Source organism: Halyomorpha halys, unplaced genomic scaffold (assembly GCF_000696795.3).
Source record: "Halyomorpha halys isolate HHAL.00 unplaced genomic scaffold, Hhal_1.1 Scaffold802.1, whole genome shotgun sequence".
Classification (NCBI taxonomy): Eukaryota; Metazoa; Arthropoda; class Insecta; order Hemiptera; family Pentatomidae; genus Halyomorpha; species Halyomorpha halys.
The window spans coordinates 722,223-777,027 of NW_027106006.1; the positions used below are offsets into that span (position 1 = coordinate 722,223).

Consider the following 54,805-nt stretch of genomic DNA (forward strand, 5'->3'; position numbering starts at 1 on the left):
AAAAAAAAACACACACACAACATAAGATACTGTAATTATAGTATATGATGATTTTATATTTAAATCTAAATAAATGTTTTATTCATATTACAATTGTTCGTTATTTTTCATTAATATTGTATGCTGATGTGAATTTTCACTTCATGATAAATTTGTATTTATTACTGTGATAAAACTGTATTGTAAATAAATTTTAAATGCTAGCGATAGAGATGAATTCACCTTTAAAATAATATATAATTTTAAAAATTAATTTCTACCACAATTAATATGGAAACGTATTACTTACTAATCGACTGATTAATTAAAAAAGTAACGAATTAGGTCTCATTTTTGTTTATTTTCACTTATGATTTATAAATGAAAAAATATATATATGATATAACAAACTAAAGAGCATTGAATTCAGCTTTGAGCGAGAATTATGACTTACTGTTTTTAATACAAGTAACAATTATATAAACCTATTAATGTATTATATTAATAAACATGTCAATATGATATGTAGTAAAGCCCTCCTTGTATATGGACTATTAAGTACTTTAGGTCAGCTATTGGAGCTCAAGGAACAGCCAGAGCAGGTGGTTTACGGCCTTACCGCTTGACGGAATTATTAAGGGAGGGGGGACTCTTTCGAAGCAGAATTTAATGGTCTTTAATCTTTTTACTACATCGCTTAGGATTTATAGGTGACAAAAATGAACAGTGCTTAAAGAATTCGTTTCTTTAGTAGACTAATTAGCAGCTTAGTAAACATTTCGGGGCTACCATAAATGCCTTCCCATCTTATTTTTTGTATTTTTGCGTATAAATATAGTCTGTACTACATCTTGGTTGTTGACTATTTTTTTTAATTATTTATTTATTGTTATTTACAACTGTATAACATATATACTACAAGTAAATTTGATGTAGGTGACATAGTGACATGATACAAACATGTGGAGAATCTACCCATTGATAGAACTCCAATAACATTTCTAGAGGAGAAGATATATTTTCAAACGCCCTGGATGATTATTAGGTAATGAAGGAAAAGCTCGGTTAAAAACAAGTGGATCTGGGTGGTTGAAAAGGAATGGTTGGAAGGAATGGTATCTTGTTTTGGCCAAATCGGCAACATATGGGACATTGAGGTTATGATGGATGACTTGATTTGTGACCAAGTAAGGAGCATTAAGGATTTTACAAAGGATTTTGGACTGTAAGGATTGGATTCGGGAGGAATTTGATGGTTTAGTGGAGTCCCAATGCCCATCTATGTATGTCCAGATAGGCCATATAATATTCATCTAGATCAGTCTTTTGTAATGGATTGGCAATTTAGACCATTAGTCTAGTAAATGTTGTAATAGTCGAAATCGACGAGCAGTTTTCTGTCTTTTCAGTCTTGTATGAGGATTCCATGTCAGTCGGTTGTCGAGATGTAGTCCTAAGTAACGGATCTGTTCGACAGGAATAAGTGGGGTATTATTAAAGAATACTGTAGGGCAAGAGGTCATTGGTTTACGACGAAAGGTAAATGTGATTTGGTGGGATTTATTGGAATTAATTTCAATCCTCCAAGTTTGGCACCATTCTTCAAGAGTGGTGAAGGGGGATTGGAGGGTTTGGGATAAAATGTAAGGATCATTGATCACTGACAATAGACATATATCATCGGCATATATGTGGTGAGGATAGTGTTAGGATGTCAGCTGTGAAAACTGTATAAAGGATAGGACCAAGGATACTACCCTGAGGTACACCAGCAGACTGACGGAATAGGGATGAATAAGCGCCGTTGTGATTTACTTGAAATAATCTGTCAGAGAGATAAGAACGGATAATGAGGAAGTATGTAAGGGATATGAATTTTCGGTTCTTGTACAGCAGTCCTGGGTGCCAGACTCGATCAAAAGCCTGTTCTACATCAAGAAATACTCCCGAGCAGTACATTCCGCGGTCCAATGAAGACGAGACAACATCAACCACACGATCACATTGCTGGATAGTGGAGTGGAATGTTCGGAATTCATGATCTGGGATTATGTGGTTAGAATCAAGAATGAGATACAGGCGCTTCAAGATGAGTTTCTCAAGGATTTTGCTCATGATAGGTAACAGAGAGATAGGACGGTAGGAGGATGGGTATTCTGGCGGCGTTTGAGGAATCATTTTGATTATGGATAATTTCCAAGGGTCAGGAAAATATGTGGATCTAAGTACAGCATTGTAAATGTAGGTGAGGAATAGAACAGATTTCCGAGGAAGAAGTTTTAGAATATGGGATGTAATTAGGTCATAACCGTTAGCTTTGCGGGAAGGTAACTTCTGAATGATGTTGAATATCTCTGATGGATGAAATGCTTTAGGAGGAAGGGTCATTTGAAGTGGAGTATTCAATTCTTCTTTAATGTATTCGATGAGTTGGATTAAGGATGTCAGGGTGTGGCTCAAATGTTGAATGTAGAAAGGTGCTGACCGAATACCTGGGTTTTTTCATCGTCCGATTTCGTCCACGTTTGTGATTCAGTAAGAAGAGGGTGATTAAAATTTTTTAAGTTAAGATAAAAGTTAAGAATTTTCTTAACAAATTAAGAAGCTTCTTAGTGGCCGTCCATAAAGATTTATAAGTAGTTGTGAGGTTTTGAGTTAAGTTAGTTAAATTTTGTATTTTGAATTTTTTAAGTTCTCTTTTGAGTTTGTTTGTCAATGTAGTATAATATGTTTTATCTGCTGGGTATCTAGTCCTGTGCAACTTCCCTCTTGCTCTGCGTTTTTCCTGATGTTAATATGCTGTGGCAAGTTAGTACGTATGGTATTATTAATTTTACCGGTCGTTGTGTTGTCGTAAATGCAAATTCTTATAGATTCGGTCAAGTTTTTTATTGCTTCGTCAATGTCATGTTTAGTTTTAAGTGGAGTTTTCAGGTCCAATTTGTCTTTCAAATTATTGCGAAATTTTTCCCAGTCAACTTGTCCTTTAATCAATGAGGGAGGAGAGGGCTTGGGAACGAAGCTCGAATGTAAGAAAAGGATAGGTGGAATGTGGTCTGAGGAAAGGTCATCTATGGAGGTGATAAATATATCTAGGATATCAGGACGTTTCATGAGAGATGTAGGCCAATAAGTAGGACTCGGGGAGTGAGTATAGAATAACTATTGGAGGTATTAACTCGGGAAAGGATATTACCACGGGTATTGGATGTACGGCATTATAGTCTCTGTAGGAAAGTGAATTACCAGGGGGCAGTATACAGCTGATAATGTTAAGTGGAAAGGACGAGTTGAAATGATTACAGAGGTTGCTTGGATAGCGTCAGTTGGAGTGGATGGAATGAGGGAATGTGATAGGGATTTATGCATAAGGATGCAAGACCCGGCGTGTGAAGTATTGTCTGGGAGGTCTGATCTGTAAGTAATGTAGTCACAAATGTAGAAATGAGACCGTTGAGTAAAGTGAGTTTCTGTCAACAGGGCAATATCTATGTGTTTGTTGTGGAGAAATATATCGAGTTCGTCATGGTGATTGTTTAGTCCATTAGCGTTTCCCATAAGGATAACTAGGGGCTTTGCACTCATCGTGGGAGATTGAAAGGAATTCGGTCAGGAATCTAGTGAGAAGAGTGATTAGCGGTGTTATAGTATTTTGAAGATCCAACAGGAAGAATGATAGGATAGAGTTTATTTCGTTTAGATTGTCGTTGAGATGTGGATGTGAATGTGGATCAGGGGCTGGGTAGTTTGTATGAAACGGAGCGCTGGGTGTTGGGTGAACCCGTTGTGAGGTATGAGATACTGGATCTGTTTTCAAAGGTATTTGGGTTGGGTTGTTTACTTGCAGAGTAGGGACCTGCATGTGGATGCTTCGGGGGTAATTCAACCTTTAAAGGTAGATGTTGGGAAGGAATCAGCGGATGAGGAGTTTGAGACTGAGAATGAGAGGTCTCAGGATAGGAATGGGAGGCCTGAGGCGCCTGGCGTCGAGACTGCTGGTTCTTAGCGACTTCAGAGTATGGTTGAGGTCTTCTGTATTCCAGGTTATGATGATCTGAGACGTTTGAGACAGAAAGGTTGTTGCTGATTGAGTTGAGTTGCATTTTTCTGCAATTCTTAAAAACTGGCGATATTCCAACTTTAGGAGGTACCTGCGTGTGATTCTTCTCATCAAGAGTTTTTAATGCCCTATAGTGGGTCCTTTGCTTGTTTAAGTGTTTATAGATCTCGCACCCTCTGTAGTTCGCCGGATGGTATTTCGTGCGCAGTGCACATTTGGCTGGTTCATCCCGTGATTTTTGTTGACTAAATTTGTAAAAAAAAAAATGTAATTCTTTAGTTCAGGACGTTTTAGAGCTCGAATAAATTAATAAGAGATGCTGCCCCTCCTAGAAATGAATAAAATTGATTAAATCATAATTAAATTATTTTACAAGAAAATAATTGAAATAATTATTAAAGCACTGCTATATATAATTTTCTTAAAATTTTAGATTTATTCCCTTTTTCCCTGCTGAAATGTCACAGCCTGAGCGACTATGGCTTACTCCCCCGCCCCCTAATTTTGATCCTTGGTACGACCTTGTAATTATAATAGTTTTAAGATCTCCAGAAACGCATTTTCGAGTCATGTTTGGTAGTAAATAATTTTAAAATTATTTAATTAAAATTATTTGCTGCTATATGTTTTGTGAGCTGGACTTGATGTAGGTTCTTGCAGAAAGTTATAAGAATAAGTTTTGAACACTCAGGAATAACTTACTGGCCTGTGCAATAATCCGGAAAAATCATGAAATTTCAAATTTGGATTGAATTATTATTCTTTGAGATAAATAAAACTTTATTTTCGTAGCTTAATTGGAGTTAGTAAGAGTAATCCACAGATGAACAATAACTAATCACCAACTAATAGTACGATCAAAATTACCTATCAGCCTATCACTAAATAATGACCCAACATGGAAATCTTTAAACTTACTAGCAATACTACAATGAGTAATGCTAACCTGATCTTACAAATGTTGTACTATTAGAACTACATCCGTAGTTTTTGCCAAAGATTATTGAATCATGAACCCAGTTGGCACTGGGTAGGAAGGAGCGATTTATGTTTAGCAGATGAGATCATTACTTGGCGGAGAATACAGTTTAATTATATCGGATTTATGGTCGTCATGAAAAGGGAAATGGTGCGTAGACAATGAGTGAGAGGGTAGAAGCGCTATAACTCAGCGGGTAATGGAGTTGCATTAAGGTGTAATCCTAGGGGCAGCGGCAGGAGTACGCTCCTCCAGGATTATCTTCTGGATTTGCATAGTGTCCTCCGATCCTTGTCTCGGCTGGAAGTGGTACTTGTCATGCCATCTTCTCTCAGGCAGTATTTATCCTAAGGTGGTTTCGAGGAACGTACTTGCAGCAATACACGAATAGTGCACCATGAATAAGGAAAATTGTAATTAAAAAATGATATGAAGCAACAACTTATGAATCTATCAGTTAGAATGAGAGTACTGCAATGAACAACAAAAACAATTTCAATAGACTAAACAATACTTTATCCTACTTATTTCCGTCATGTAAACACTGTGAAATAAGAGTTTTCCTTATTGCCTTTTGAAACAAAATATCTATATATTTCTATGCAACTAAGAGCCTGTTAAGGGTGAAAGTTGTGAATAGCCTAATAGCGTTTCCATGTTTTTTTTAATGAATATATTACCTGGCCGAGTAGGAAAATATATTGGATTCTGATTGACACAAATCCTACTCTGTTCAAAATTGCTTAGTTTGAAAACATAAAGTTTAAATTTGTAATATATCGGTTACCTTACACGCCCATCTTATACGCCGAAATGCTACAACTTGAATTATATTTACCGGGTGTAGGTCACAAATAATTACGTATTGTGTAGTCTTCTAAATTCTCCTGTTAAATCATCCTGTTTTGGTCCGAATATTTTACGTAATACTTTATTTTCGAAAACCTTAAGGCGCTGGTCATCCCTTAGTGTAAGAGGCCACGTCTCCAATCCATAAAGAACAGTGGGACGGATAATAGTTTTGTAAATTCTAATTTGTAGGTTTTTGGATAGAAGGCGCGAGCTAAGCAGTTTTGAAATTGAAAAATAATAAGCATTTCCTGCCTTCAACTTCTCTTTTATTTTGTCATTAATTTTGTTTTTTCTCGTTCCCGTAGAACAAATAGTTCAAACGTATTTTCTCCTATATCTATATCATCGAAATTGCTCGCGTTTCTACTGCAAACATGTATTTTCCTTTATCCATATTTATTTCAAGACCTAGTTCCTTACTGGAGTTTAATAATTATATGAGTTTATATTTTAATATAATTCTTTTCCAGCTCCATATTTTCACCACATGCCCAGATTAATATGGCGACATTTTCATAAGAGGGGCGAATTTTCTTGTGTAAAAACAGAAAAACAGAAAAGAAAGCTATCATCCGGCTCTTTTCTTGCTTTTAAACAAAACATTGAGTGTATAATAAACAAAACGTTGTTGTCCAATAACTGTTGTTGTACTTTTAAAAGATTTTTCTTATTAGAGGTGCCATTAAATCGTTCGCCTTCTTAAATCGGAATAAAAATCCCAACACATGCGTTGTATTTTATGACTTCAAGGAAAATTTCTGTTAATTATGAAAAATAAATAAAAAAATGACAGGCTCGGAGATGGAATGTATGGATTTGACAGAGTGATGGAAGGACAGACGAAATGCTAGACTGATGTGTTAAAACAGTAACTCGGATATGTTTGACCAATAAATGTTACTCATATAAAACTAATGAAGAAACGATATAAAGAAATAATTTAAGAGCTTCAGATTCCGATTTGTGGTCATATGGATCAAAGCGTGAAACAGAACAATTTTTATTTTAAAATTCTTATCAAATAAATTCATTTATTGATTCTTTCAAAGATGGAATTCAGTCAATAGTTCTAATAAATTTTACAGTTAAATAGAAAAAATATATCTAAAGGCTAATAATATTTTCCATATGGTTAACAAAGAGATACTATATTGAATCGAGAAAGTGAAGTAAAAATAAATTGAATATTATTAGAAAAATAATCAACAATTTTAAATTTTTGAGTAAGTTTATTTTTCAAAATCTTGTCTTGGTTAAGAATTAAAACTCCGGTTCAACAAGTTATTAAAGTAATAAAAGTTAAGAAATCTTGAACAACTAATTATTAGCTACAGGGTTATAGCATTTTAGATAAAAATCTATTTTGCCTATATTTTGTTCTAACACCTATATATAAACTTTTTGTTTTCTTTAGGTTGAGAAAAACAAATTTATTTTTAAAATAGCTGACAAAGATGCTAGTAGTTAAAAAAAAATTTTGACTTCTAAATATAGTAGTATATTTAAATAATATATGGAATAGTAATAATGCCATATACTCAAGAGTATATATTATTATATGCATATATGTATATTATGTATTACATACACATATATACGGATTGAATTATTTACTAATGGCAATTCAGAAAATTCGAATATCGTTTGTGTTTTATAACCATATGAGGATATACAGATCATGTTCTACTTAGTAGATTCATTACTCTACATGCACCTCGATATATGCTAATTATATAAATATTAATATCCTACACGTGCCTGAGTCGGATGCCAACGACCGCATCAGCCTAACTTGCCATAATATTTTATAGGCGGTGTTAGCTCGAGTAGATAATGCTCTGAGTCGGATTCATAAAAAGTGACTCTATCTGATCAGAAGGCTGTGAACGGATTTCGACTTGATAGCAGTAAGAAGGATTGAATTATAGCCCTTAGATAGTGCAAGGTATAAATATATCAAAATAGTTCTGGATATTATACAAGGGCACCGGTAATATTTCTGTAGCTCTTCAATATAATAATTGATATTATGGACCATCAACAGAATTTCTAAATTACAGCCTATTCTTAAGATAAACAAAGACAGTCCAATTTTGAACTTGCTCATTGTAAGGGCATTGGGTATAGAATTCTCATTCATTACTAATCAATATTCCAAATTTTTAAACAGAAAAATGATAGTCAAATGATATATATATATTCTATAAATAGTTTGTAATCTAATCGTTTTTGAATGAATATTTTCCAAATTTGAATATTTTAAAAATAAGTTTGTTTTTCTCAGCTTGAAAAAAATAAAAATTCTAAAAGTAGGTGTTAGAAAAATATACAGGCAAAATGGATTGTTTTATTTTTATCTTAAATGTTTTAAACTTGTAACTATTAAATATAATCGTTCATGATTTTATTTTTATCTTTTATTACTTTCGTACCCTGTTAAAACTGAGCTCTGTTTGTGACAAAAACCAGATTTTGAAACATAAACTTACTGCAAGAAATAAAAATGTTTATTATTTATTTATTTTAAATAATATTCCACACATCATATTTATTTGTTATATGTTTTTCTGTAAACGGATTTCGACTTGATAACAATAAGTAGTATTGAATTATAGCCCTTAGATAGTGCTAGGCATCAATGTCTCAAAATAGATCTAGATAATTTCCAAATGCACTGTTAATATTTCTGTACCTCTTTAATATAATAACTGATGTTATGGACGGAATTTTTAAGTTTATCCTATTCTCGATGAACAATGACATACAAATTTTGATCTAGCTCATTGAAAATGTATTGGATAGAGAATTCCCATTCATTAGTTATGAATACTCCAAATTTATAAACAGAAGTGTAATAATTAAACGACTTATATATTATATTTTTTATTTTTTCCCATGCGAATTATGATTCTTTTTAACTGTTTAACGTTTTCGATTAAATATGAGAAGTATTTAGCACTCAGTAGTGAGCTAAGAAATACGTTAAAGATTTTGAGTAAATATTTTCCAGACCCGAGATGTATCCAGCCAGAGTACATCTTATATATTTATTTACTGAGTTTGTATTTCCTTATTATTTTTTTTTATGAACTTTGGAATGAATAGTAAAACATAGAAGTGTTATACGAAATATTTCTACGGTTCAGTCAGTAAAGGCTATGCATTCGACAATGGCAGAAATATTCGTGGTAGTCTTAAATCTTTAATTATATGGCTATTATTTTATAAATTAATAGCCTTCAGTGAACTTTATTTTTGAATAGATAGATTTATTTATTGATAGATATTACAATCTTCCACACAGTTGTTGGCAATAGGTAATAGTGATGAATGATCTCATACATACTAAAATAAAATCTTAAAATATATACAAACAAAAGAATAAACAAGATGAACATAATCAAACTATCTGTATGAAAAATAAATAAATAAAATAACATAATGATAAAATAATATATACAATATTTACACAATCGACCTGAGGATCCCTGAGCCCACTCTATCCCCCACGTGTGAGGGGTAGAGCAGAGCTCAAAAGATCCCAGCGCATCCCTCTCGCCGCATTACTGGTAATGAGCAAGTGGAGGCTGAGGAAGTGCGCTAAAGCCGCAAACACTCAACTTGAGTGGAGAATCTGACCATTTCCAGAACTATTGTAACTAACAATTGTCCATTTTTTTTTAATTTAAAGTCTCTTGGCCACTGCCGTTTCAATCTTCTAGGTGGGCTGTGGGGATGGGTGGAACTAGATAAGGTTTGAACCAAAGGATTAGGGTGGTTGGAAAGGTTTATATGGAATTTTGAGAATTTGGTTGGTATGAGATCAAGGACAAAAGGGATATGTAGGTCATGGTGTAGTGTTCTGTTGGAGACGTAGTAGGGTGCATTAACTATGGTTCTAAGGATTTTGGATTGAAAGGATTGGATACGTTTGATGTTCGACGGTTTAGCTGTTCCCCAAAGTTCAAGTCCGTAGGTCCAGATAGGTCGGAGTATAGTCTTATAAATCAGTAGTTTGTTTTCTAGTGAAAAACGAGAGGTCCGGCTGAGCAGTAGGTATAGTTGGCTGAATCGTCTGTTGAGTTCTTGTCTTTTGAGTCTAGTATGTTGGTTCCAGGTGAGTCTTTTGTCCAAAATGAATCCGAGGCATCGCACTGTGTCGGATCTGGGAAGAGGTATATTATTAAGAGTAACAGGTGGACAGAAGCTTCGGCGGAGAGTGAAAGTCACATGGGTGCATTTCGATTCATTGACTTTTATCAGCCATTGGTTGCACCATTGCTCAATCCGGGTGAGGTGTGTTTGGAGATTGGATGAGGCTGTTACAGGATCGGGATGGGAGGATAGGATAGCTGTATCATCAGCAAATGTTGCCAGGAATGTGTCTGGAGTGATGGGGATGTCAGCAGTGAAGAGGATGTAAAGAACAGGACCCAGGACACTGTCTAGGGGAACTCCTGCCTCGATGGGGTAGATATTTGAGTACTCAGAACCACTGCGAACTCGAAAGGAACGATCTGAGAGGTAGGAGAGTAAGGTATAACGTTTGGGGTAATATGGATTTGAGCTTGAAAAGCAATCCGGAATGCCATACCCGGTCAAAAGCTTTTCAGTGAATTCATTTTATAATAATAACCTACAGACCTCTCCAGTGTAGGTAACATTAAATCAATATTTAAATAATTTCGTATTTTTTTTTTAAGATACTGGAAGATTAAAACAGCCAATCTTATTCCAGAACCAATCAGTACAATCTTTCAGGATTGTACTAAAAAAATCTAGTTTGCTTAATGATGATTAAGTTAGCTTTATAATGATCCGAATATATTGCTAAATTATTATAATTTTTCAGTATTTAGTTCTATATAATTCCGTAAAAAAATCACTATAATATGATGGAAATTACAAACTTTATTTTACAGTGTTACTTTAAGTACAGCTTTCATTAATGCAAAAATATATTTTACCATAAATATTTTAATGAGGTTAAACTTAATTTTATACTAAGCTGATTTATATATACCCTAAAGCAGTATAAGTTAGGAAATGTTCGATATATATTTTATATTACAGACTGGTGAACGATTTGTAAGTATCTGCGGGGCGGTGAAAGTATTGTATGTTAAAATATATGTTATGTATAATCAAATATATATTAGAATCAATGCTTCGATACGTTATTTACAAAACGGTCTGACCTCGTGGGGAATCTCGTAGGCTTAGTATAGCGTAAAACGTAATATTGGAACACAACGAACTATTTCTTTATTCTTTTATTGGATGATTCCCTAGCAATCACCTATGCCCTCGACTCTATTGCTAACAATATCCCGCCTGCAATAAAAGGAGTCCTTTGCAATCTGCATCTCCAGTGTGTGCTCTATGGCTCTATTATTGCGGTGGGAAAAGCAACGTACTAACAGGCCGTTGTGGAGTAGTGAGGAGATGCTATCAGGAACTGCAGGAACACACTGGGGCTACGGGATGGGATGGCGGTTCCCACCCCTGCCTTTTCAATGCCAGCGATCCTATCTCGACTTAATACCTAAATAGATGCTTAGAAATTCGTCCTTGTATAAAAATAATTGGAGTCAATATTCAGTTTTTGTTCGGCAATAAAAGGGTCTTGTTGAAAAATATGATTTCCAGACTTCAATTATAAAACTGTATTTTTATTATCATGTATTATTAAAATACATGTATTTTTCTTCTTATTGCTTATCTTTAGTTACTGATTAAAAAAAAAAAATATCGAAGTGCATTTTCTTAATAAATTAATTCTTCCCTTTTATTCAATGTTAAGGAAATATGAATTGAACACTACAAAGAAAACAACATTTCTTAGTATCACTAAAAATTGTGTTCTGTTAGATATAATTTTTGTTGAAATAAAAACAAGAAAATAATAAAAAAGAAAGTGATATGATATAATATATCTAGTCAGTTTCTTGTTTTATCATTTATCTTGTTTTGCAATATTGTTATTTTTTGTTGGTTGATAAATATTTTGATAAATATAAATATTTTACAATCTAATTTTATTTCTACCTTAGTATGAATTCTTGGAGACTAATTAAAACGACGAGGTTGTATATTATATCTTTTTTCTCTTTTTGCTGCTACTTATTTTCAGATATTTTAAAAATAAGAGGCTGGGTCATAGTATATAGATCAAACAGACTTTACAGAAATAATATATTGAAATAATAAAGGAATAAGAATAAATTGATTAATATTTTTCTACTAATGAATTTTGAATTTAACATTTATATTCGTATTACGTCATTACCTTAAGTATGGCTGATTGTCGCAGTTCGAAAGTGTTTAATTTCAAAGATACCTATAGTAAAATATATCATGAAAAAATAGGTCTAATGATAAGATAAAAAATTTATTGCCAATGATTGGATATTTCGTGTTGGTATTTAAAAGGAGACCAGAAACACGAACGAGGGTAATGGTATTCTGTCCTTATGCCGAAACAGATAGCGTCAACAGCTTTCGTCCAAATCCGATCCGAACCATTCACAGCAAACACAATCCCATTCGAACTTTCCTTAAACAGACAAAAATACTCGAGCCTTGACACGAGCCCCGAATAAGGCAATCGAGTTCCTGAGAGCACTCAGTACTCAGTCGTGATAGAGGCAGGAAACTGATTAACCATCAGTAACTGCCCTGAGGGTTTCGAGAGCCGTAAACTTAACAAGTCCTCTAAATTCAGGCGCCCCCCCCCCTCCATGAGTTAAATGAAATTTTTGAGTAATTGTTCTTTAGCAATAGGCATATCTTATGCGAGGGTCGGAGGTCTTGGGTCAGTTAAGACATTCTGCTTAGCATAAGGATCGGCTAACCTTTCTTCAGCTTGTAAATGCACGTGTTTACAAGGAGCGTGACTAACGGACAGTCTCTCCACTGTTTAACATTCTGCCTGCCTGTGGACTTCATTGATTAGGGATCCTGTTACTTAGGGGTTTGTTTAAACAATTCAATAACTGGCAAAATTAAGAGACAAACAAAAAAATATGAAACACGGACATTTATTTATGATTGTTTTTAATTTCTGTTTGATGTTCAAACACATCCAATATTACCAATATTAATTGTGATTTATCAATTCGCTTTTCAAGAAACAACCAATGGGATGGGTCGAATTACACAGTTTATATTAGTTTCTGGGTTAATCCCCTTCAGGCCTTGGTGCTAGGATAAGAGGCTATCAACCTGGAAAAACTTTTTTTACAATGGTAAATAAAAAAATCATAAAGTAATATATGATGAAAACTAGCGGTATCATTCGTCCCTTGCATTTATAACACAAGTAGGTATTAAAATAAAATAAAAGAAAAGAAATATATGGAATAATACTATATTAGAAGGATATATTTATAATATGAATATTTGTCGTCATAAACATGCAAATAGCATAAAATGCATCTATAAGTATATCAATATCAAGCTGAATATTTTAAATCGATTTTTTATAAGTAATAAATTTATTGATATGACGATAACAAAAAATAGTATTTTCGTTAATTATAAACATATTTCTCTGGAAGAAACAACTGATTCTCTTATTGAAGGGTAATAAAATGTTTGACACTTTGAATTCAATAAGTTTACATAATACATAGACTGACAAATAAATATAATATATAGACTTCCTCAACAGTGTTTATAAAATATAATTGTTAGTTATACATCCAAGTTGAAGAATACATTGTATTTTTTAATAAACTTGTGTTTGGGAATAAAACCTTAGGAAGTAGCAGTTTCGAATTATAAGCCCGTCTAGAAAAATCGTTTACACATCTATGGAGGTGATGAAATCTTATAAAATTGATACTGATGCAAGCTAACACTAATTCCCAACTTACTTCAATTCAGATCAGATCGGACGGGCCATTTTGGAAATATGTATCAAAGAAGATACGTTCATACGTTCACTTATGTGAAAGCCGAAAGCAGGAGATGTAATTTAACAAAATTAATATGGCATTACCTTTATACAGAACTCCAAATTTGGATCAAATACTAAGAGACATTTTCAAAATAGTGAAATATCACAGTGTAGAAATTCGTTTGCACGCTATTCCTAGAGGGTGTCTGTAATCTGTCGATAAATAATTTAATTAAAATGTAACAATCGAAAACCAATAAGAATAGAAAAATGTAAATAGCAAAAGTGAGAAAAAAGTAGCTTGAATTTAATTATATAGAGAAGGGACTGCGAAACATAACGAGGAATCTCTTTTAAATGGTGAATAAATATTTAAACCAGTGGTTGGGTAAATATTCATGAAGCAAGCTTTAAGAGCGCTGTTGGAGGTAACTGCTCCACAAAACAGTTTGCGCAGAATTGTTAAACGGAATAAAAAGAGGAGATCTCTGTAATGGTTATAACCAGAAGTTAAGCTATAACACTAAGTCTCTGGAAGGCATTCCATAGAACTTCCAATAACATTTAAGTCAATCGTTCCAATAAATGGAAATTTAAGTATATTTGTCAATACGGGATGTCTCATTTCTAAGTCACAAACTTTTGAGAATAGATTTTAATTCAAAAGTAAAAAAATGACGGGAAATAATTTTTTATCGATTTATTTTTGGGGAGTTATTGTGTTCATTCCAAATTTGGTGAATACCTTATAGTAAAAAATTAATAATTTTTAATATAAATGGCATATCAAAAATTAAACAAGCCAAAAAAAAGTATAGAAATTCATTAAATTTTATATTAATGAATCCACAACATTAATATCAGTCATCACATCTTCTATATATGTCAGTATGTTTATATTTTGTTATTTTCTTGAGTAAGATTTACGTACAGTTACAATGAGAATAGCTCTATGTGTCAGTTATAAGTATCTGTATCAGTCCAATACTTGTGGAGGTTATTCCTAGTAAGAAAAAGACACGTTTGTATTTCTGTGACTTAAATTCAGAGAGTATTTTTAATTTAGGAACTTTGTTATGAATGGCATTCTTTCGGTTCTTTCATAATTCAAATTTGTATTTTTATTTATATGTTATAGTGCATTTATAATATATACGCATACACATATCAGAGAGTTGGAACACTTACTTTCTAATTAAGTCAGAAATATGGAACTTTTACCAAAGCCCTCACATCTAAGCCATCATTTGATGTTTCGAAACTAATGAAATTCGTTTCGAAAAGTATAAAATCCTGTGAGCTGAAGATCATGCGAGAGGTCATGTTTCTCCAAGAACTGTAGATCCCAGAAATAAATAAATAAATACTAATAATTAAAGGCTCAGAAAGCCTGAAGGCTGGATGCCGATAATATCAATCACTGTTCACATAACTATATCCAGTTACGTTTAATCCAAACTCCAATTCACTAGATCAGACTTGATGCTATTCACCCACTTACGTTTCGGTCTAGCCCTCAGACCTTTTTACTCATCGAATCATTTTTAATTCACTTTTTAGGAATACCTTCATCAATAAACGCTTACAAACCCATCTACCGCAATACTATCACTTGAATTAAATTAACTGTGTGCAGTCCACGTGCTGTATGTAGCCTGCTAATATCTCAGGTTAAAAAATGAGGGATTAAATTCATTTATTTTAAACTGCTACAATACATCAATCTATTGTAGTTACGAATATAGATCTAGTATTGTACCTACCCAACCTATGCTTAAAGGAATGAGTTCCAGTAAAAGAGAAATGAGGCGAATAACGCAAGGGGATTGGAGGTGTCCAGAGCGACCTATCTCCTCACCCCCTACTAGTGTAAAAAAGAAGTTCCTCTTTGATCTGAGGACCAAGGGCTGGGTTAATTAAGGAACAAATTCGTTCCTTTGGCATCTGCCTCAGGGGCCAATAATTATCATTTATTGCTCTTCGTCGAATTCATTCATTAATCACTGATTTATTTATGAACTCTTTTTCAACGCGTCATCTCTGTTTGGACAGTTAATTACTTCAGCTGATTATCGCGTCTTAACCTCTAACACTCCGAGGTACGCCCCTAAAAACAACATACCGAAATTTATTGCATATTACAATGAGAAACATCTATATACAGTGTTGATTAAGAAAATTGTGAGAGATATATATCATGGCAGTGGTCTTGTTAATATGAAGGAAGAAATTCTATTGTAACAAAGTTTTAATATTTAGAGAGATAAAAATACTGTAAATATATGATTTATATTTCAGAGCTAAAAAGAATTATTGCTAATAATATTTAGATTGGTATAAATCATCTGGCGCTTCTATACTAAAACTTCATCCAATGTCAATTTTTCGATCGTTCCTCACTACCAAAGGTAGCTTTATATTCAAGTAGGAAAAAAGTCAGTTAAGTGTGCTCAGAAACGAAAATTTTTAATTGTTTTTTATTTTTTAGATATCATGAAACAGCTTCGGAAACGCGACTGTCAAAATTGATTCAGGTATTATTAATCGAACCATTAATCAGAACTTAACGAAATTTTCAGGAACTGTATTGTTTGGTATCTAGTTTATCCTGTGCTCTTTTGATTTTTCCCGAACTTAGAGGAAAGTTGGAGTTTAGTGTAGTGGTTCAGGATTTCGCTTCAGCATGCGAAAACTACTTTCTGGATGCACCAATATTTCAACAACGGTTCGTTTTGTAGATTTCATTCGCAACCGACAAATCTAAAACAATTCAGAGGATATTTGTATGTATATTGATATCAGTTGGCTTAATATTCGTTTTTTTTTTCTTCATTTCTCGAAAAATGGGCACTATTTTAGGCATAGATGGACCACGGAGTCCATTTGGCTGGAAAAGGAGAAGCAACAGAAATAACTGTAATAGAAAATGTCATTAGAGAACCGGGATACTCCCAGGTAACTTTAAGTTATCAACGATCATTCAATAACCAGAAATTAGAAATAATGTAATGTGATAGCAGTCAATAAAGTTTACACATTAACGAGTCGGCAATTGTAATAGTGAAATTATTTTGTATCTCTCTCTACTTGTTAAGTTCTAATATTTTATGTTTTTCTCAAATTACGCATTTATAAACAAACAGGACCATTCAAAATAAAGATAGAGACGAATTCGACCATTTCAAACATTAAGAAGGAGCACCACTCGTCCAGAATGCCTATACCTGAAATACCAGCATTTTAACATTAAATAAGAATAATATATTTCATTTTTAATATGAGATTCTTCGAATACTTTTCAGGATGATTATTCAAATCTTACTTCCCTGGACACCATATTTGGAAAGTAATTCAATACTCCATGATGATAATATTTAAACTATCCTATTGCGACGATAGTGAAGATGGAGGCGGTATACAGGCGCTGCTTTATCTCAACTGCCGCGAAGGATGGTGACAAGCTATCCGCATTAGCTGGCACCTGTTGGAGGGGCCACGGCAGCTCCTATCTTCCTTCTGGAATCCGTTCTGGCTCCGAGGGAAGGATATTCCTTTTATCCAATGGCACTGCAGGAACTCGATTAGGTTTTAATACTGACCTTAAAAAAAAAAATCACTAAATAAAGAAAACCTCATACCGTTCATATCTTAGAACAATCCTATGTGGAAATGAAAGTGGTTTTATACATTGGTTGTTGGAATATGTGGGGTCATCAGTAAGTTCCAGGAAATTTCCAATAGCAATTAGTCCTCCACATTTCAAGAGCTCAAAATGTCTTGTCAAAATGATTATGTAAGGCTACGGATGTGAAAATGCTAATTTCAATGAATTAATTATTTATAACTGTTAAATCAGATTAATTTTTAGCACCTTTAAAAACCCTTAAATATAAATTTTCAAAGAAATAGAAAAATTATACAGTTATGAAGTTGATTTATTGAAGGATTGTTTTTCTCCCTCGGTCGGGCCTTCATATAAATATCCATTCAGTAAAATGTAACTCAAATTTTATTTAGCGTCCATAAACATATCTATCATGGAAACTAAAACATTATATACTAGGCACGCTTTACGAATGGCGATCCAAACTGATTCAATGCGGATATCATATTATAGCTATCTGCAAAATATAATTTTTCTAAACCTGATTCAAAAAATATTGTTTGATTTGTTGAAAAATCCATGTTTAAAGAATTTTTAAAGACGCATTAAAATAAATCTGACTTTTTCTAAAAGAAATTGTTGGCCAACTTTTACTTCAAGCATCTTTTTTTTATTTTATTTTTTAAGAGTTAATATATCAATAATATTTCTTTTAACAAATATTTTAGTATGAAAAGTTAGCACAAAAAGGTTTAGTGTCCTATTTAAATTCAGACTGATTAATTCTCAAAGTAGTAATTACAACTTACATTTAAAGTATGTTTCATACATTTTGGGTTTTTAACATTAAAAATATTAGTTATAGAAATATAAGTTTATCTTATATTGATATAATGAACTATTATAATTCATTACCTTTGTAATTGATATCTTTGGGTACATTTTGTATTTTATTAAGTACAATATATTTCCAGCCGGTAAAAGGTATTGAAAATCGGAGTTTTATTTTAGAATTCGTTACACCCTGAAATCCCCCCGAACTGCCCAATGACTGAAGAATATCCTACTGGGCAGAACCGGGTCCAGTTATCCCAATGATTAACACAGCAATTACGTGGAGAGCCTACATTTAGAGCACAGCTATTAATTATTGATGGCCTCACCAATTTTCTCACTCGCGATTAATTACGAAAGAGGTAATACACATCGATTCCATTCTTCTCACCGATTAGATAGGTACGACGGATGAAATATTTAATGTCTGATAGTTATTTTATTTCCAAATTCCGAGATATTTTAATGTTGGAAGACTTCGAGAATCATAATAAAATATGAATTATATCAAAGGTGTTTTTTTCCCCTTTCCATAACTTCTTCCTTATAACTTCATCAAAACTAATCATTAGGTAGGATACGTTAAGGCCGCTCTTGATTTGTCCTTTTATCTGTTTAAATTATTATTGATAAATTCCTAACTCAAATCTCTCTGATGCTAATGCGATTACTTCCTATTGCGCTTGTAACCTCTTTGGATTGTGGAGAGAGAAGATAATGGACTGTTAACCTTAACTCTTTTCTATCTGTGCACAGTGTATAATGTTACCTACTTTCCTTTACTTTACTCTTCTACCTAAAGTTTATCTACATTTTAATATCATCTTTTTCTTTATCATATCTACATCTTCATCAACATCAACATTTTCATCAAGTACACCCACCAGCTAATTATTCCGATAATCAACCTACAGTCACCTGACAGTCTACACATCAAGTATTTAACCTCTGCTGAATTCACATTATATTATTCATTTAGTTTCATATTAGTAATAATAGTCATTAAATTTTAGTAATTCATTCCATCAAGTAACTTGTAATTTACCTTGATTTATTTTCAAGAGCTTTTAGGTTAAGTTTTAATTTTGTAGAGTTTTGTATCCAATTTAATGGTTAATGTTAGCTCTTCTTTATTTAATTTAGTTCTCATTATTTCAATTCAAGTTTTAAAGGATATATCATGTGTTTGTTCTATTCATGATTCATAATATTCATCTTATTATTACCTTTATTTTATTAAATATTTTTTGTTTACCTTAAAACTTCTTTTGTTTATTTTCCGATTCATTTATAGATATGTTTCAATTTTCTATTCTTTTCCTTATTAAACTACCAACCTACACAGTGTTTACACGCCCAAAATATACACCCGTAAAATCCAGCGTAATCTAGGTACAGTGCAAGAGCGTCCCTAGGACACCCAGGCTGTAGCCTAACAAGATATCTTCAACGCAATTGACAAAAAGTGTTTCTTACTACCATCAAAATGGAGGTAGGTAAGAGCTTTCATTTTTCCTAAGTTCGATGATTTATGAAGAACATGGAAAAGTATAATAACTGTCCTAAAGCCTTAATAAAACAAAAAATATTAAATCTCTTGAAAGAGGAGTCCGATATTATAGCTTCTTTTAAAGTTTTACAGGGTTTCGACCCAACGTATGTGAAAAATTCGAGCATCCTTTAGCAAGATTTTCTGGAGACAACCAAACCTGCTTGACCATTAGACTATATACAATAAAATTGCCTTAAGTCCTGTTCTTAAAGGCTTTTAGCTTTCATATGATTAATAAAACCATGGGAAAATCCGTTAAAAATTAGGAAGAAAAGAAAACTTTATTTACACCTAACTCAAAAAGTATACATTTTTGAGTAAGGTAAATGGTAGATTTTATAAAGTCATTTGAAAAACGAATACAAAAAAGAAATGTCGAAATATAAGTTAATGAACACATACAGTTAAAAAATAACTGATGATCACATTTTCTATTATAATACTGTATTTATTATTAATTTTTTTTTGAGTATTTATTAATAAATATTCAAAAAAATCTGTTTGAAACAACGAATTAAAAATATATAAGAGAAGAAATTAAAAAAGAAATCTGAAAATCCGCTTTTGGTTTTTTTTTTTTTTTTTTTTTGTTTTTCAATGAAACATGTTTGAACATAATAACAATTTTTTACAATGAGACTGATCATTGTTAATACTTTCCAAAATAAGACACCTTTTCTTAATAAATACTTGTTATCTAGCTTAGAAAAGGAAAACCGGACAATTGTACTTGTGACCAAGCTATTCAAACCAGAGTGGGAAGATTGAGCCTATTCCTTGAATCTAGTTCTAAATAGAATAGGATTCGAACCGGCCGACAGGAGAATGTAATGGCAGATTCTCAACTCACTTCCACAATATTGTCATAGCAAATGGCCAGGATATTATGTGAATTATTCACATGGGTAAATATTATTACAATTTATGTTTATTAAATTGTATATAAAACTTATCAATATAAAATTGATTACAAGAAAATAAAATGGTTAACGCATACTAATATAAAAAATAAATTAATGCAGGGGATGAAATGTGACAGACCATATTATAAAATCAATATTTTATTTTTTTTAGTAACTGCTTTGCATAGATCAGACGATAAATTTGAAATGAACTCTAGAGGAATAGGAAATGAGCTCCTTAAATATTTCATATCTGGTAGGGACAGAGGAAAAAGGAAAATGTCAATTATAAACGAGATGCTCACCTATTTTTCGTTTCAAGAATCAACACCGTTAAGAAAATAAAATTATTTATTTTTTAAAGATAAAAAGAAAACAGTATTCTGTATTTCTTCTCTTATTTAATTTTTTTTTAGATAATGTTGTCTCAAGTAAAAAGGTCTATTTCAACAATTTTCGGAAGAGTATATTTTTTGTACTTATCTTGGTCAGGATTTTTTTTCGGAAAATGAAACAGTGTTAATATTAGTGAAAACCTGGAACACTATTACTATTTTCAGAGCTAAGCCAATTATGATCAATAGTTATTCTAGTAAAAAATATTGAATAAAAAATTATGTGAAAATACACAGTAACATTTCTCAGTTCAATAAAAGTACCATTACGAAACCCTTTGATAGAATTTCTTATTTTAACGACTGAATCTGAAAAGTTAAATATAGAGTAGTAAGGAAATACATATTTGGAACATCAAGAACTTACCATCTAATTTATCAAAATGATACAAGCAGTCGCCGAACACAGGAGATTCGTGCGGAACCGCATTACATGTCCTTTAATAATTTATTACTTTATCATTAATACATTTATTTAAAATGCTAATTGGTCGATATATGTGGCCATTTTTAAGATCATTACACTAGTTAGTAGGAATATTGATTCCCAATCTTATCCCCAATTTCACCAGTTTTTTTGTTTGGTTTTTTTATCCCCTAGACATATTTGACTTATGGAGGGAGAAGTTTATTGTACACATAACTATCCTATTCTTACCATGTGAGGGTCGAGTTTTCATTTCGTGGGGCCACTACGAAATAAAAGTCTACCGGCCAGGCCAGAATTGAGGCTGCTATGAAGGCCAGTTAATATTTATTTTTCGGTGGTCCCGAATAAATAACCACACTCCCACCTTGGTTAGTCGTAGAATTTTGATAGATGTCATAAGTCGGCAAAAAAGACGACTAAGTCCACTTGCTATTGTTGTTACGGATGAAAAATCAGGTGGAAAACAAATATTAAGAAGACTTACATATGAAGCTTACTAAACTTTAACTATAAGCTTGCTAAAAAACAATCTTTAAGCCCGACACTATGAAGAAATAGGTGTGGAAGAGTTAAGATGGGTGGAAAAAGTGGCTTCCTAGATTAGGTTCTGTCAAATGTGCAAGTGGATTCTCAGAAGTACCTACCTCTTCATTTAGTGCATAGCAGAGAAGTATACGTTACTGCGTGGGCTTACGAGAAGTGAAATAGTTGACGGCTGGCTTAGCGTTGCCAGTAGCTTTGGTCTGTCCAGTCGGATTAGGTAGATAAAGAGGGTTAAAAGAAGAAAGAAAAAAGAACAGAACAAGTTGGTCGATCAACTAGTATAAGGCAAATCAAGATTTACTGTTCCAGGGATAAAGCCTACCTACAGTCTATATAGGACTTAAATGGAAGGAAGTCAGTAGAGTTTGCGAGTTATACATTGTACATCTTTATATAAGTAGATAAAATCACTTTGATCTTAGGTGACACACCAGTCTCGTTACTTTACTAACATAAAGCTGTAACGGTAATTATCGAGGCTTTGGTAAACATTAGCTTTATCCGCGTTAAATTTATGTTATACATCCAAAACACTTTTCTATATCACAGACCTCCTCACCCAGCGATTATCCATTCGCCTATAGAACTGCCTCCTTAGAAAAATCATTTTCTCCTCGACCTAGCTTATTTTGAAACTCCTTACTCATATCCATCCATAACGTTTCCTTCTTAAGATCACTCAACCACCAATAATATACTCATCTCCTTGACTATCAAACTTCCGTGAACTTGTAAGTAATATAAAAATTGTTTTCTAGAAGAAGTTTGTCGGGGGGTGCGGTCAGCAAAGAACAACATAAATAAACAAAACCATGTTTATTTATTTTATGCCTACGTTTCGACCTGAGTTTCAGGTCTTCATCAGGGCTATAGAACAAAAGAGATAACAACAACATTTATCTACACCTCATTAAAAATTGTTTTATATTATTTACAAGTTCACGTGCTGTTGTATCGACAAGCATAGATAAATCTGTGTTTTTGTTCATATTTTATTTTATATAAATATTGTAATAAATTTATTTAGTTATGTTCAAAATGTATTAATTAATTTATTATGTTAATGCAGCCAAACAAAAGCTGATAAAATTGTCCTAAATTGTTAAATAGTTAATCTTAGATGACCAACTGTCCCAGAATAAAGATTGATTTACTTCAAACATATCTATTTCTTTCATAAGAGTACATGACTAAGTGCATATGATGAACTGAAGAACGCCGGAAATCTATGTAGGGAAAAAAGCCATAACTACTAAAAAAAAAATCAGTATTGTAATAACGAATATTTTTACGAAGAATATATTTCTTTGGTTGAATAGTGCCAACTATTGATAAAAAATTTAATTTAATTTTGAATTTACATATTCCAATGATAGCACTATACATTAGCGTTACTTTTTCTACTGGAGTTCTCCTTCATACGGTGCCGACAAGTAATACTTACATAAGATATATATATTTATACAATATGGAATGAGATTCTTAGTCATTATTGTATAATTGTTATTATTGTCTGTTGTATTCGTGTGTTAAAAACAGATTTCTACATTAAACAACAAAACTGATCTTGAAATCCCAGAGTTATGCTAGGTCTTATCTTATCGTAAAGCCATATACTAATCACGTCTTTAATTACTAATAGCTGTCTTCGAGAAAAAAAATTCGATAATTCGATAGTTATTGAAATAGTGCCTAAATCTGGAAATCAGTTGAAACTAAACGTACATCATGGTAAACTAGGCAATTATCATAATAATTACTATCGTCTGTACGGAATAATATCTTACTGTGATTTTAATGTTGTTTTTATTTCCGGAACGAAATGTGAATCATCTTTGCCAGGTAGTAAGTTAGTGATTCTGTAAGTAGCTGACAGGAGTCTTCAATGGAAGGTACTAAAACGATAGGAGGGTCCGAAGAAGAGTAACGAAAATCAGCAGATGTAGGAGCCGACCTATCATATTTCAAGGGGTTCGGGAAAAAGGTCTGCAATCTCCTGGGGCTGTTCTACGTCGCGGAGGGGGAGAGAGGAAGAGCCGATGCAACAGATGGCCGGGGTTGAAAGGTAATGACCAGTCTTCGGATATGGAGTATTCGGCTTATTTATTCCTTTTAGGTGAAAATTTACTTCTCCTAATACAGCAAACTTTTGACCTTAGGAGTCGGCTCAACTTGTTTGTAAATTTTAAACTCTTTCTGACCCCATTTAAAAAAAAAAAAAAATTACGTTTAATTTTCTAATATCCAATTTTCTTCGTATATCATATTATTCTCATTTGTCCATATTAATTTCTAATCACTACATTTTCCAAAAAGATATTATTTGGATTTAATTATTATTATGCTTAGTCATTTATTATAAAAATGTTTGGTTGTTATCACGACTGCATTATCATATTATTTATAGATTTTATCATAGTTTTTATATTCTATATGTTTAGTGTTACAAGATTCCATATATACAAACTTATGAAAGGTCTACTCTTTATTCATTACGAGTAATGACGGAGACAAAGCGTATTTATTTCAAGATAAGGAAAGGCTTCTAAAGATTCAATATATAAGATGTCTCAGTTTAAAAATATATCAAGTCCTCTGGATAGAGCAAAAATGATTTTCATCTAGATGGACTCGTCATTAGCAGAAAAATGTCTTTTTAGTATAGAAATTTATTTATTTATAGTGATAGTAATTTATTTATGGCCTACAGTAATATTATTGGGTGATAACTTGTACTTAGGTCCATCATAATTTTATAGACTGACGTATCTATAAGTTAGTTATTAAAATTGAAGCTACTCGTTTTTCGTTCCATATTGTTATAATTTTTAAACGACTAACGTACGTTGATATATATATATATATATATATATATATATATATATATATATATATATATACTGGAAGATTAAATATATATATGAATAGGGTATAGGCGTTGATGAGCAGTGGATTTTACGCCTTATTTCGAAACAACCAACCAACCAGGGTAAAAACCAGTACCTACTAATAGAAAATTTGAATTCTTTATTTATCATTTCTGCTTGTATTATTGATAATTCAATTTTTACAGTTTTTTACATTATTTTTATTTTTAGATATTTTATCACTAGCTTCCTGCTTGTCATGAAAAATACATCAACTAAGTAATAACATGAAATTAGCTATAAGATAAATTAATTCAGTTTGAAGCATTACTATTTCAAAGCTTCGGAAAAATCTAAATTCCATGGAATGGTTAATTTCCACAATTCTAAAAATGTTCGGATTCCTACTAGTTGCAGGCAATAATGTAATTGAAAAAGAAAATAAATACCACTTTATGTGTTGATGAGGACTTCAACTATCAACCTCAGAGATATCGCCATTCACTCATGAATAATCCTGTAATTTATTCTCATCGGCTAAAACTACAAGTACATTAAACATCTGTTTATACTATTTTAATGCAGTAAGTTGCTTTTAATTTTATAGTATACAATAATATTTTAAGGATGTAAAAGGATCGTTTTGGAACATGAATTGGTATTTTATCAGCAGATAGATTTAATTCATCTGACAATAAATAATGACAAGGATTGTGTAACTAAGTCATTAATAAATTACCATCATTACTTTAAATTCCATGTAATATATTCTATAAATGGAGTAATTTTTTTTGCTTACACTTAGTCCCATAAAAAAAAAAAATACTGTCAAATACATGATGTTCATAAATTTTAAAATTTTAAAATTGCCTTTTTTTTTTATTGTATTGTATTATATTATTATGTGTTCTGTAACCATATAAAACATAAAGAGGTTTGAAAAAAAATTTAAATTGCCTTAAAGGCCAAAAATGTAGGAATAAAAATATAATACTCTTAATCTTCGTATTTATTTTATATCCATATATTTATTTATTGCCTTAAGGCAGGCAATTGTAGTTTTTTTAAAAAAATATTAAAAGTGTGTAGATCATATAATAAAACATTTCATTTTTAGTTTATTTATAAAAAAAAAAGAGAGAACTGTATAACGAGTCGTACTTTATTTTATAAATATAGTTAAATTTTACACTGACTCCTTAAACCTAAATACTTAACTCCAGTCCGACGTTTTGAAGAATTATATTGTCAAAAATTAATACATTTGAAAAATATTGGATAAGTTTTGAAGGCTAGAGAACATATGACTTTTGGATTTCTGAACCGCTTTATGCACTCTTGGGAGAAAGTAATCCGAAAGCTTTTTGTCTTCTAAGAACCAGTATATACTATTAGTAATGGTTTTTTTTACTTCTAGTTAATTTTTAATTGTATTTTTATAATTGATAAACCATTTAAACATATAGATGTAAGAATATTTATTGATACATACATATAGCTATATTATAGAATGTAGCTAGATATTACAGAAAGGTTCGAGAGTTGAGCCGGTGTTTATCGAGACAAGGACTCGACAAAGACAGAACGTGACAAAGTTTTACAAAAGAGAGAGACATCTGAGAAAGTGTTGATTCAGAGGTTTTCTTCTTGTTGCCCTGCTAACAGCTCAGCTGAGGGCCTTCTTTTGTTAGTTCTTCTTCTTCCTTCTGTACTCTTCTCGTCTCTCTACCGTTCTACGGGGCTCATATCTTTCTCCTATTGTGATCGCTAAGTTCCAATGCTCCGGGCAATTCGCCATTTAGATATTCCTGTCTTGTTTGTCATCAGAACCTTGGGCGATATATTGTTAAGGATAACACAATATAACTAAAACGGAACTGTATTAGTTTTATTTTTTTTTTTTATTTTAATATTTATTTATTTTTGTTTGAGAATTTTTTGAAATAAATTAATCAACAGTTATTTAAATTTGGTTGTTACCCGATATATATAACTTCCCTGAGGCTACCTTCCTTTTTCTACTGTATATGCAAAACTACTAAGAAGTTATGTATTGATTTATCTCTTTTAGGTTGTTGCAAAGAAATGCACTGTAGAGTTTACATTTAGTATGTAATCCTTTTTGTTTGGTTTAGAACATTTCATTGATAACATAATTTATCTCAAGTACTTGGTTCTTGTTTTATATAAACCCCCTGTTTTTCTTGTTCACACTTTAAATAATTTTTGCTGTTTGTTTATTAATTGGTGCGACAGACCGTGGAGATCCAAGGCCTCGCGCGATGTACTAAGAAAATACCTCGCCTGTTTCTTGACGTAGTGTTCATAGGGTGGGTTCGTCACTCCCAAGCCTATTTTTCTGAGTTCCACCAATTGGCTAACGGGTCTCACAAATTCCCGGGGGAGGTATTGTATAAATATATGATAGTAAAAATCCCGGATAGGGCCGGGGACTCGAACTTGCAACTTGTGCGTTAGCAGACAGGCGTGTTACCATGCTGCTACCATCCCATTTTGCTGTAAAAAAATAAAGAATTTTTTTTTAATAATTAAAAAAAATCTTGTCCTGTCATAAGAAACTAAAATACATTACTACTGTAAAATAGCATATTTCATTCGTAAATGTAGAAGCAAGTTCCTAACTTAAACGCTGACATCTAACTAAATAAACGTTTTAAATTGAATTTTGATTTTAATGGAGACCAACTCTCTAGAAATGCAGGATAGCTTTTCTTCTTGTGAAAGCCAATAACAATGAAAGTGCAAGAAATGTCGACCATACAACCCAAAAATCAAGTATTTCTGCAATCATCCATACCTACTGCGACACGGCAATCTTCTGCCGAGCCTGGGATGATTTTTGAGCTTCCGCCAGTTTTCTTGATCTTGAGTTGATGCCTTTAGGTTCTGGATCCTAAACTATGTGTCTTGCATCACATTGCATCGCCACATCATTCATGGACAAATTTAATTATTTATTGACCCTTTTTTTCAGCCCTTTCTTAACGCTGATTGGACCAAAGATAGAGGGAAAACTTTTTGTATCCGAGCCATAACCTAGGACTAAGCAGGCTAATGTTTTATTTAGAAGAGTTTAGGTATTTAGAGCAAAGATATTACTTCTAAAATGCCTCAGAACCACTGCCCAAAGCTGTAATTATACTAATTATTTCAAATGACCAATGGAATTATCCACTATCTCAGATAAATACGTTGCTATTCGGACCGTTTTGCCATACGTTTTTATCTCTCCTATTATAAAATATTTTATCTTATATTTCTTAATCTAGAGTTTCAGTCTTCTTTTAGGACCTTTAGGAGCAAGAAAAGAATCTGATATAGCTCTGAGGGATCTTCCAACTATGCCTACATCTTCAGCATATTCAAGGGTCTTTTTTTGTATTAAATAATAGTTCACTTAGTTAATTTAGAGTTCTATGTCTTTTATACTACTTACAATATTAATAAACCTAACAGAACATAATTTAAAGGAGAATAAATTGGCTAAAATATGAGTCCTAATAGAGCTGTTATTGTAGTTTTTTTCTTCCGTTTAGCTCATGTATCAATGTCCCTGTATTTAACCACTTTTCGTATAACAAGAATATGGAGGAGGCATGGAAGGACAATATTGACAGAATCATACTTACGGGACAGATTGATCACTCATTCATTGTGCATGCATTGTGTTATTTTTATTCTACGAAATTAAAAATAAAACTACAATAAATTGAGTTAAATCTGGACGTATGTGTACAGTTTTTCTTTTAATTGAAGAGGATAAAATTAGAAAGGCAATCTTGTGTATATTTACAACTTCAGCTGAGCAATTTTAGAACATCCTAAGTAATCATCGGATGCTTTCAGAGCACTAAAGGTATTGGAGTGCCATGGGTGCCACAGAAGAGAGGTTTGGACCGAGCAGGAGCCTCTGTTTGTCTGGTCTCCTCATTATCAACTGTTAGTCTAATGGACCCGACCCAAACTGCCCGCCCTTGTTTGTTCTTGTCATCGAACCTTCATTAGAGATTTTTCGGCGAGTGTGATGTCTAGATTGGAGTGAATTGAAAGTATTTTTTTTTTAAATGATGTAGTGAGTTAACGAATGAATAGTAGCCCGAAATTTGAATGATTATTGATTGTACATTACGTATTTCGAAAATACAATGACAATATCATTATTTCAGAATTAAATAAAGATTTTCAACAACAAACTGCGTTATCTTGTCAAAAATGTTTTCTTATAATATTCTGTTTATTTCTATTGAAAATAGTTGCTTAAGAATAGGACTTATCTTCCTCTTAAGAAAGACACCACTGAAATGCTCAAATTAAAATAATCATGGTGTCATGCAAAATGTTTAAATAAGTATAGCTACAATCCGACAATTTTTGAATCAGCTAGGAGTACTCTAAATATATTAATGAGGCTGTGAGACGATTACAGCACCACGAGTGCAGATATTAAGTTTAATTCAAGATTTTTTAAAAATATATTTATTGGAATTTATAACTGTATATTATATAATACACTGAGAAAATTTGATCTTAGTTAAAATGGAGTGTTACAGGCGTGTAGAGCAACTACCCATTGGTAACACTAATGACATTTTACATTAGCTGGTCTCGTCGCCATCTTCTTTTCAGGCGCCTCGGAGGATCGTCAGGAATGGAAGAGGATGGAATGTTAGAAACTAAGGGGTTTTGAGTGGTTAGGGAGTTTGTAAAGAAAGGAGTGATATCTGGTTCGGGCTAGATCGGTTACATAGGGAACATTAAGGTCTTTATGTATGATAATTCAAGATTTAAATTTATATTTACTCCAGAACTTAAAAAATTGAAAATACAAAATTTAACTAACTTAACTCAAAACCTCATGACTACTGACAAATCTTTATGGACGGCCACTAAGAAGCTCCTTAACTTCAAAAATTTTAATCACCCTTTTCTTACTGAATCACAAACATGGACTAAATCAGACGATGAAAAAACTAAGGTATTCGGTCAGCACCTTTCAAAAACATTTGACCCACACCATAACATTCTTAATCCAACCCACATCGAATACATTGAAGAAGACTTAAACATTCCACTCCAAATGACCCTTCCTCCTAAAGCATTTCATCCTTCAGAAATATCCAACATCATTCAGAATTTACCTATCCGCAAATCTCCCGGTTTTGACCTAATTACATCCCATATTCTAAAACATCTTCCTCGAAAATCTGTTCTATCCCTCACCTACATCTACAATGCTGTACTTAGATCCACTTATTTTCCTGACCCATGGAAATTATCCATAATCAAAATGATTCCCAAACCTCAAAAGCCGCCTGAATACCCATCCTCCTACCGTCCTATCACTTTGTTACCTATCATGGGCAAAATCCTTGAGAAACTCATCTTAAGACGCCTGTACCCTATCCTTGATTCCAACCACATAATCCCAGATCACCAGTTTGGTTTCCGAACATCCCACTCCACTATCCAGCAATGCCATCGTGTGGTTGATGTTGTCTCGTCTTCATTAGAGCGCAGAATGTACTGCTCGGGAGTCTTTCTTGATGTAGAACAGGCTTTGATCGAGTCTGGCACCCAGGACTGCTATACAAGATCCGTAAATGCCTCCCCCATACATACTTCCTCATTATCCGTTCTTATCTCCGACAGATTATTTCAAGTAAATTATAACGGTGCTTATTCATCCCTATTCCGTCAGTCTGCTGGTGTACCTCAGGGTAGTATCCTTGGTCCTATCTTTTATACAGTTTTCACAGCTGACATCCCAACCCATCCTAACACTATCCTCACCACGTATGCCGATAGCACATGTCTATTGTCAGTGAACAATGACCCTTACATTGTATCCCAAACCCTCCAATTCCACACCACCACCCTTGAAGAATGGTGCCAAAACTGGAGGATTAAAATTAATTCCAATAAATCCCACCAAATCACATTTACCCTTCGACGTAAACCCATGACCTCTTGCCCTACAGTATCCTTTAATAATACCCCACTTATTCCTGTCGAACAGATCCGTTACTTAGGACTACATCTCGACAAACGACTGATATGGAATCCTCATAAAAGACTAAAATGACAAGAAACTGCTCGTAGATTCCAACTATTGCAACATTTACTAGACAAACGGTCTAAATTGCCAATCCATTACAAAAGACCGATCTACATGACTATAATAAGGCCAGATAAGGCATATCAAATTCCATACAAAAACCATCCAATCCAAAATCCTTGATACTCCTTATAACGTTTCAAATAAACTCATCCACAAAGACCTTAACATCCCATTCGTTGCAGATTTGGCCCAATATGCGTCTTTTCATTCCCAACTCCTTACCCATCCTAACCCATTAATTCTTAATCTCTCATCCTTAACAATCACTGATAATCTTGCGAGGCGTCTGAAAAAAAGATGGCCACGGGGCCTTCTGATTTAAATTAATGCTTAAAGTACCACCAATGGATGGTTTCTTCCCAAGATTTTCAACTGTAAATGTAACATACAACATATTTACTTATTGCATTTATTATTTGTACAGTTGTAAATCACATTAAATAAAAAAAATAAAAAAAGTATAATGTTGCAAGTAATAACCTATTATTAGTTTTTTCTATATAAAAAATTATTATTATTTTAAAAATTATGGATTGCCTTTTTTTTGTGTTGCCTTTTTTCAAGAGGAGATCACGAGATTGTGACATGTCGTACATCGACCAACCTACTCGCTATAATTTTAATCATTGTAACAAACAGTAGCCAAAAAAAGTAGCCTTAATCAGACATTTAAAATTTTCTAAAGCCTATAAAATATTTGTCCTATTTTATCAATTTTATGAGTCTTCCGCCCTCTCAGAAATATATTTGTAAATCACAAATAGTATAAACTAATTAAATACATATTCTTACAGTACTTTCCATTGTAAAATGAAACATTAAGTTATAAATATAATTAAAGTATAATGATTACTAATTTAGAGCAAAAGACAACTAAAGTAATAAAGATTATTAAATTATTGTAGACAATAGATTGGTAAAAAAAGTTACGTTGTAGTTTTTCAGCTTACAGGATTACAGTGTCCATATATATTTTGGATCATATCTGCAACATATGTAATATTGTGACCATTATGGGTGATTTTATTTTCAATGTTAACATGAAAAATTGAAAATACACGATGTCAGAGAAGGAATTTAACATTCAATATTTATTAATGTAATAATAAATAAAAGGGATTGGATTCGTTATTATGAAAATAGGGTACAACTGCAACCACTTAGTGCTATTAGTGACGGCATAGGGCCGACCGCTCCTAACAATATGCCCTGGGAAATGTGAGAACTATTAGGATGAACGTCAATTACACTGATTAGGGATACGTCCACGCAGAGCAAAAAAAAAATAATCGATTCGCCGTTTTGCCGGTTTAATGATCTGCAATATCGATTCATATGTTCGATTATAACAGCACCCTGAACGGCACAAAGGTCACCCTCGTGTCGAGGGTCGGGGATAAAAGAAAAAAAATTGAATCCATGTCTTCATCAATGGACCCTTCTGTATCTCGCTATTAGGGTGTGTTCTGTTATTGCAAGCTCCCCGTCGAGTACTGACTTGTGTGAGATTGGGGGGATCACCTGACGGTATCAAAGGCTTTGTCATAATCAAAATCGGGTACCGTCAGCGAGGTGTTTCGGGGTTTCTGCACCTGGAGGGAGGGGTGTAGTGAGTTGTTAAGAGCAGGTCGCTTAATTCTTGCTTCTATAAAAATTAATTTTGAAATATGTTAGAAAAAACAAAATATACTGTATAATGTGTTTACATCTGTATCTACTCGTATATGACAGTATAGTTTAAGATCTTCATCATTCAAAAATATTCCCTGACGGAATATTTAGAGCTAAAAAGTTAATCATGAACGGTTTACAATCCATGAATAAATGATTAATTAGTAATCTGTTAAAAAAAAGATCAAATTTGACAAATAATTGGAAAATAAATTATTCATGAAGATTTTTTTACAACTTGGTAGTACAGTAATATATTTTCCTTTTTTTGAAAATAATTTTATCCTTTTTAAAAAAATTATTTATTGTTATACATCTGCACTTATTAAAAATCTGAGGTTGCTGCCCTTTTACAAGAGATATAATATCTTCACAGCTTCCTCATTTTGTCTTAGTATCTATTCAAATATTGATTTAGTATTTCTTGTTACTGAAGCAGAAGCACTTCAAACCTTTATTTATTTTACACTTCAGACAATGAAAAGCATGTTTGACCTGTAGGGAAAACCCGCACTAATAGCTCAAGGGTGTGGCAATCGGTTATCAGTAAATAACAGTGAATTAATATACAATTGATAAAATAAAATTATAAAAAATGATAAAAATGTTCCAGTGTTTATTTGCAGCCCCGTTTAATTTTTTTTTCTATACATAATAAATATACTGTTTAATTTATTATTATTGACTTAAAGTTAATTTTGACAATTATAACTTTCTATAATTAGACTGAGATCAGAGCTGTCCCGCTTTCCATTAATTACGTGGTTAATGCAGGAACTTGAGAAAATACTAGCCAGGTCGTAGCTTTCAGAACTAAGATGTTGTTTCTCATAATTGTCTGTTAGTTCTCGGAGGAGTTAACTAGACATTGTGCGAAATTAGATCTGTTATACTAACTGGTGCTATTAGGAACGCTAAGGTGTCATAATAAACTTTCTAAATTAAACAATGAGAGAAATCAGTAATTATTATAAAAAAAAAAAAAAATTCAACCGTTGAACTATTTTTATAGTCACTGAACATTATTTTTTTTTATTTCGCAAGTTGTTTTTGCATAAGCCCTTACTTCATTAATTTTTTTAGCTCTCATTACTTTGAAGATTTAGTATTAATCATATGACTAATCTAATTAGGTATGTTTCTACAAATATTTGACTGTCAGATATTGGGTGTAGTTTATATGGATGTAGGTGTAGTATAGATTAATCTTTCCTAAAACGATATTGTACATTAACCTACCACATTTCTGACCATCATACATTTTCTGGGAATATACCTATACAACGATACTGTGCATGGTTTTAAAAACATAGGTCAGCAAAGCTACCATACTATTTTGGTTGTTTGCATTGAAAGGTCTGTGGTTGACAAAAGTAAAATTTATGGAACTTTGAAGTTCACATACAAAAGAAATGAGTAGTGGATGAAATTTGATAAAATTTATTCCTGAACGACTTTTAAACTAAAACCTAATATTCCCTCAACTCTTGTATAATTCAGAGGTGTCGTTTTCGAAATATTGGTGTGTCAAGAGAAATGCATTTATGACGACACGAATCACGAAACACGAATTGATGATTTAGGTGAATATGTTCAATTAACGTGCGAAACCTTGAACAATTTTATCAGCTTGAAAAGTGAAATAAAATTTAAATGTTTGACAAGAGGCTCCTAACCAGGCCATTATCATTGCAAAGTAGTACACTGCCCTGACGGTGTCACCCAATAAACTGGTATTTGAGCTACAACGGCCCTCGTTATCGTACCGATTTTATGTGTTTTATTTACCATGACCAATAATACCAAGTCTGATACCTAGCTGTTTTTTGTACCAATAAGAATAATAAGAAACAAAGAAAATAAGATAGATTATTTAATAATGACGAAATTCATTTCCAGGATTCTGATTTGGCTAGCATTCCAAAAATATAGATATTTCACATTTAGCATTTAACTGTCAACCAGTATTTTCAACGACGATTTCAGCCATGAAATCTCATGAAGAATTCAAATAAAAAAAAAAATGAAATTATGAAAAATGATCAAAGTGTCCATCTCCCTTCGTCATTCTAGGTTGTCCAAACATATTTTTCATTGCTCATTACATACTTGAGGAGACCTTCGAGCTGAGGAGACCAGGAGACCGAGATACGGCACTGGGAAGCAAACTCTGCCCCGAATCCACAACTAACTTTCCGCCCATTTGAATAATTGCCTTTAATAGTAAGCTCTAACTGAGAGGGAATATTTCATAGCTCCCTTGGCCTCATACATAAACATGTCCTATTATCGTCCCTATGTGTTCCCTTACTCTCCCTTTTCAACATTTTGCTTTAAATATGCGGAGCTCTTGTAGTTCAGAATTTTTTTTTGTTTAAAATTTTAAGTTCGTTTATTTCAAAGTTTTGGTCAACTTTGCATTTTTTTTTCCCCATTTTAACTTGGGAGCAAAAAACTGTTATCTCGGAGCACAGTTGAGCATATATGTATATTAATTTATTCCAATTTTCTCATTAATCGCTAATGTTTTCCTTCTATGGTATAAAATACAGAGTTAAACTATTGAAAGGTGTTTTCTGATTGTGATAGAAAATAATAAAGAATCCTCTTTTACCATTATTAAATACAGATTAGTTATTATTTAAAGAATTTACCACTATGTTCAGTTAGCCTAATAATTTTTATATTATTTATGCCTTAAGCACTCTAGACGCTTTTTACGCAAATGCATTCTAGTGTATTGGTAATGGGAGTTCGATTGTGTTTTTCGGTATCAACTCCAAAGATCTAAAATGGATTCGTTTGATTAGAAAATGATAATAAATCACAGATAAACATACTATATACACATTTTACTCTTAGAAAGGATCCAAGAATAATGGTTAAAGTGATACTGCTTAGAAATATACTTTATTTGTTTTGCATCTATGATTTAACATATGCTGTGTACAGTTGCTTTTGATAGGAATTGTTTCAATATTTTAGATTAATTCAAATTTCACCTTACCTTGTTGAGTTATTACTACATTATCAATACATTCATAAAATTAAAAAGAATATATTGGAAGAATATAGTTGACCGTATGAAGTAGATTGTAGGAAAGTAGACTGGGTGGCAGTCAACAAAGTTACAAACTGATAAAAAAAAAAATTTAATATTACCAACGTTTCGTTCCGCTTTGCAGGGTCTCGTCAGGGCTAAATGAAAACGAGATACAAACATAGTAAGAAGTGACAGAATATTAGAAGAAATATACAAAGAAACTAAGAGAATATGAAGACAAAAAAAAGCTAAAGTTGAAAGTATGAACATTGGTAGAAAGGAATCTAATTACTAATAAATACAGCCAAGAGTGGCAGAATTGTAAATAAAGAACTAGAGCAACAATGTGTAGAACAATACTTATTAAAAATGGTAACAAAAAAAGTAGGTGAAATGGTAACTTTATTTAACAAACTTCACCTATCTGTTTACCATCTTTTTTATAAGTATTGTTCAACAATTTATTACTCTAGTTTTTATTTATAATTCTATCAGTCTTGGCTGTATTTATTAGTAATTAGTTTCCTATAAACCTATATTTATACTGTCCTGTAAATCCATCTTTAACTTAAGATTATAATTTTGTTTCTTAACAAAAAATATTTTTTGCATATTCTCTTACTTTCTTTGTATATTTATTTATTATACTTGCTTTCATTTAGCACTGACAAGGCCCTACAAAGTTTTGGTTAACATTAATAGTTTTTCTACTATTTTGTACCTTTTTTGACCACAACCCAGGCAATAAGAAGAATATAGATTAAACAAGAAATACTTAAACATCTCTTGCATGCTAGTCAAAAATTCTTTTTACTGACTATAGTTTTAAATAAAGATAATATTGGTTATAGATATTCGCGTAATATATGGTGCAAAAAATCAATGGTGATTGAAGTTCGATAAGAAAAAAAATTCATGGGTCATTAGGATATAACTGGGTTGAATGAGGAGTTGAAGACAGAACACACCATACTTATTCAAAATTTATACCAATCGATCTCATATTAAATTCTTTCAAACTTACTTTGCTCCTTAGGCCTATCAATTTATAATCAGTGAAATTTCCCCATGAAATTGGTTTAGAACAGCACGAAATGGTCAAGTTGTTTATTCGGTTTTCTCCGAAGGTTAAACTGAGTATATTAGTCAATCAAAAGTTTGAGTGCTTCCAGATGAATATTATGTACTCTATATGTACATATAGACCTTACATAAAATTAGTAAAGCTAATTTGTGCTGATTTTCTTTATATTCGTTGTGTTAAAAGACGTTGATGAAACAATAATTTACGCTTTTAGCCCTTCAATCTACCAGAGATTTAGCACTGGGGCCACAAGCGGGCAGTATTTTCTTTTTCTAAATTAGCATTTCAGACTATAGGGAAATGACCCAGGTGTCGACCGGAGACCAATTTGCCCGAAGAATTGCGGCCTTGTTTAAAGGGACAGGGACCTTTTCCAGGATTGAGTAACGGGCTATTGACACCAGACTTTATCGGGTCCCTCTTATTTGAAAAATTTATTCAGTAAACAAGGACAGGCACACTCTCTTCGATATTGGTACAAGTACTTTTGAAACCCAGGATATTGAATATTAAATTTTGGAAATTTATTTTTCTCTGTGACAGAGCTGGTAGCACAAGGGTTCTAATAATGTATAGTAAAAAACAATCTGTTATAAAACACGTTAAATTTGTGTGACAAATAATTCATATACAATAATTTTATTACTAAATACACATAATTATATTTTAACTTAATGAAAAAACAGGATATATCTACCAGCTACAAACATGGATAGAATTATTTAATATTGAATTTTAAGACACGAACATTTTATAATTTAAGGGTTTAAAGTAAATGTTAAAGTAGCTATATGACTAAGTAACATACTATAACTCCCTTAACGTGTCCTCCAAAAAAAAAAAAAAATTGAAATACCATATTCTTTAATTTCAAGTAAAACCAAGTGATAAAAAAAAATATATAAAATGTAACGGTTATAACAGCCATGTAAGGGCCACCAAGCAGATATGGTATTAAATAAATAAATAAAAAAAGAAGATCGAATACATAATTTAATGATTTGTTCATCATGTTCGAACGGTACTCAAATTTTTAGCGGAAATACCTACCAAGCCGAAAAAATCTTTTTTAATCATTTGAATGATTAATTTTTAACTCAAAAAGTTGAAAGGCACATTTATCCTATAGGCGGTTTGAAAACTTAGGAAAAAAAAAAGGAAATATATATAATTACCATTAAATAATAGGCAATAGGAAGAATATAACCTGTAAAAGTATAGATATAATGAGATAAATAACAAAAAGTGTAGAGAAGAGGATTTAGAACTAACTCCAAAGTGAAGAATACTTCGGAATAAAGTCAGCTGTTCCTAATTAGTCTCCAAATGGAGAAACACATAATTTCGATAAAATAATTATTGTATGTTTTTGATCTGTAAATATTCAGTAATTCAGTAAAGACACTCAAATCAACTACATTGTAAAAAGAGGTAACGATTGTCGTCCAGTTAGGACACGGCTTCAGCTTGTAATCCTATGGCAAATTCATCCCCAGGACAATTAGTAATATCAGTAGTTCTCATCGCCTCCGTGGCGCAATCGGCTAGCGCGTTCGGCTGTTAACCGAAAGGTTGGTGGTTCGAGCCCACCCGGGGGCGTAAACATTTTTTTTAGTCAACAAAACAGGTAATGTAGCTAAAGTAATGCGTATTTATAGTAAATTATTTTACTTTACCAGAAAAAATGACACAACCAGAAAGTCGGTGAACCAGTTATAGACATTTCGGCCATTATACCAGTATTGTTATGGAATAAAAATGGGTTAAATTTCTTTTATTGGATTATATTATTGGTCATCTACGCCCTCTGTTTTTTTTATTTATTTATTTAATGTGATTTACAACTGTACAAATAATCAATAAAATAAGTAAATATGTTGTATGTTTCATTATGGTTTGTTAAAATTACAAAGCTAGTGTTTATATTGCTCAACTCTCATTGTTGTTTTATAATTTACAAATATGTAATTGAATGGGGTATTAATGACTACATGAGGTAATAAAGTGTTTAACTTGATAATTAAATTGGAGGTTAGCCCTCCAACTATGGTCCGTGCAGCATAGAAGACATTGAAGAACAAACTTCGAAATTGGCAAAAATGTGGCTTACATTAAAAAATTAAATATGAAATATTAAGATTTATCAGAATATAAATGGTCAATTGAGAAAACAAAAAGGATATTCAATAAAATCTCGTTAATATATACTTATATAACAATATAACTATGTGTTATAATTTTAGAGAAGAGCAGGTGATCAAAAAATAAATCAAATACATAATAGAAATCTAATCGGAATGTATGTAAGGCCTAGCTAGGAAGTTTGTAAATTATTTTATTAACTAAAAAAAAACTACTAAACGCCCCCGGGTGGGCTCGAACCACCAACCTTTCGGTTAACAGCCGAACGCGCTAGCCGATTGCGCCACGGAGGCTATAGTTTGTAAATATGCAACTAATTGTCCTGGGTTTACATGTTATTACAAATGTACATTACAATCGTATCATATAAAACACTACTGTTAAGAGTGTATCATTCGATTGCAAGTGTTGGTCAATTGCATTTTAATTATCCCCAATTGTCCTAATTGAATTTTATTTTTTCGTAGATTTTATTTAGTTTTTGATCTTAAAAAATGAATGATCGAACTATTAAATAATATAGCAGATAGAAGACAATTGATTGCCGTGCCTTAACCGGACAAAATCAAACAGGAAATATAGTTTGTTGCTTGTCCAAATATTGATAATTTTGAATTATAGTAAGCGACTAAACTGGCGTCACAACCACGCGGTCGCTCTATGCTTGTCCTGTTATCAAACAGCCTTACACTCATAATCATATGATGCATCCTTCCCAGGACAATTAGTAATTTCAGTATTTCTCATCGCCTCCGTGGCGCAATTGGCTAGCGCGTTCGGCTGTTAACCGAAAGGTTGGTGGTTCGAGCCCACCCGGGGGCGACTAATTTTTTTTATGACAAAATGTTCTATATAGATGTAAATTATATATTTCTATTAGAATTTAAATGTCTATCAGATCTAAATAATTATAATTCTTTTTATTCCATAGAACTTTGTATTTTAAATCACATGGTTATCTCTAAAATTAAAGCACATGGACGTGTCCAAATAAACATTCACTCCTTTAAATTGTTATATAAGTGTTTATTAACGAGATTTAATTTAACCTTCGTTTTATTTTTCTGTTTCTATTTTGATCTACTTTCTCAACCATACACATTCTTATAAATTCTCACCTCCAACTTAATCAACAAGTCAAACCATTTAGTACCTCATGTAGTATATATTCTATTAAATATTTGTGGATTCTAAAACAATCAGAGTGTTGAGCTATGTAAATTACACAAGCGTTATAATTATAACAAACCATTGGCGTTGATGACTGAAAGTATAACTCAATAAAATCCATTTTTATAAAATAATAATAACGGTACTTATTATGTATATACTACAATCGTTAACTGGTAGGCCGTCTTTCTGAATATACATCATTTATTTCTGGTGGTACTTAATATAAGTTAATATAAATACGTATAATTTTAGCTATATAACCTGTTTGTTAACTAAAAAAATTAAGACGCCCCCGGGTGGGCTCGAACCACCAACCTTTCGGTTAACAGCCGAACGCGCTAGCCGATTGCGCCACGGAGGCGTTGAGAACTACTGATATCACTAATTGTCCTGGGATGAATGTGCCATACGATTTCAACTTTAAGACCGTGTCCTAACTGGACGACGATTGTCATCTCTTTGTACAACATGGTTGATTAGTCTAATGATAAGTTGATTTTTTAAGTATTAAAATGATGTGGTTCTTTTTTGGAGCTACCGTTTGAGTATAAGAGGGATAGTTTATGTGACCATAAATATAGATAGGTATTGTTCATAATGTTTTTAGCTGATGAATGAATCGAAGGGTTGATGGACGATAGGATTTTGTGATGTATTTTTCATAATAAATTTACTCTTGATAATGGGCAGATGCTCGAACTTTGGACAATTCCTTAAAAGATTGAAATATAACTGAACTTGGTAGTAATGATTATGAAAATAATGAACTTTGAACCCTTTAAATAAACTGAAACTTTTAGAAACGATAAAATATTTGTCATAAATAATGGTTTAAATCGATATAACCTATCCTAAGGAGTAAATAAATAAATTAGAAATATTAAACACATATTCAATGGTTTTTAAAATTATTTATGTTTGATTCTGTTTTCAAACCACCTGTAGGACAAATGTGCTGTACAAAAAGTTTGAGAACTGCTGGACTAGATAATGAACGAATCCTAAAAAAATGAATCATCATTGGAACAAAACGAAAACGTCATAAAGGGGGGCCGAGAAATAGGTAACGGAGAATAGGGGTTTTGGGTCAGGTCTAACGTTTCCAATTTGGGTTCAGATGGGGTTTACTCAAAATATGTAGAAAACGATTGTTGGTTTTATTTGCGTTGAACCTTCAGCTTTATATATTATATTAGGTTGTATTCAAACATGAATACATAATCTGGAAAAATCGTAGGCAGAAGGACTTGATTTATATTGAAAAAGAATGAAATCATTATTCCAGTTAATCTAATGTTTGATTTGCCGAAGGCCAATTTTTATCATATAAATAAAAAATAGAAAATCAGGAATATGTGTATCTTTTTAACAGACTGAAGATACTAAAATAAAACTAATAAATAAATATAATATCGATATTTTAATGTTTACAGCCGTTTACTCTTGTTTTCACGAGGCCCTCCTGCGGTAAGCCACCCGAGAGGTAAACGCCCTCAAGTCGACATCAAGCAGCGAGGGTAATCCCACCTGAAATATGACATTTTGTGGGGGAGATTAGTTAGGGGTAGGGGCTTCTGATACCATGTCTTGTTTTAAGGGGTCGTCAAATCCATTACTTACAAAAGATCGATGTATTAACTACGGCTCAATATTTTGATGTTTTAACATTATTTTTGGCCATACAAAAAAATAAATTAAATGAAACATTGATTTTTTGTTTATTGGCTTAAATCAATAATGTTATTGATATTGTTTATTTCTTAGCTCCATGGATGTATAGGGATCATTTCATGAAAAAAATAGGATAGATAATAAAAGGGAAAAAATAATAAATAAATAAAGCAGGGTAGTGAAAATAGGAGAAATCAATCTCCTTTGTTGCTTTGAAGCATTTTAAGAGGGAACTGAGGAAAGGGAATACGACGGATATTATTGAAAAAAATCGGTCTTGATTCTGCTGTCTGCAGTGCGTTAAAGATGTTTTTGAAGCTTTATATAGTACCAAGTTATTAAAATTTAAAAAAAAATTAAAGAAAAGTACAAATAATACAGTAAAAACATTTGGTAGATGTTATCAGGATAGTAACAAATTACAAATAACACAAATTATTTGTTGAGATGAATCGATAGTTCTGTACCAACAAACACGAATGGCGCGGGACTTGTTTTCCGACAGAATACACTCTGTTTGATTTCCGAAAACATGTTGTTAACGTAGTTGATTTTTTTTTCTCTTTCTTCGTAAACAGACATACAGACAGGAGATCGTTTTGATCTTGAACAAAAAGACGGATGCTCCCTGAATTCCTAACTGCTAAACATGAATAACACGAAAGTATAAAATGTATACCTCAACCCTCACCAGGAGATTTATGGAATGTGTTCCCTTCCGACAAAGCCGGCCCCCACCAAAAACAAACTGCGCTCTGGGAGTTAGGGGGCTCTTTGAGGAACTTTTAAATTTTACCTTTGAAAATTTCGGCTATTCAAGTACCGTTGCTTGCTGCTGTGTTGCTCATGTTCAGGAGCAAGAGGAAGGTGATAACACCTATAGATAATATAACAAAAATGCATACTTGCTCATTCCTCTCTCTACACTCTAAACACACTTAGGTAGAGACATCAACAACTTTTTGGGGGGGAATTGAGGAGAGCAATAGTGGGTGATCAGGTGGTCTATGGTCGTATCTAAGATCATAATATATTTTTTATTTACTTTTTAATCTAATAATAAGTGCCTCAGTCAAGTCCCCACCAAAAAAAACTATCATCTAATCAGTTTCTAGAATTTATTATTTTTTCTTACAAATCTTATTACTATATTTAAGTAAGACATGATTACAAATAACTTGCATTATAAATAAGCGCCTACTTCCGTTTTATATATTAAAAATATGTTAAACCTTACTGGCCTAGCTTAAGGAAAACTTCCCAACTGTAGTTGTGGGTTATAGTTAAGAAAGAATTTCGCCTGTTCCTCTAATGTGCACATAATTATTCTTGTTTAAAAGTATTTTTCTGTGTCAATATAAACTTTATCATTATCGGTTTACGGTGTATGCATGGTTTTATTTACACGTAGGTGAGTCTGTTGTCTGCCTCAGAACTTTAAATTGGAATATATGTATATTGCAAAATTTAATATCTGAAATTTCCTGGAAATTCTCCTTTCTCCGCATATTTGCATTTTAATGGGCTACCTACATTATTTCTAGTATTTCAACGTTACACTTCAGCCCGATGTTACCCAGAGTTGAAGTGGCTCTACTTGCATCAAAATCTTTCCTTCCATCCTCTATTAAGTTATCTAATCTCACCGTTCATCTTATATCTCTGATCTTCAATTTTTAAATCCTTAGTACAATACCACAACACGCGATCGCGGTTTTCAAACTTATATGTAATTGCCCATCGAACTACTGCCTTTAACAGGTCTTTCCTAATTCGTTTCTCTTCCCTATGGAATTCCATTTCTCCCTTTCTTCGTTTCTCTAGCACCCCTCCACCCTTCAAATCCCGTATTTTTATTCATTCTTTTCCAACCTATTCCCGAAGAATAATAGTTTCAAATGGAAAGAAAGGTAGATTACCGTGATCAGACAGCTGTCACGAAACCGTTTTTCCTACCTATATTAGTCATATTTCCTTTTCTCAGTACCTCTTAAAATGCATCAAATGCAGAAAATGAGTTTGGTTTCATCAATACTCACTATTTCTTCCCCAAAATATCAAACCCTTACGTCTATGAGACTTGGAATTAATTATATAGATGAAATCAAACATAAATATTATTAACATATATGTATATATGTTCATATAATTATCGTTACCTCATTTTCTCCCTTTTATTAAGAATATACCTTAAAATTTTTGTTAGAGGATTTATTCGTTTATTATTTTGTTTTCTCTTTTTATTCCTTTTTTTACGTGAGATATTCTTAATTTTCTTCTAAAATATTTAAATATGTTTATAAAAATTAATTGTTTCCTTTTAAGTATTTTTTGTTAATTTGCGTTTGATTTTCAATCATTTTATCTAATTAGAAGTGAAGACATCCTATGTTCATGATATAATACATGGTTTTATTTTATCTGTTTTGATTTTTTTCCTTGTAATTTTTTTTTTATTCTTATTAATTTTTGTTAATTTTATAATTCCATTTTAATTATTATTATTTTGTTTTTTACTCTAATACTGTAAGTAAAACCTAATAATATTATTCCTGTATATAATATAATACTTGTAATATTATTCTAATTAGATATTATGATTCTAATAATATTATTTTATTCAGAGTAAGCGAAAGTAACATCTCCGCCCTGTTTTATAACGAAAGCTAATAGTATTAGTTCATAGTACAAGTGTAGAAACTAGCGTGGTAATAATACTAATACTTATTTTTTTCATGATAGAAATGACTATTAGTGATACTACAGGAATTAAAAAATACTAAAGTACAAGTTACTATTGTACCAGTCTGTGTAATTGAATTAAGATAAATCTACCAGACTAATAGTATTAGTTTGTACTTTATTATGAAACAGAGTCATTTGTACTAGTCTGTTTTACACTATACTTTAACTTTTCTCCAGCTTTGGTGCTAATCGGACGAGCTGTTTTAGAAATATAGGTTTTCCAAGGAAAATAAGTTTATGCATTACTAAGCGAAATCTAGTTATTAATCTACACAGTCTCTGAAGATATCATTGTAAGCGGATAATGGGTAAGTTTTTTGCCTGTTGTGTGGATTTGATTACAGTAGGCCGTTGTAGCACAGTATGTTTAGGTGTTACCATAGCAACTTCTAAATGAGATTTAAAAATCCACATTGGCCGTTTCTTTCCAAACGGCAAAGATAAATTATCTCTCAGTGACGAAGTGAAATATATAAAATGATGATAGCAGTAGCGTATATTCATCACTGACATAGCTCTGTTTGGACAGATGACGGAATTAATATTCGTTGAGTTATTTCAGAGCAGTGTCGAACGCCGGCTTGCATTCCCACAGGGGCAGATGCATCGACAAAAAAGTCCCGCACGAGTACAAAAGACCACACTGGTGGCTATTGAATAGGGCCGAGAACACGGGGGCTCAATAGGCCTCTAATAGAGATATGATGATGTACTCGGAGAGGTATTATGTAATTATTGTAGTAGCGGACTCCCTCTCAATGCAAGAGAAGATATGCATCACCTGCGGGTTGCTCCGGTATTAGGGTTATCAAAATGTCAATGATGACTGTATTTGGTGGGACTGAATAATGTTCAACCCTAGAAGGACGAAAAATAATAATGTTATAGGTTGACTTGACCGTAACTGTAGTTATTTCTTGGCATTAACTAAAAACTATGTAATTTTATTGTATACAGACCATTGATTGAATTTGAAGGATCTGATTGATCTACAGTTAAGAAATAGTTTAAATATTTGAAAACTATTTTCGTACTTATTAACGGCACACCTGACCATCTTAAGAAAAAAATTATGACTTCAGTAACATATAGAATTTTTTTTTTTTTTACTTTTTGTACTGTTTTTATCTACCTCGGACCCTGTTTGTATCCTCAATTTAACGGTCTTTTTATGAATCATGAAAGGACAATGCATGAGTTTACAATTGTTCATAATAAGTTATTTTTGAACCCATTTATCCATATAGATAAATATTGAAATATTTATCTCTAATATAAAGAATATATTACCAAGAAGAATATGTATAAGGAATTCAATAGACATCAAGCTGGAATCTACGGTTGATAAAAAATATAAGTAGTGACCACCCTATGACATCACAGCAAAATAGTTTACATTTCTACCAGGTAACTATCCCAACTGTTTTAAAATAAATCTAAATTTGTTCCAAAACATTGTATGGATCAAAACATATTGGGAATGAAAATTAATGTTTCTGTAAAAAGGTAAATTATATATACATATATAATTATTTATTTTTACTTTCCTTATTAGTTATTAAAACCAAATATTGTGTGCAATATTAAACTTATCAGTCTAATTTAACAGTAAAAAAATCAATTTTTTAAATGTAATTCTTCAAATCTATGTTTATTTTGTTATTATTACTGACTATTTTTTGTTGATTCTAATATTTTTGCTATTTTTATTTGTGATATTATTTAAAAATAAACTGTAAATTTGAAAGCTAATTCTTGTCATTGTCATATTTGTTGTCACTGTTAAAATATATGGTCACAAATATAATACAAGTTCAATTGAAAATTTATTATTTATATTTTATTGACTGCAACTTTGTTGAAATTAACTAAAGAAATAACAACAACTGTAAGTCCCTTCTTAAACCTCTAAAATATCTTTATTTCTAAAGGAATTTCCTCTTCTGGACAAACAGAGGGTGTCGTGCCCATGCGTGTTGAGGAGTACTTATCACTGTAGACTTGTATTCATGAAGCCGGGACTTAAAAATCCACTCATTCTTAATATTAAGCTGAAATTTTGTGAAAAGCTTTAAAATATTTACTAATAGACTATAGGTTAAATATTTATGACAGACCAAATCAATATGAATGTATTAGATTCAGTATGTCAATGAGCCTCCTTCACATAAAATGTCAGAAAAATATGTACTCTAGAGGCACAAGTCTCTACTGGTTCTCAATACTTGTGATGAGGCAGGAAAAGAAGTGCTGGTATTCTGTAGTCCTATCTTGTCATCCATATGTGGGTGGTAGGGATTCGTTCAGGTATCAAATATCGAGCTCAACAAGAAAACTTGTTTCAGATTTTCAGTTTTCTACTGATTATCTCTTCAAGTACAACTTTCCTCTGTACTCTAAACTCCTTTTCCATCCAGTAAATGTTGAGAAGTTTTGAAGAGTAGGTAGGCATTGCTTCAAGTTGGTGTATCTTATTTTAGCCTATTGACATGAGATATACTATATTTTGTCCTGTGCAATCTGTGATCTTATTTTTTTTGTCTCGAAAAGCCTGGATTGTTGAAACCTCGGTTGGCTAATACTTATCCGGTATTCAATAGACTCACATTATTAGTTTTTTGAATCGTTCGATTATATCGTAAGAGTTGATAGTTATAAATACACTATTGTCGGAGTAAATAAAATTTATTGTTATTTCAACAAGGATATATAGTAACTTGGCTAGAATAATGTATCTTAATTGGTAATACGGTACTCAGGATTAGCGTTCTTCATTTCCCAATAATGTGGTGTTATGGAGAAAATTGTTGAATTTAAGTACACTATAATTTTATTTTAGTATTCTTGGTTAGTAGAAAGATTCATGACGGAACTGAAAAGTCGAGGTATAGGATAAAAGAATAAAAGTATATAAAGTTTATTTTATCGTTTTCTAAATCAGTTTCAGAAAATAAAATCTTGTACATTGGTCATGAAAACTTTCCAAGCCCGAGGTGGGGAGAGTTTTATTGCACTTCGTGCCAGTGAGGTTTAAATCACCTGTAATTATTCTTCTGGTCGTTCACGATCGAAAGTTCTTTACAAGTCTTGAGTTCAAACTAGTAATAATGATTTTGTTGTTTAGGAAATACAAAGGGCTTAAGTGCAGATAGAATTTAATAGTGTATATGATTATTATGTTTTATCGGAAAAAATAAATCATTTCAATCTACTCATATTTTAATGTAATAAAACGAGTTCTGGTTAATATTAATACTTTTAACAGCCTCAGAGGCTATTTTACGAATAAATGGCGTATTAAATAGGTGCAAACAACAAAGTAGTTTTTGTTCAGTTAGATCAGCCATTTAGCCCACTTTTGGTCGCTGTGAAATAAATTTTGACTGATCCAAGTCGGAATCGAACCCACAAAAGTGAGAACCAATCTCCCCCTAACATGCTTGGATATCATTTTCTCATATTTTTTTTTTAATTTGAATTACATATTCAACATGCAGATGTAATGTAATCCATTTCAAAGAAGAGAAATCTTATAAAGATTAATTATAAGTATAAATACCATGATGCAAACTTTCGAATACGATTATTTAAATTTCCAATCAACTTCGAAATTCAACTTGTCAAAACAGGATTGAAATCAGCGAGTGTTAAGTAATTTTTAACAGGAAAATTTCCAATGATTGTCACCCAAATGTTCACTCAAGTGAGCAGTGCGAAGTTGATGGAATTAGAAGGCAGATAATCAAATCAATTTTATGATTTGTTTTTCTCTAATCGCCTTCCTTCGTTATTCGCTGTCCTACTTATAATTTAAAAAAAAAGTTAATGTGAAAGAGAAAAGACAAACTGCATTTTAAGTTGTGACTTGAAATAAATTCGATATAAATGATAGTCTATTATCGTCCGTACCAATTTTTTGTTGTATGCCAAATGCTAATTAGTTTTTTTAGTTTAACCGTATTATATTATTTTCTGTCCTTGTAACAACTTGACTTGTACTATTTTTATTAAATTAATAAAGAATTGTAGCAGGCGGGAAATGATCATTCAAAAATTTTAAACCAAAAACAATAGCAATGTTTTTAAATTAATCTAGAAAATAATGTCATTATGGTGCTACCAATGGGTAGTTGCTCTACACGCCTGTAACACTCCATTTTAACTAATATCATAATTACTAAATGTATTATGTAATATACAGTTGTCAATTTCTGTACAGATATTTTTAAAAAATAATCTAGAAAATAACATTCCCACAGAAAAATCACAATTAATTTCGAATAGAAAGGATATGATTGAAAAATAAAAAGGTATTTATGCAATAAACTGAGAAATTGGAATTAATAGATATAATTTGATATTATAATTAGCATTGAGAAGATAAAAAGTAATGACACTAAAACCTTCCTTTATTAATAACAATTCTAAAATGTTCATTTACTTATTATTTTATTTGAAAGTTTTTTTTCAGATTACTGAAACATTTACAACTATTATCAAAGTCCGTTGATCATATTCCAACTAGTAGTGTACGTTAAACATGATAGTTTTTATTTACATAATTTTACATTTCGTCCACTCTTTAATTTCTAACTACTGTTGATTACACTTTTGCCATTTGATTTCATTACACAGGTTTTGTTTAGCTCCTTTTGGGTTTCATTAAAGTTCTACCATCTAGATTTGAAAGTCTAGGGAATGGTCTAATGTGCCAGCGTACTGTCCAGCTATTCTTCAAAAAGTAAACTTTATGTATATTTCATCCTTTTAGACAAACAAGGTAGTAGAAGTTTTCGTGAAAATTATATGCGAACATCAATTTATATTTTATCCATTCAAGTATTTCTGATATATTATATTTTACTGTAACTTTTTATTATATTATCTTTTAAATCTAAGTATTAGTTTTGTTTTGCTATGTATTTGTATTTATGATGTAGTAATCCCTGTGACTATTATATGACTCATATTATTTCTCTGGTTTGATCACAATAGACACGATCTGTCTAATAGTGAATTAGTTTAATGGGTCACTGGAGATCAGATCCACCTACATACAAACATAAATAATTAATAATGATTTTTTTCTTAACTCTGGATCAAAAAATAGTTGAGATTGTGTCCTTCGCGAGATAGCAAAGAGCAAGCAAATTCAATTGGCTTACAAGATGTCCTTTACCAGGACATTATCATTGCAAAGTAGTACAGTGCTCTGACGGTGTCACCCACTAAACTGACTTTATGAGTTCAGACGGTATAACCTATTTGTGGCCATTCAATTGGGTATTTACTGAGTTATTAATTATTTAAAATCAATTTCAATATTAATTATAATGAAATAAAATTGATCTTAAGAGAAGTATTAAGCATTACTCAGATCATGAGGCTGTACATTGTTGATTTAGACGAAATATTTAAAATTCAAGAGACTTACAATCCAATATCAACTATTAAAATTTGACCAAAATGAGTACAAAATTAATATTTCAAAATTTACATTCTAATAAAAAAGAAGGAATAGATTAAATCAACATGATCCACAGGAAAGTTAGACAAATAAACTAGTAGCACACAAGTATATAAAATATAATTAACGCGATTGAGTACGTTATCGCATAATAATAAATTAGATGGTGACCGCGAATCTTATATAAATACCAAATGTAGTATTGAAAATATTATCTATAATATAATTAATAATATACCTACCGTTTCTTATTCTGTATAGACAATTCGTTGGTGATTTCTATCCAGATGAAGACTTATATAATGCCCCAAAAGGTTTTAAAAAAAAAATTGGTATATCTTGACTATTTTGGTCAAGATAAAAATATCTGAGCAAAAGTTTTGATTTTAATACAAATCACTCTTCAAATTTTCAAATCAACGAGCATTTTTGGAAAATATAACATGATGAAATTATCTAGATTTAATTTAACTTCGCACCCCCTACATATTTCCTTATAATCCGCTCCTACCTCACTGATAGAACCTTTAAAGTGAATTATAACATAGCCTACTCATATCTCTTTTCTCAGTCCGGCGGTGTTCCTCAAGATAGTATCTTAGGTCCCATTCTTTATACGGTTTATACACAGCTGACATCCCAACCCACCCTAATACAGTCTTAACAACATACGCTGATGACACATGTATACTGTCTGTAAACAACGACCCAACTAATGCATCACAGACACACATAACATCTATTGAAGAATGGTGTCAAAACTGGAGAATCAAAATAAATCCTGACAAATCCCACCAGATCACCTTTACTCTCCGCCATAAACCTCTACCCTCCTGTCCTACAGTATCCTTTCTAAATACTCCACTAACGCCTGTTGAACAGATTCGATACTTAGGACTCCATCTTGACAAGAGACTTACTTGGAATCCACACACAAGACTGAAACGACAAGAAATTGCTCGTAGATTCCGATTGCTACAATACTTACTTGACAAACGCTCTAAACTTCCCATTCACTACAAAAAATTAGTATATCGTAGTGTATATAGTGTATCAGACCAATTTGGACATATGGAATTGAGCTCTGGGGCTCCACCAAACCATCAAATTCCTCCCGCATCCAATCCTTACAATCCAAAATACTTGATGCTCCTTATTACGTTACAAATAAACTCATTCACAATGACCTTAACATCCCATTCGTTGCAGAATTGGCCCTAAACAGATACACGTCTTTTCATTCCAAACTCCTTAACCATCCTAACCCATTAATTCTTAATCTTTCATCCTTAACAATCCTTGATAATCCTCCGAGGCGTTTGAAAAGAAGATAGCCACAGGACCTTCTAATTTAAATTAATATTTGAAGTACCACCGATCGGTGGTTCTTTCCCAAGATTTTCAAGTGTATATGAAACATACAACATATTTACTTATTGTATTATTTTGTACAGTTGTAAATTACATTAAATAAATAAATAAAAGAAATTAAAAAAAAAACATTTTAACTTGGCACCACCAACCAGTTCCCCATTTCGAAATTGGCCATGACAAAAATAGTCATTTGGAATAACTTACATAAAAAAATATGTATCTGACATTGTTTACGAAATTTTTAATATAAAAATTTTGAAAACTAATAAATATAATTTTTTGTTTCGAGGTTGTCATGTAACATGTAGTGCCCAAATCCATAAAAGAATCTTTAAAATTAGCTCCTTCTAGCACAATCCGTAGTAAATCTGCTAGCATTTTAATGATTTAAAACATGATGAAATTTGGCTATTTCCGCAATTTTGAAAAACTAACATTAAAGATTAATCACCTAAAAAAAATTAACGTATTTAGTTGGTATTATTAATATAGAAATATGAGACAGACGCTCAGGCCTCTGACGATTTTAAATGGAATGACACTTTCAAATCCCAGAGAAATGTGAACAGGATGTTAAGCATGTTGAACCAGAATGCTGTAAAATAACATACTGTGCACACACCTAATGAATATTAGCGTGTGAACTTAATTCTCACAAAATTATTTTTGAAAATTGTAATAATTATTTTTAATGATTAACTTAAGCTAAGCATTTAACATAACTCCCTACCATTTCTACTAGCTACCAGATAAACTTTAGTGTAGTCCATGTCCGATATCCTCCTTCAGGACTTCCCATAATCTGAAACGGAGGTCCTTCGTCGTAAAGACAGACACTGAAAGCTTGCTATCGGGCTAGCGTTCGCCGCTTCGCATCGCCTAACGATCCAAACCTTTTAGCCTTATCGAAACGTCTATAAAGGAAAAAAAAATCTTTCGTATCTGATTCTTTTTTTTTTTCAAAAATCTATAAGCTTTTGAATCCACAGGATATAAAATGAGTATTTATAATTTTTGTGAAATCCTCGAATGGCATTCTTCGTGGTGTATTAATGTTTATGACGAAGTGAAATCGATGATAACAGGCTAGAAGTGGGATGTAAGTTAGTGTTTAGGACCGTTTATTTTCGACAGGAAGAACTAGACATTCTGGCTTCGGATTTCGATTCGATAACACAACCATAGTTTACTCAAAAATCTATATATTTTATATGGCGAGATCCTGAAATACCAACAGCTGTCTTTTAGAAGTGCATATAAACTTTTCAAAAAGTTATTTTTAAAACTAATAAAAAACATTATAAAAATAAAATAAAATTAAAGACATTCTATGATAATAATTGGCAATGCATTATGAACTTTATATTTACATTTACATAAAATTAATACCAAGAATTTGAACTTTAACTATTTTTAAATACTATCATTTGAAATCTAAATTTTATTTACATTAGAATTATACTACGATTAGCACATGCTTAATCAATTTATTTATTTATCACATACTTCATTTCGAACAACCTGACCTCATTTTTCAATTGGTACTGAACCATTTTTTTTTTTGCCTATTTGAGGTTAAAACGAGTCTTAACGTTTTTACCTAGACTTTACCGACTATGCGAACTAAAGAGTTTTACGAATATTTATTTAAACATTTTGACAGATTAGCAGCTATTGTTATATATAATGGAGAATCTTATATATAACAGAAAGAAGTTTTCGATAAAAAAAGTTACGAAACAGAAGACATTCTATTTAAAAAAATATATAATTAATATATTTTATAAAGTAAAATATTTAAAAAATGATTGTCTTAATTTTAAATAAAGTTTATCTTAGAACAAGTAATCAAAATAGTAAACCACAATAGTTGTTAGTTTTAAAAAGACTCGAGCTAAAAAAACTAACGAAATATATATTTTTATTTATAATATTTTAATAATACCATGGCAAATTTAAATCATTTTTAAATTATACATAAAAGTATGAGTAAATCACCCCTGAATATTTTATTGAAACACAAAGAACAATTACCCCACTAGGTTATTATTGGCCCGTTAGCTTGGCTTGAACTTCAGTTGGCAGCCAATCACATGGCGATCTTCTCACAATAGATCGTGGCTGCCGCAAATACCTAAATACCTCAGGAGGGCTGACAGGGATTTGAATAATTGCCTGCTGTCAGTGATGAGAGGAGAAACTATTTAGGGATATGTTTAGATGGGCCAGTGCTATTTTTAGATTCCGTATATTCATTTTTATTTTCTCTATAAAAATACATTTGGTAAACAAAATAACTAAACATTTACATAATAACAAATAATGATCACTCATTACTTAAATTCATTGATAGTATGGTTCTTTCCCTTCCTAATCACTTCAAAAATAATTTTTTCTATAAAAATTAAATACGGGTGCGCACATCACACTAATTTTACTAACGTCAACAAGTTTCGAGTGGGTTTGTGTAAAAGTTATAGCTATTTTTTGAAATTTCAGGAAAAGGAAAATTTAAGACGATAAAAGAGGAAAATTTTGAACCAAACTTTTTTTTTCTGTTGCTATAAAAATATTTCGGGTTCTAGAGATGAAAATAAGGAATATTGACGTTTTTCCTGCCAGGAATACAACAGTATAACAAAATATAACAAAGTCCTAAACATGCGATTACAAAAAGAAAAAATCATGGCGGCTTTTCCCGTGCTAACCGGATGTCCCAATTTTTTTTATTTTTCTTCTCTTCATATTCATAAAATTCTATATTTTGTATTTATCTATTATTCATTATAACTAACAATGAAAACTGTTTATTTTGTCTAATCAACAATACTAAATATACTTTAGAGGAAGATGTTTTGAAAATGCGGCAGGGCTTAAACTGTTAGATTCTATTCAATGAGAATAAATCCTAGAGAGAGAGTAATACTTTATTTAGCCATGCTGCCCAAATATATTGAGTTGCTACAATATATAACATATCAATAAATCCATGATCGGACATATATATGCAATACATATGTTATCCACATGATATAACAATTTTTCCTACCTTTTCCTTTTTCAATCAATACTCGTATACACCCTAAATGCAAATATTTTAATTTTGTTTTCTATTTAAAAATTTCATTCTCTCCATTTCACTCTCTCAGACATCCCCACTCCAGTGATCCGCTACTCACTTTCGATCCGTTAAAAAAATTAAACGAATCTATCATTAGATAGAAATGTAAAATCGAACCAAAGACATAATAGTCACAGCAGTATATCATTTTACAAATAAATTAAAAAAAACTAGAACTAAAATTTAAAAGAAATACTTCAATGTATAAATAAGTTAAAAGAAATTATTTAATGAAAAAATAAGTTAAAACACAAATTGACTGGTCCGAAAGCTATAAA

The 54,805-nt window shown here is 31.8% G+C and overlaps 1 long non-coding RNA gene and 4 other non-coding genes across 5 annotated transcripts; 3 read left to right on the forward strand and 2 right to left on the reverse strand.

The window, feature by feature from the left end:
- The first annotated feature begins 18,986 nt into the window (after window positions 1-18,986).
- LOC106686262 (uncharacterized) lies at window positions 18,987-20,988 on the forward strand. The gene is made up of 3 exons (XR_001343985.2): window positions 18,987-19,145; window positions 20,462-20,665; window positions 20,835-20,988. It is a non-coding gene; the product is annotated as an uncharacterized lncRNA (long non-coding RNA).
- Window positions 20,989-38,359: 17,371 nt separating this feature from the next.
- TRNAN-GUU (transfer RNA asparagine (anticodon GUU)) lies at window positions 38,360-38,433 on the forward strand. Its single transcript has one exon. It is a non-coding gene; the product is annotated as a tRNA-Asn (tRNA).
- Window positions 38,434-39,195: 762 nt separating this feature from the next.
- TRNAN-GUU (transfer RNA asparagine (anticodon GUU)) lies at window positions 39,196-39,269 on the reverse strand. The gene has a single exon. It is a non-coding gene; the product is annotated as a tRNA-Asn (tRNA).
- Window positions 39,270-39,724: 455 nt separating this feature from the next.
- TRNAN-GUU (transfer RNA asparagine (anticodon GUU)) lies at window positions 39,725-39,798 on the forward strand. Its single transcript has one exon. It is a non-coding gene; the product is annotated as a tRNA-Asn (tRNA).
- Window positions 39,799-40,436: 638 nt separating this feature from the next.
- Window positions 40,437-40,510, reverse strand: TRNAN-GUU (transfer RNA asparagine (anticodon GUU)). The gene has a single exon. It is a non-coding gene; the product is annotated as a tRNA-Asn (tRNA).
- Window positions 40,511-54,805: the final 14,295 nt, after the last annotated feature.